Source organism: Gouania willdenowi, chromosome 6 (assembly GCF_900634775.1).
Source record: "Gouania willdenowi chromosome 6, fGouWil2.1, whole genome shotgun sequence".
Taxonomy (NCBI): Eukaryota; Metazoa; Chordata; class Actinopteri; order Blenniiformes; family Gobiesocidae; genus Gouania; species Gouania willdenowi.
Window position 1 is genome coordinate 17,515,181 of NC_041049.1, and position 72,089 is coordinate 17,587,269.

Below are 72,089 nucleotides of genomic sequence, written 5' to 3' on the forward strand. Positions count from 1 at the left end.
GTCATTAAACCTTTCACTCTGGAGATGTTCTTTAGGTGGTAGAAGCTGTTTTTGTGATAGATTTGATCTGACTGCTGAATGTCAGACCTGAGTCAATCAGAACACCAAGGTTTTTGACTTGGTCTTTAGCTTTTAAAGATTGAGACTCAAGATACTTGTTGACAGCTGTCCTCTTTTCCTTGTTACAGTAACAGCTGAGAACATGGTAGTTTTTTTTTTTTTTTGTTTGTTTTTTTAATGACTCAAACTTCTCTTGTTTTTCACCTCCCATCCATTCATCATTGGTTACATGACTTTGTTGGCCAGACATGTACAGTACAGTAGTGACTGACCCTCAGAGCCAGTCATCCTCCTCCTTTCTTGTGTCACACCTTCACATTTTAACTCAGGAGTGAGGTGGTGCACTTTGTTCATGGGGGCAGATGGTGGAAAGGGACCGGAGGCTGGTCTTGGTTTAGCATTACAAACACCCGCCCCCTCTGCACTTATGTTAAATACTAAAACCTGAGCATTGACAGACAAACCCCGAGACACAGAATCAGCCTTTACACAAGAGGTCCTAACTGCAATGAAAGGTGAGTCACAAAACATCCGACACTTGACTAAAAAATCCCTTGCACTTCTTTTCATTTACTATTAATACACAAAAGATAGTTTTTGGTTCTTGAAGTACTTCAAGAACTTTTATTCTCCAATCTTCTTCTTCTTCTTCTCTTCTATGGGCTCTAAAGGAAACCCTGCCAAAGCGGATCTTCTCAATGGCCTCAGAAGCAACAAGGACATGCTGCCTCCCTCTGAGGTGAAGATGGAGGAGCGAGGCCAGTGGAGCACCAAGACAGAGTTCCTCCTGTCAGTGGCAGGTTCCATCATCGGCCTGGGAAACATGTGGCGCTTCCCCTACCTCTGCTACAAGAACGGAGGAGGTGGGTGGGAAAAGAACATGCTGGACGGATGCCGTAGTATTTTAAGAACTTGCTTTTTATTACACTTCTAAAAACAGATTATTAGACTCTGAGCCTCAAAATGCAAGTAAGTGTAAATAGCTCTCATCCAAAATATGCAAGACAGACTGTTATATTCAATAGGAGACAATGTCACGGCTTTTCTGAAGATGGATCATTAATTTACAATAGAACATGAATAACACCCAGATTTTCAAATGAAGCATCAATCAATATTGACAAGGTCAATTTCTGTGAGGACGAAAAGGGGATAATGGAGGCAAAGTAAAGGGAAAAAAAAATCTGAATTTGTGGATCATTAGTCATTGGTCAGTTTTCAGACGATCGTAAGTATTTCTCAGTTAAAAAAAATAAAAATATCAAGGAATAGGTATGCCCATATTAGCTTTTTGCCGATATTGTCCAACACAAAACCTTTAGATTTCCAACAGATGCCGATATCAGTACATAATACATAATTATTGGTGACATTGTATGTCTCCATGGAAATAACAGGTTAAGCCTACTTTTAATATGATGTTCCACTGCATGTGTTCCACACATTGTCCGTGCAAAATAAGAATACTTAATATTCAACTTCAGCATTAAAAAAAGTGCTTTTTTCTTTTTTAGTATATTTTCTCAAACAACATCTCTCATCACCTTTTTCAGTATTTGTGGAAAAACAGATACTATATAATATGGGTGGGCCGATAGTATTGATCATTTCTAAGTGAGATTTAAAACTTTTTGTGACCATTCTTTGTATAGCATTTAATGTATTTATCTATATATTTAATGTATTTATTACATTTTTGTGTCTTCTATTTATATTTAAATTCATCGATCCAAATGGGTCTCACAGTCTACTCATGTCTGTGAATATTTAACACCGTGTAAATAAAAAAACAATAGATGGCAAATATGTTGTTCTTTATATGTGTTTTGAACAATATTCTGCAGTAATTACTCAATGAAAAATTTGATTCTAACATCGATTCTTTAAAAAACAAAAAAACAAAAAACGTGGTTTCACGTTGTTGATGCATTTTTTGGCTGGTTTTAATTCAAAAAGCAACTAGAATGACATATCACCTCAGGTTGAAAAAAGCAACGTTTCTTGATTTGACTTTGGCCATTTGAGAAACACTGCAACAACTACACATAAATAATCAATGGCTGAACATGTGATGATTTACCAAACACAAAATTCATACTTGATACTTGAGATCAATATGCATAAGATGCATGTGAATGTTTGCTTCCAAATCAGATCCATGAGGGATTTTCTGCTTTTGCTTGTGCTTGTGTAGCTGCTAATTTGGATGCCCCCCACTCTCTCTCCCTCATGTGGGTGACAGGGTCAGAGTTCAGGGCCAAGTGGGGTCAGACAGCTGTTGTTGCTCCTCGCTCACTGCAGCTGTTACCGCCAAGAGCCTGAAATCTGAGTGCACTAAACATCCTCAGTGACCTGTCGGGACGTCAACGCTGTCCTGGCTTTGATTTCAAATGAATTCCTCGTTAGGCAGGAATTTTTTGAAAAGTAACAAACCAGAATGCATCTGAGGTTAGGATGAAGACACCGAGGGGTTTCCTTTCCACTGGGATAAGAAGTAGGCAGGGAGGTGTTGAAGGCCACAACATCACATGAGGACAAACACAAATCCTAATCATGTGAATGCCATTTCTATCATTAAAATAAATTTTTAACTGTAAAAATCCCAATACAGCTGCTCTTCTTCATCACCAAATGATCAGTGTGTGTTGATGCAACACAAGAGGAAATACAATAACCCAGTCTTTTTCAACCTTGGGATTGCCTGAAATGTCTAGTAATTGATTTTAAAATTATTATTCTGTTTCAAATTAAAATCTATATTTTATACTTTCACTGCCAAATATAAATGTAGTTTCAATAAAATGCATTAAAAAGGTCTTAACTGGCACAACTTGTCACTATTCCTGGCTGATCTGTATTTGTACTACAGTAATAAAAAAAAAAAAACAAGTTCTAGAAAAAAAATATGTCCTTGGGGTTTAAAGTCATTCTTGATATCAAAAGGGGTCACGATCCAAAAAAAGTTGGGAACCACTGCAATAACCTATTGCAAAACAAGACTTTTTTTTTTTTGTCAAGTTCAGACTTCAGTTCTTTGCACTTTCAAGCATGATTCCACAAGAAGAAGTCAGAAAGTGCCAAATCTCCACTGGTTCGATATTGACAGTTACCTGGATCAGTGATCCTGATGATTGTACCATGATCATTCACACTTTAAAGGCTTAAAAGAAATGTATATCCCCATTAATAATGATACAGTAGGTCCAAATGTAAGGATCCCTCAGTTTTTCAAAAAATTGCAATGAAATGCACAATCTGTATCCGATCCGGATATAATTTGGTGGCATAGCTGAGGAACCCACTGGATATAACTGAGTCAAATTCCATAAAGTTCGGTCATTTAGAAACAAAGATAAGAGTTTTTAAATTTTCACCAATGTTGAGAGATCTTGATTTTCGATTTTTGAAACTCATCCAGAATCAGTGTATTGATCCAAATCCTCATCAAAATATAGTGGTGTAAAGTCTATCTTTGGATAAAATCTTGTCAAAATCTGTTTTGTACTTTTGATGAACATTATCCTGCGAACAGACAACCAGATAAACCAACGCTGGTGAGAATATTAGGAGGAAACAAATTGGTGACAAACGTAAAGTGTTGTGTTTCTTACTCAGGCGCTTTCCTCATCCCGTACCTGATCTTCCTCTTTACGTGTGGTGTTCCCGTCTTCTTCCTGGAGGCCGCCCTGGGTCAGTACACCAGTGAGGGGGGCGTGACTGCCTGGAGAAAAATCAGCCCCTTGTTTGAAGGTCAGGTGGCAGCATTGCAAACACAAATGCATCCTTTTTTCTAAAAATGGAAATTCATTTAATATTGCTCCTTTTTCCTGCAGGTCTTGGTTATGGCACACAGGTCATCATTACTTTGCTCAACCTTTACTACATCATTGTCCTGGCATGGGGGATTTTCTACCTGTATTACTCCTTTTCTTGGGACCTGCCTTGGTCTTCATGCAACAACACGTGGAACACAGGTAATAATATGCTTTTTGAAAAACATTCCCCTTAAAACACAACATTGTTACATCTCTATTTGAATGTTTAACAGAAAACTGTTTGGAGTTTGAGAAGAGAAACACATCTGGTAACTTAACAATCAGCCCAAACGCTACATCTCCTGTCATGGAGTTCTGGGAGTGAGTACTTTTGTTTTTCTTGATGATACATTGACAGTGATCGGATGTTGTTGTAAACGGACTTATTCTCTCTCTCAACAGGAGACGAGCACTTAGGATTTCCCCGGGTATTGAACACATGGGACCCTTGAATTGGGATCTGGCCCTTTGTCTACTCATCGCTTGGATCGCATGCTACTTTTGCATCTGGAAGGGCGTGAAATCCACAGGAAAGGTGAGTTTAGAGTTGACAACATGAACTCTGCAATCACTTTGAATGTCTCAGTTTGTACATTTTTGACATCTTCTGTTTGTTTGTGTTGTTTCAGGTGGTCTACTTCACGGCGACCTTCCCCTATGTGATGCTGATTGTGTTGTTAATCAGAGGGCTCACCCTGCCTGGGGCAGCCATCGGGATCCAGTTCTACCTCTACCCTGACCTGGGGCGACTGGCAGACCCTCAGGTACCATCATCACACACTTAACCCTCCTATTGTCCTCACATATTACCAACACATTTTATCCTTGGGGTCAATCTGATCTCAGGAAGATTTGCCGCCAGAAAATGTTTTTCAGAAACTTTTTCACCAAATTTTTTTGTGTCAGGTACTCTGTTTATTTGATAAATATTTAAATAACCCCTTGATAATGAAACCATGACGTGTTCTCCAGCGCCACCATCAGGCCAAACTCAAATCAACTCAAGAGTATGAACCACAAGAGTATGAGCCCTATTGAATGTGGTGATGATTTGACCTTTCCTGCAGCGCCACCATCAGGTCAAACTTCTCAAATCAACTCAAAAGTATCAACTCTGTACTTGCAGGTGTGGGGATGTAAGGTCACACAGGGCTCACACACAGACAGAGATGTTTTACACAGCTAAAAAAGCCTGGGGGTCAAGATGACCCCAGAGGAACACCAATATAGGCAGACCAGAGAGACATGTAAACACATGTAAATTTGCGATGGTAAAACAGGGGACGGGACCCAGATAAGCAAACTGCTTCTCTCGTCTCCTTTTTCGGCATGTACAAAAAAAAAAACAAAAAAAAAATGTAAAAAAAAAAAAAGTGAATGTAACCATGTCGGAAATAAACTGAATAAATAAAAATAAAAAATAAATATCTGTTCAGCACATTGAGCACGATATCATCATAAAAATGTAGCGCTTAATCAATTCCTTGTAAACATCAAATTAAGGAAAGTCATGAAATATTAAGGAAAAAAAAAAAACAATACAAAGTTAATGATTTCTTTCTTAATTATAAACATTAAATGGGGTCAAATTGACGCCAAGGACAATAGGAGGGGTAAACTAAAAAGAAAGTGTCTATTTGGACTATTTGGTTTAGGGTTAGGTTATAACCCAATATCGCAACAATTTTTAGGGTTAGGGTGAGGTTTTGGGTTAGGTTTAGTATTAGTCACGTGACCTAAACTGGCCAATGACTGACCTAGCACATGACCTAAACTGGCCAAATACGGGTGCTGCGTACGGATAGAATGTCGGTATATTGATTCCGCAACCATACGGATAGCCACTGCCAACGAAAAACATCTACTCATGTAGATCTACTGTAGTGCAGTGTGTAATTACAGTAAAGCACTGGCAGAGTCACTTCCTTAGTGCTCGTCGTGTCCCATTGGTTCTCTGCTGGGGATGCTGCTTTCTGCTGGGTCCATCTGCTCTCCATGAGTCAGGGACTGTAGGGTTCAGCTGCAGGGCCAGAACACCACAGAGACTGAAAACACACCATGTACCAGGACTGAGCTGGAAATAGTGAGCTAACCAGGTTTTACCCAAAAGAAAGTCAGACTGTGGGGCTCAGTTTGATAGGAGTTCACCCAAAAGTGATTTAAAACCTTCAATAGAGAGACTTTTTAATAAAACATATTTGTTAGTTTTGTCAGTATGCATCAAAGTTTGAGATGGATTTACAATAATTCAGATTTAATCCTTATTCAATGTTTAATCCTTATTCTTGTGTTAATATGACCCTTGACTTTTTTACTTTTACATTTTATTCCATTTAGTCCATTGTGTCTCTTTCCATCCCGATTCTATTTTGAGCACACAGTGATTTTTGAAGTATTTCTGATTCTGATTAAAGGAGTTACTGTTTTCACTGGTGTTTATTTACTTTGTTTGTCTGTTAGTAGGATGACGTCAAAAGTACTGAACGGATTTTGACTACATTTTAACCAAAGATGGACCTTACACCATGGAAGATTCCATTTAATTTTGGAAAGGATTCGGATGAATATATTGATTCTGGATCAGTTTAAAAAAAAAAAAAAAAAAAAAAAAAAAATCCCATTCTTGTCATTATTGGAGAAATTTAAAAAAATTAATATCTCGGTTCATAATTGACCGATTCTTATGAAATTTGACTCAGTCATGTCTGGTTGGTTTTTCAATTGTTTCACCTAGTTTCACCCGAATTGGATCCAGATTGCGCATTACATTGCAATTTTACAAAAGATTTAGTGTGCCCATACATTTAGATCTACTGTATAGTTATTAATGGCAAGTTTTTCAAAGTCTTTAAAGTGTGAATTATCATTGTTACCATGATTCAATTTAATTCAACTTTATTTGTGTAGCGCAAAATACAACAAAGTCATCTCAATGCGCTTATCAAAAAATAAAATTCATAATAAGAAAGAAAGAACACAACAAGCATTTAGTGACAGTGGGAAGAAACAACTCCCTTTATACAGGAAGAAATCTCCAGCAGAACCAGGTTCAGAGGTGACAGTCATCTGCTGTGACTGGTTGGGGTTAGTGAACAGAAGGACACACAGAACAGGATAGAGAGATAGAACATCAGAGTGTCCCAGACTAGTTGAGCCGTGGACCACAGATCAGGAACTGTCAACATCAGCTTCATGACACCTGAAGAGCGAGGAGAAGGCACTGACTGCAGAATAACATGATACAGGAATACAGTGGAATGAGAATGAATATGAGGTGGACATATGTGTCAATGGTGTGTAAGCAGTGCGATCAGAATCATTGATCCGGATAACTGCCAGTATCTGACAAAGAGGATATTGGTGATTGGTGGAGGTTTACGATCTCTTTTTCAACTTAGGTCTGTGTTTGTGTTGCAGGTGTGGATGGATGCTGGCACCCAGATCTTCTTCTCTTATGCCATCTGCCTCGGTGCACTTACTGCTCTGGGGAGCTACAACAAATACAACAATAACTGCTATAAGTAAGTACACCGTACACTATCTGTGGGGTTTGTATGGCAGCAAATGGAATCATGTGACGTGGTGATTTGTCTTTTGCAGGGACTGCCTTGCTCTGTGCTGTCTGAACAGCGGCACCAGTTTTGTGGCAGGCTTTGCCATCTTCTCCATCCTGGGTTTTATGTCTTATGAGCAGAATGTCCCTATCTCTGAGGTGGCCGAGTCTGGTGAGGCTTCCATCACATCAGTAACAATAAGAAAACACCCTTGATTTGTTTTTTTCGGTAACACTTTGAAGTTTTATACATAAGGCTGACATTACACTGTCATTATCTGTCATTAGCATGAATAAGGTTTCATGAAGGCTGTTATTAAGTGTTGTTCGCTAAATTATGACACCTTTGGAGCAAGGTTGGCATTTTTTGGGTTATGTGGAGGGATCTAGTGGGGTTAGATAGGGTTAGGTCGGGATAGAAATTTTACGGGCACGGACCACAGGAACCCCTTCTCCCTCCCTATGAGAGTAAATTAAAATAATAAAATAAATAAAAGAATAAATTAAAGGGAAGGTTAGGGTGAGGAAAACTGGGTAGGCAGTAAGGACATGGGTGATCAGTGGTGGGAATAAATGTGTTTAAATCATAATTTCACTTTAAAACCAATTTTTAAACCAACTGTGATATTTACATATAAACATACAGGTGAGCCCACCTTTTAAAAATACAAGTCCTCCCCACCTGCCACAGAGGTACATTTAAAATCATTTTTAATCAATCAGACGGAGCTGGTCTTCCTGCCTTTATCCGTATTTCATAGGTATGGTGTCCCTGTTATGTGGCGCTACCAGAGGGGGTAGAAAATAAATCAAACAACATTAGTACAGAAAAGGAGCAGGGTTAGTTAAAAAAAAATATAAAACAAATGTTTTTAAATGCTTTCGTACATAATTTTAACCAACCAACCATCTGGGAAAGGAGACACCAACTATTTATATTTTAAAAAACGTAATTATAAATGTAAAAATGTAAAACCAGTTAAAATGATATGCCAATTTAAATATAACATCAATAAGTTAATATACAAATGTATTTTTTGGTTTTGGGGGAGAATCTGGTTTGGAAGTGTTTCTGTTCACTTTTCATTAAAACCAAACGGTTTGAATGCTTTTAAATTCAAAATCCATTGTTTCTCGTTAGGGTAACAAACGACAAACTTCATGACACCTTGTTCATGCTAATGACAGGTGTCATGTTATAATAATGACAGCGTAATGTCAGCCTTTATGTATAAAACTTCAAGTAAAGTGTCGCTGTTTTTTGTACTCAATTGTCATTTCTCATGACGTGTGTACAGGTCCTGGTCTGGCTTTCATAGCGTACCCTCGGGCTGTCAACATGATGCCGTTTTCCCCTTTGTGGGCCGCTCTGTTCTTCATTATGATTGTTTTTCTAGGTTTGGACAGCCAGGTTGGTTCTTTGCACCATCTTGACCACATCGTTGCTCAATCAGAACGTGATGGTTATTGATTTGCTTGTCATACGTGTTTGATTTTCCTCTCGCTGCGCTCTCCTTCAGTTCGTGTGCATTGAAAGCCTGGTGACAGCCATAGTTGACATGTTTCCCACCGTGCTCCGACGTAAGAACCGCAGGGAGCTCTTCCTCTTAGCTTTGGTCTTCGTCTCATATCTGGTGGGCCTCATCATGCTGACTGAGGTGAGGGTCACACACACAGGGAACCACACACAGATTCAAGCTGTACACACATTAGTCTATGTTGTTGCTGTACAAAAAGTACACAACTCTGAATGTCTCTCACACACACACGCACACGCACAACAAATTCCGCTGTTGCTTGGGTTTAGTGATTACTAGGTGATTTGTTTTGTTAAATTAAAAGAGTTCAGCGTGGTTGACATGCCTTCACCTCTGCACAGCTGGAAGCATGAAGTCTGAAACACCCAAGTAAATGTGAAAAACGTAACTTTGTGCAACCACAATCCTTTCATTTATTGATGCCTTTTATGGCCACACTGTCACAAAAACAGTACTTTATATTATTTTATTCTTTTATCTTACCATGTTATAGGTTACAGTGGTTCCCAACCTTTTTTGGGTCTTGACCCCAAATTTCTGGCGACCCCAGAGACATTTTGTTTTCTTGAACTCGTTTTTGATCATGTTTGTTTAATATTTGTTTTACGAGGAGCCAAGTGACGAGATATTTTATCCTGCATTTTATGTTAACTAGAGTTATATTTATGTATACAGTGGTTTGAGATTGTGTGTTGTGTTTTATTTTGACAAAGAAAAATATATATTTTTTTAAATATATCAATTACGATACAATTTAGGTGACCCCATTTGAATTTTTGGCGACCTCACATGGGATCACGATTCAAAGGTTAAAAAACACTTGGTTAACATTTCATGTGATGCAAAAGGGATTAGGGAGGATAGGACAAAGTGTCTTGCTATTACAATGAAATGTGTTGTGCCAGTGTAGAAACATATGTAGAGAATCTATTTAAGGGAAACATCCTATACAAATAAGAGTGAACAGAGGGAGTAGATGTGTGCTTCCAAGTGTGACAGAGGCTTGTATTGGTAGCAAACATTTGTTTGTGTGTTATGTCACAACGAGAGATGTGCTGAAGTTCAAGGCATGCCATGTGCGTCCTCAACCATTTTGTGTGTATTGAGTTATTATTGAAGGCCAGCGTTGCCCCTGGAGACCAAGGGCACCCCATCTTCAAAATCATGCTGTTTATTTTGAATAACTAACTTGCTTCTTTGTGTAAATGTGTGTGTGACTTTGAGAATATCTGTGTACTGTATATAGAATAAATGTAATTGTAAAGGTAAAATTTGCTCTATTGGGTCATCTAAATTAAATTAAAATGTTTTATTAGTTGTACTACCTATCAGCTTTGACAGTTTTTTTTTTGTAATAGGATTTCGAGGCCAAAAAACAGCCATTTTGATTTTTATCCTCCTTTAAAAGTAATATTTGCCATTGAAGAGGCCACTCTTAAGTTCGTATGGTCATAACGATCCCAAGCATCATCAGGCTGACTATTTAAAATAGGATATTGTGTATTATTGTGTTAAATCTTTGTTTTAATTACTGAAATCTATTGTTTGATTTTACTACTTCTGTGTTGTTTCTTTAGGAGTTACCTTTAATTACTTAGGGTCAGGAGTTGTTATTTAAGAAAATACTTAATTGAACAAAAATAACCATTATTTCTTAATTCAGCAGTAGTTATTTCACTGATTCCAAGGTAGCACTCAGATATGTAAAGAGTACTGATATATTCTACTCAAGTACAAGTAAAACGTAGCTCAATTAAATAGAAATCAAAGTAAAAGTTACGAGTTACTTTCACCCCTCATGTTTATTTTTGGTCATAAATCTAGCCATTGTTCCCTTGCATACAGTAAACATCTCATGTATAAACTTAAAAAGGAAGAGATGGAGTCTTGCACAGTTGGAACTGAATTTATTTTCCACAAAGGCATCTGTATAAAATAAAATGTTTGTCAAAATGTACAATTCTTTTCCTTTTTCTTTCTTTTTTTCTTTTTTTTATAAAATAACTGAATAAACTGAAAAAAACTTATGAGGCTCTAAGTATATCTACATTCATGAACTCTAAAACAGTGCCATGTCAAATGTGCCATGTGGGTGGGTAGAAACCCCAACCTGAACCCAAGAAATTGGCTGAGGTCAGCAGTTTATAAAGAGACCATGAAACGGAAATAAAAAAAGAATCACAAAAAAAATAATAATTTGCTCAGTAATGGTTGGGTGTACAAATGTAACGAATTGCTTGACTTCTTTTAAAACGCACTTAAAGCTGATATTCGGAGTTTCTGAGAAATTGTATGTTTATGTATCATTCATTTGAAATGCAAAAAAAATCCCAACTAGTCTTTTACTATGGTGTACTGCTGGTGGTCATTCACATAGTCCCGCCTTCGTCTTATAGACCCCTATGCAAATAAAAACGAGCGCCGTGATCACCTAGCCAATAGACTTCTACTTCCTGTTTTTGAGACTGTCAATCAAAGTGAATGCGCAACTGTGCATGGAAACAAGGCCGTGTGCCATAACAGCAAACAGGTAAATATGATTTTGCCTCTTACCTGACCCATAGACCTATATCAATGTGACCTGATGCGACCTTGTTATGTTCCGCGATGCATGTGCAGAAAAGTAGAGGTGTGGCTTCTGGTAAATTGGGAGAGGCAGTGGGAGGAAGTGAAGCTGTTGAGGGCGGGACATCGAGACGTTTCTCAGAAACTCTGGACATCAGCTTTAAGTACAAGAAAAATGTCTGATTCAGAAATACACTCAAAAAAGTACAATCATCCATAAAAGCAACCCAATTACAGTAACGTCAGTACTTTACCTTCTGGTAACACAAGTAGTGATTTGCAGGTTCTAAAGTACTGTTTTTTACCCTCACTTGCTCATGAAGTGTGCTTAATTCTGTCAGTTCTTCAGTATACTGTACATTAAGAGATGTTGTGTATGTCTAAACAGGTTTGCTGATGATCTTTGCGTGCCTTCTTCCTCTCTAGGGTGGTATGTATGTGTTCCAGCTCTTTGACTACTATGCAGCCAGTGGGATGTGTCTCCTCTTCATGTCCATCTTTGAGACTGTCTGCATTGGATGGGTCTATGGTGAGCCAGCCTCTCATTTAGACATTTTTCACCATAGAGCAGTATCGTGTATTTCTGTGACCATTTGTCTACATTTATCAGCTGCAGAGCGCCGCGTGGTAGAAGAAAATGCCTTTCTTCCTGTTTTCCCAGGTGCAGACCGCTTCTATGACAACATTGAGGACATGATTGGCTACCGCCCAGGCCCGTACATCAAGTACTGTTGGCTGTACCTCACCCCAGCCACGTGCATTGTGAGTACTGTGGTAGATTTACCTCCTAATTTGAAAGCAGACTTCCCCACATATTTCTTTTTTTCTTGGTGACTCCATGTTTTGTTGTGAGCCGCTGCTTCTCTCAATGTGAACGTGTCTCTACAGGGTACCTTTGCCTTCTCGCTCATTAAATACACTCCTCTAAAGTACAACAATGAGTATGTGTACCCATGGTGGGGCTACGCCATCGGATGGCTCCTCGCTCTTTCCTCCATGGTGTGCATCCCGCTTTGGATGGTGTACAAGATTAGCACCACCGAGGGAACATTCAAAGAGGTATGATACCTTCATATGAGTAGGCAAATAACCACAGGCTTAACTCATAACAGATAGGGCATTACTTATTAAAAGGTTTGGTATTAATGGGTTTTGTAAGGAGAACTGTTCGCCAGTCAGTTTACAGTGGTGTGCTCTGACCAAGAGCCTATAATACAATATCACTATGTATATATATATATATATATATATTTTTTTTTTCCCAGAAACTCAAAACAGATTAGTATTGTTTTATTTTAAACTTCTTTTCTTTTGCAAATTCCTATGACGCACTGAAATCACGTCTGCGACCCACTTGCCCCATATATTTAAACCCTTTAATTTCGATTTTTGCCGTTTGCTCATATTTTCTCAAGCGTATAAGACTTAACTTTCTGGTCACGTCAGTTTATTTATTGGGAGATTTTATAATTCTCACCAAAATTGTTCGTTCTGCTTTAGACTGTACAGATTGTGTTTCCTCCTTCTGGGATGGTTTTGTTTAGAAAGTGTCTATTTGTACGGTTTTCGTACGGACAACCCCTGGTGCTATTTGATTTTCACAAAAAAAATATGGTGACACTCTTTCTTTGCTAACGCCACACTTCTTTAGCTGTTTATATAAGGTCAAAATACCTAAATATCAAAGCCAAAGCTGCATAAATTTGATTCATCTCCTTTCATTATTGCCATATAATTTAACAATGTGTGGCCTAACCTAATGACAAGCTGTTCAAGTCTAAAATCCACACGTAAATGTTTTTAACTAAGCAATTGTCACTGCTCATGCTATTTAAAATACATCTATTGATAAGGAAGATGGATTTCACACTGTTTTTGATCCAATTATTCAAGGAGTTGTGTTTTCTTCCTTTACCTTTATTTTCTGAAAATAAGAAGATGAAGCTGTACTTTTTTCATTGCTCATTCAAAACGAGCCCATTGGAATGCTGTTTTTTTTTTGATTTTTGTTTTTAAAGCATTTATACATATAATGTCATGGAATGCTTTAGCTGGTGTGTCCTGTTTGTACCTTGCATGATGTTCAAGCTAGCACTCCTATGACCAGTATATGAACAGGTTTAGAAGAAGGTTGGGATTTTTTGTTTGCATATTGCAATAGATTGATTTTTTTCAGATTGGAAAATGATGCCAGTCAAAGCTTTTTAAAAGTCCATATTTCTGCTGTCATTATTGTTATTTATTACTGGTAGTTACCCCTCCTATTATCCTCAAATATTAATAACACATTTTACCCTTGGGGTCAATTTGACCCCAGGGATATTTGCCTCAAGAAAATGATTTAAAAAAAAAAACCTTGATAATGAAACTTTGACCTGTTCTCTAGCGCCACCATCAGGCCAAACTTTTAAATTAGAATTGATTTATCTTGAATAGTTTTCATCCAAATATTCTCAAATTTACTGACAGAATTAATGACCACAAGAGTATGAACCCTATCGAATTTGGTGATGATTTGACCTTTCCTGCAGCGCCACCATCAGGTCAGACTTTCAGTTTTAGAGTCAATGTGTCTTGAAAACTTTTCATCCAAATCTTTTTATATTTTGGGGTGCACATTCATGATTCTCACAGAATAAACCATATTGATTGATGTTGGTGACCCCCCTATTTCCTCTCATAAACATATTCATTTACTTATTATATTTGGCAATTGAAAATTTCCAAATATATTGTTATCATAGGAGTTCTTATTAGTTTTCTTCCACAACTCGTTTGTCGTGGAACTCCTCCGAAACTATTAATGCAGCACTAATGACACATATGTCATCTCATACGGGCAATGTCAAGAATGTTCAGTCGACCTTTTTTGTAGCCAAGATGTCAAGGTCAATGTTGCGTCAAGTGTCAAAAACTACAATTTTCCATATATCGATGAATATTGATCGTACAAGTTTGATGCTTACATTTATGAAAAGCTCATCTCGAGTCGGGTATTTTTTAGACCGAAGCTGTACCATCGACCAGTAAAAAGATCAGTAGGGGTCAAAGTTCATGACATCACAAAAAAAAACAATACTTTTTTCCCTATAACTTGGCCACTGGTACCATTGAACACCATTTGCTTTCAATGGGTGACTTTGACCTTCACTCAAGGTCATATTTAAGGTCAAGAACTCTTCAGAAAAAGGACTCTGGAAGCCAGAACAAAGTGACACATCAACTCTCTCAGGATGACAAAGCTCAGCCAAAACCAAAAAAAAAAATTTTTTCCCTATAACTTGGCCACAAATTGAGATACAGTGCTCAGACTGGTACCATTGAACAACATTTCCTTTTGATGTGTGACCTTGACCTTTGCTCAATGTCATTTAAGGTCAAGGTCAGTCTTCTGTTTTTTTCCTGCATTATTATATTTATTTAATTAGTTAAAAGAACAAACTTGTCAACAAATCCAGATACAGGTTGTCATTTTTGCCAATTTTTTTCAATTGTCAAATGCCAAATATGTATTCGCCTTGCGAATACAGGTCTTGCCTAATTTTTAACTCCTTTTTGTAACACATTTGGGGTTATTCACTATAAAGTTTCCGTCCAATGTCATATATCAACTCAGAGGTATCAACTCTACACCTGCAGGCGTGGGGATGTACGGTTACACCCAGACAGACACGTTTTTGGCAAGGCAAGGCAAATTTATTTGTATAGCGCATTTCATACACAAGGCAACTCGTTGTGCTTTACATGATAAAACATTCACTTGTTTAAAATCAATAAGAACATTTAAAATCATCAGTAAAATCAATTCAAATCATCAACAAACACATTACATTAACAACATGACCAAAAATCTCTCTCTCAATCATATGCAGTAGAGTAAAAAAGAGCCTTTAACTTTGATTTAAAAATGTTTACATTAGATGCTGACTTCAGCTCTGCTGGCAGTTTGTTCCACTTCTTTGCAGCATAACAACTAAAATCGGCATCACCATGTTTACTGTGAACTCTGGGCTCCACTATCTGACCTGTGTCCATAGATCTGAGAGACCTGCTGGGTTCATACCTGACAAACATGTCACTGATGTATTCTGGACCAAACCCGTTCACAGATTTATACACCAGTATACACAGCTATAACAGCTTGGGGTCAAACTGACCCCTAGAGGAACACCAGTGCTTGCAATATTTGTTCAGCACATTGAACAAATATTGTTATGACTTAGGAAAAGTCATGAAATATGAAGCAAAAAAAAAATTAAAGTTTAACTATTATTTTTTGAATGATAAACATTGAATGGGGTCAAATTGACCCCAAGGATAGTAGGAGGGTTAAGAACTGGTAGTTGGGCTTCTTTAAATGTGGTATTAATCAAATTTACCAAATGTTTTTATTTGATTTAATTCAATTTACAGCGCATTCAGTTGCTCATCAAACCATCTGATGATTTACCAAAAACCAAGAGGGAGCAGGAGCAGCTGGTGGCCATCTTCGCCCCTGAGGGAGAAGACAATAGGACGACAAACGGTTATTTCCCAGTCTCAGATGATGACCACGCAGTATGAAAACAAAGAGACCTGTTTGGGTCTATGACTCGCAAGAAAGAGAAGATTTATCTACTTTAATACAGACATGCAGGACTCAGGAGATAATGCTGTTTCTGTATAGTGAGAGATCACAAAAGGCCATAAAACTCAAAGTTTGTGAATGTTTTGTAAATGTTAAACTATTAGTGTTGTGGGGATATAAAGCAACATCTTAATCTGTCTTCATCCACCGGGCCTCCACTTGGTGCTGTGTGTGTTTTATGTTTTAATCTAAAACACTCAAGTTCTTTTTTTTCTTTAGTGTTTTGAATACATTTGATTAAATCTTGTATTTTATTGTATAAACCTGATTATAGAAGAAAAACTAAATAACACTATACTTCTGTAATAGCTATCTAATAAGACTAACATGTCTGAAGTGTAGCTTTGTTTTTATACTGTATCATGACATGAATGTACAAAGAATTGTGAATCCTGTAAGTTTGTAAGTATGGTGTTGAATAAATGTTATGTTGACATGAATTGTGTTAATATTCGAATCATGTTTTTTAAATTGAAAAGGGTAGAGAGCAGAGATGTAAAACATCATGATCACATAATCAGCCACACAAATGGGCCATGTTCATGGGTAAGACAACTTTGCAAAGATAAATACATTTATCCAAGTTAGGTAATAAGAAAATTTATGAAATTGTAAAAAAAAAAAAAAACAGTCTGTTGTAATCAGTAGTTTAATTAACAAATAGTCTTAGTATGAAATGCTCTGAGGCATATTTTTAAGTGTTTTACTTATTTCTCTTAGATCCTTCATGTCAATGTGACACTAACCTTTAGATCAACGATTGTTTTGTTTGATCAAGGGAACCAGAACTTTTGGACCATAAGGGCAAACTTTTGTCCTACAATTACATCAATGAGCCACACATTTCCTATTGTCAGTACGGCTTCTGATTGATGCTGACCCCTCGATCAAATACCCAGCATGAAAGCTCCTCTTTAGGCAAGGCATGGGAAATGTATTTATGTAGCACATTTCATACAAAATGCACTTCAACGTGCTTCACATGATTAAAAACACTAGTACAGTGCCCGTCGGAAGTATGTATTCATATAGTGGGAGGAGCTTAAGTAGAGTTGTCAATTATGGTCAAATGAGTATATGTTTGAAGGTTGGATGTACAAAGAGGTGTACATACTCTGTACTCCGTAGTGTTACAAAGGGGTTTATTTGTGGGTGCAAAGCAAAATAGTGTGTGCGATTAACCTCATTTAGTTCTATGGGACATGCGCATGATAAATGTATTTGTTTTTTTTTTTTTTTTACTCATTTCAATATTTTTTTTGTTTGGTGTATTTTTCTGTAATGTATGTTTTTTTGTATAATTATTGTTTTTTGTTGCCATTTTAGTGTGATTCTGGAGTCATTTTGTGTATTTTTGTATCTTTTTTAGTGTAGTTTTGTGCATGTTGTCATTTTGTGTATTTTTTGTATACATATTTAGTTTTGTGTATTTTGAGTCATATTCATAATTTTGTTGTTGTTTGGTTTATTTTACTGTAATTTATGTTTTTTGGAGTCATTTTGTACATTTCTGTTGTTATTTTGTGTACTTTTCATATAAATATTGTGTAGTTTTTAGTTTTATTTTACTCATTTAGTATGTTTTCATATAAAAAACTGAATTAACTAATAACTGAATTAGTTGGTAATTTATGAAATGTTTCATGTTTTATCCTATCATTTTTTCTTTCTTGAGCGGACTGAATTTGGCCCTTCGGCCTTGAGTTTGACACGTCTGCCTCCGGGCTTTTATTTTTAATTGATATATAAGACAGGTGTCCTGAAATGTCACTATATACAATCATTAAACTGATATAACTATAAACCAACGCTCTCGTTATGTTTTTTGATACGGTGACAAACATCATTTCGACATCCAGGTGCAATGATGAAGCAATTTTAGACATTTTCTGGAAGACTTTTCATCGCAGGGTGTCACGCTTCTGCCGCGAGGTGTGCGTGCTGCTGATTGGCTGAAACCGTAGCGTCACTCCGTACGTAGCTTGGTACCGCCCCGTGCTTTTCCCAGCATGCAGCAGGAAATGTGTGAGCAAAGATGGCGGAAGGAGGAGCGGCGGACCTGGATACCCAGAGAGGAGAGGTCGCGGCACAGTTAAAAACGCAGTTAAGGAAGGGGGACACTTGGTAAGGACCGAGCTGAACGATTCTTAAGGAGGCTGCACTGCTACCGGCTGACTCTGATGACACTGTCACCGCCGCGGAGGAGGAAAAAGTGGAGTGGTCGGGCCGTGTTGACTGTCAGCTCTGAGCTAGCATGCTAAGAGGCTAGCGGGAGCTGTTAGCTTCATGTGTGTCAGGATCGGGACGTGAAAGCTAACGCTACTTGCTTATTTTCAGTTCTGAAAACAAGTCCTCACTCAGTTAACATGTACAGGTTTTACACCCCACTCAGATTTATTACCTAAGTTGTGACACCCTCATGTGAGACTACATGTAGCATTCTGCTAGTTAGCGAGCTAATGGCTAACTCCAGACCACAGACGCTCCTGATGGCTCCTGTCAGTGGGTTCAATCGTGCACTTCTGCTGGGGGGCGGAGTCGGAAACACACCACCTGTCAAAATCACAGTCAGCTGGTTTGGTTTGACATTATACTGAAGTAGACCGATGTCAGAACAGCTACTATCACTGCCGGTATTCCGAGGCTTATCTTCAGATCGGTTCTTTAACGTGTTTTTGACTGGGCAGGATCAGAAGTGTGACACTTTCACTTTCGCTTTAGCTGATACACCTTGGGTTGCCTCCTCTGCAGGTACCTTGTGGACAGTCACTGGTTCAAACAGTGGAAGAAATATGTGGGATTTGATAGCTGGGACAAATACCAGATGGGTGATCAGATTGTTTACCCCGGACCAGTGGATAACTCTGGCCTTCTCAGAGGTGAGAAGCTTTATTTTTCATTCTATCTGTAGTTTAATAGTTTTATTTCCCTAAACAGCCAATTGTATAGTATTTTGTTTTCTGGAAAAAGGTTGGAGTGAAAAAGCAACATTGTATTAGTCGGCTCTAGTGAGTTGCTAGAGGCGCTCATAGAATTTTCTCCATCATTCCTGTCTCTCTTTATGTGTTTTTTTTTTTTTTTCCTTTGTGTGTGTGTCCTACGAGACAGTCAACATAGGGTCAGTGGTGCAGCCTAGGGTCATATGACTGCTTCTCTCTTCCTTCAGACGGAGATGTACTGGCCATCAAAGAGCACCTCATTGATGAGCTCGATTACATCCTGGTCCCAACAGAAGGTTGGAATAAGCTGGTCAGCTGGTACGGGTTGATGCAGGGCCAGGAGCCCATCGCTCGCAAGGTAAATCATGCAGTTATGAGATATTTTATTAGAAGACCTACATTCATCCTATAGTAGGATCTTTTGTAAATGTAATAATAAGTAAGTTGGAAATGCACTAGTAGGTCTGTTATAAAATGTATTACATGTGAAAATGATGGAGAATGTGGAGTTTTTTTTTTTTGACATTTTATTATTTTATGTCTAACAAAGTGATGGACAAAATGTAATAAGCTAACTGACCCTTTTATCTTAAAATAACTAATTTTATTAGTGGGCGCCGCAAATGGCTGCTCCGGTGTGTTGATGTGTCTCCTTTCACTGCAACTACCTAGTCAAATTCCTCGTATTGTTCTAAACTGTACCTGGTCAATAAAGCTCTTCTTCTGATTCTAATGACTTAGAAAAATGAAAATGTTGATGGATTGATTTTCCCATCAGTTATTGTGGATTGGGGGTGTTGTATGATATAGAGATGAGAGGTGTAGAAGATTCCGGTGCTGTTTTTTTTTTAATGCACTTTCTCAAAATAATATGAAAGTAAATATGCAATCAGTGCCAATACTGGCAGTACTTTCATTTAGCACAAATAAAAAGTATTTTTTCATTTACATCTCTGAGGAAAATAAATTATTTTATTTTAAATCATCATGAATGGAAAAAAGAATGACAGTCAAACACTTGATTTGGCTGAATGCGTGTTTATGATTACAGGCTAAAATCCTCATTTGAATTCTCACTAGTCATGGCATCATGGCTGCTGGAAGTAGTTCTTCCTACCTCTCCATATCTATCACTCTAGTTCCCCCCCCTCTTTTATCGAACCTCCCCTTTGACCATCTATGTCATGCGCCGTATCGGGTGGCTGCAGGGTTTCTATTTTCAGGCAACGTTCTAGATGACTGAAAAGCTACATGGAACGATCCGCGAGACACAACATGCAGGAGGTTCATTATTAGCTTTCCTTTTTTCTTTCAACTGATTGTCTCTTTTTTGTCATTCATTGGACAGAGTTGTGTATGTGTGGTATTGGACGTGTGGAATGCGCACAAAGCGGGTTTCAGGCTGCATTTGTAGGTCTCGCGACGCAATGTTGTTTGAGGTCCTCTTCTGGTTTGCCTGCCAAAGTGCTCCTGCGTCGTTACTTTGTAAAGTGGAGGAATGGCAGCTGAGGTCACTCTCAGTGAAGTGGTGTGAAAGCATTTTAGACGAGTCTTTGACAGGCCAAAGGAGTATGGAAGGAGGAGGTAGTGTGGGTGGGGAAAGTGGTTGTGATTTAAGGAATTCTGTCAGTAAGGCAATAATCTGGATTTTACAGTGGGTGTAAACACACACGTGGTAAAAACCTGGCTTTATTAACTCATCCATTAGCATTTAGGTCAATGAGTTCTTGAGGAAGAATCTAAGACATGGGTGGGGGACTGTTGCAGTTCTTCTCAGGGACATTTGTGAAGTTGTTCTTGTGAGTGGCTAAGTGAGCAGTGAGCGTGTCGCAGGGGCTCTGTGGCGAAATAAATAGGCCGGGACCCCTCAGCTGTTTCCACGAGGTGCTGCTAATTTAAGCCCTAAACTCACTCTCTGTTCCTATCAGGACACTAGATGACTAGTGTGCCGTCTTTGTTATTCATCAGAAAAAAAACTTCAGCAAATCTTTACCAATTAATTTCATTTTTTGGCGACGTTTTGATGAGGAGATAATCGGCGTTCCATGTTGTTACTTCTTTCCAACACAGGCTAATTTACTATTTCCTTGGGAATTCCCCTGTTTGATTGACAATACTTTTATTTTTGATACTTCCTTACACATGTAAAGGTAACAGTAGAGATGTAGTGTTTGTCTTTATTTTGTTACAAACTATTTACTTTTGTTGTGTAATGTTTATTAAGGAAAATTAAACAAGTTTGGAAAGCATGTTGTTTTATCCTAACACTTTTTGGCATGTCCATGTTGAACTGATTGAACAGTTATTAATGCATTTATCTTTCTTGTGACCACAGGTGGTGGAGCAGGGAATGTTTGTCAAGCACTGCAAGGTGGAGGTGTACCTGACAGAACTGAAGCTTTGTGAAGACAGCAACATGGACAATGTGATCACCAGACGCTTCAGCAAAGCAGACACGATAGGTAGGTGTACTCTACTCTCCTCCATAGAGACTAGTGGTGGTAGTGGTGCAGTTACATTTTCACATCCATGGTCTTGCATCATAAGTGATTGTTTAATCTTTCAACATAATGACTAATGTTTAGGCTTATACGATCAGGATTTTTGGACCGATCACTGAGTTTAAAAAGACTAATCACCGATCAAATCATATGAATTCAGGTTGTTTTTTTTTTAGGTACCGACCAAATTCCTTTGGTACTACCTGATACAGATTCACGGAAAATCAAACTGTACTTTATTTTTTCGGGACCTAAACGCAGCCTTGTGACTGTGAGGGAGTGGAAACACTTTTTCACACAGGGCCATGTAGCATTGGTTTTTTTCTTCCTCATCAATAAAACTTGCAAATCATTTATCATTCATCGTTTACTTGTTATCTCTGACCAATGTTTAAATTTGTTTGATCTGAAACATTTAAGTGTGGAAAACATGCAAAAAAGGGGGCAAACATTTTTTCACACCACTGTAAATTTTCATGACATTATCATCAAATGTGAACGGTTGTCATGGCTGCAAGATGAAAGGAAGAAATGACCAACAATACTCAGATCAGGAAGAGAGTTTGTCCAACCCAATCACTAGCTCTAGGAGAAGCTATACTGACATTTTTGCCGTTCACTTATAGGTTTTCACCTTTGTACACAAATACAAGTGAAATAAAGCCGTGTCACTTAAAGCAAACAACTCCTCGGTGCAAATAAGATGGCTAAAACAATGCAATGGGAGCATCTTCAGAAAGTTTAATCACAACAATGACATCATTGATTGAATCGGCGAATTAAGACATTACAACATAAAATCTGATTGGTGTAAAGCCTAAAATTTACTTTGATCTCCTGGCATGTTTTGACTGCCAACTGTCAGTCTTCCTGCTAGTGAGGACACATCAAATTCAGGAGATCAAAGTACATTTTATTGTAAATTTCCCGAAAAAAAGTCTGAATAAATGGAACCTCAACATATTATTCAGAAAAGAAGACCAAATGATCTTTTTTCTGGAATTATCACACTAATGTTGTCTCCTCTTTTTTTTTGTATGATTCTCACCCCTGCAGATGTCATTGAAAAGGAAATGAGGAAGCTGTTTAGTATCCAGGAAGAAAAGGAGACGAGGTTGTGGAACAGGTACATGAGCAACACCTTCGAGCCTCTCAACAAACCGGACAGTACCATCCAGGATGCGGGCCTTTACCAAGGACAGGTAGGAGTTTAACCCCAAGAGTTGCTATTAAAGACTTTCAGATTTCAGACAAAAATCATGTTGAAAACTGGATTATAACATCAACACTAGAGTAAAAAATAAATAAATAATAATCAAATTTTCTACCATTCCACACTACAAAATTAATATGTATGATTTGTGCTGATATCACATCAGTTCGATATTGGTATCGGTCAATACACAAGGCCGCAATATCGGTATCGTACTGGAAGTGAAAAAGTAGTATCGGGACATCCCTAATTCTAAGAAAAGGCGCGTGTAGTCTAATTGTAGTAACATGTCAACAAATACACAAGACAACCAAAAAAAATTACAAAATGACAACAATGCACTAGACAACAACAAATATACAGAAAAATGATTAAAAAAATACATACACTAAGAGACTCACTAAATAACACACAAAACAACAGGAAATCCTGATTTATCATAAAATGTACAAAATGACTTTAAAACCACACAAAATGACGAAAAAACAACAAAAAGAAACAAAAAAAATGAGAGAAATATATACAATGACCGCAAAATAACATAAAATGCAACAAAATGAACATGAAGACTAAACCCTTTGTTCTTTCCTGTATTAAAGCTCAGATTGGTCAATATTCTGAATGCTGACATGAATGTTGTAATGTGGCCCCTGGATCAGATACTATCACATTTTTTTTTTAGTATAATGTGTGTAAACCTAAGGGTTGGTATACAATAAAGCAGGGTTTGTGTTGTTTGGTTGCACTGCAAACTGTAAGACTCGCATGCTTTCTTGCGTCAGCAGAAGCGTCTGATCCCTGGTTATTCTCTGGTGTCTTCCACAGGTTCTTGTCATAGAGCAGAAGAATGAGGATGGCTCCTGGCCTCGAGGCTCCACAGCGCCCAAGTGAGTGAACAGAACAGCACACCGGTGTCCATGAGTCAGTACCACATATATACAGTCTGGTATCCACAGTGTTTTAATCATATCAGTGACACACACAGGCAACGTATTAATGCTGAGGACAGGTATGCTGTTAGTCATCATCTACATACATCACTTGCATCATCTGCCAACGCTCCCTCTTTGTAGCTCCTCCTGCTCCGACTGCTGCCTCTGCTTTTTTTTTTTTGTTTTTGCTGACACATCACTGAGTTTATTTGACTTCACCTGGGTTTAGTTTGATGACCTTTTGCACATCTTTCTGCAACAGCTCCTTATTTTCCCTCCTCTAACTCATGATCTATTCTTTTATCTTTTGAAGGTCATCTGGTGCTTCCAATCTCTCTGCTTTGCCAAAGATCTCGCCTTCATCTCTCACAAACAATCATAACAGCAGCTTCAACAGCAGGAAGTAAGGCCAATTAGTGGGTTGCATAGCCGAGGGGTGTAGTGTGTTTGGATGCCAACAGCCAGAGATGGAGTAGATGTGTAGTTCACATGGGATGGGATTTTGGCTTGATTTGGCTCGTAAAAATGCAGCAGTTGGACTTTGGTGTGGGGTCGTTCTATTGTACCTTGATTTGCACTACCATCAGCCATAGCACTTTTTTGTTACTCATCTTTCTGCGACTCACTGGGCTCACTGCACGTCTATCTCTGGCTGTTGTCTGTGTTTCGATGAATTCTCCGTGTGTTGCAGTGTCAGCTGTGAGAAGTGGGAGGGATCTGTTCTTATTTCCCTCAGTGACAGCAGTTCTCTTTAGTAGTGGCCCACTGTTGTGTCTCGGACCTTATTCTGCATGATAGCTTGTTCATCAATAGGTCTCAACTACTCATTAATTGATAAAACTGTCAGCGCTAATTAGTGCTGTGCGATATGGAGAAAATTTTATTTCCCGACTACATGAAATTCATGAAAAATTGCTATTCATTATATATTTTATTATATATAGAAAAAAAACAAAAAAAATCCCAGAATTAAGATACAGTACGTTAAACGCTTGGCCACTGCATCAGCTGTAAGCTCTCGATCCTCATTTCCACATAGCGTTTACCTAAATTTTAAACAAGGAGAATCACTCTCCATGACTCATTTTGTTCATAAATGACTCTAACAACCTTATTCAAACATCAGTGGAGGCAAATTTCAGCATCCTGCCTTTACAGTGAAGAAAAATGACTTTGTTTTGGTCATATCATTTATTTTTTATACACAAGCTCAAATCACATCCTACCCTCACATCACATTTTACAAGCTCTCACAATTTGCCACATATCTACCTTCATAGGACCAGCTTGGTCCTCTATTGGTGCTGTAAACTAGTATCCCCGGGTGATGTAAACATTCTACTGGTGCAAAGTAGCAGCGTTGTTGTGAGTAGATTAGCCTGTTTTATGATATTTTTGCAAGTGGGACCAAGACCACACACATTAAATTTGTGATATAAACGATAGAGGGTTGTATTGTACGGTAGAAATTTTTATATCGCACTCCGATGTACAGTATATCGTTATATCGCACAGGATTAGCACTGATCAACCTCACAGCACTCTTTATCCACCACTGAACTTGAGTTTTGATTGATTAATAAAAATATCCTAGTTGATAAACATGTTGACTACCAACTATTTAAATAATGATGAATTTAACTCATACATTTCTTCATCATTTGCTTTTATGCTTTGCCTTTGTTCGATGCCTTTTTATTTTTTTGTTCCTTTACATAGTTTGTATTAAACCCTTCTCATTAGCTGTAGGTGCTCTCAGCTGTTGCTCAGACAGTGCTCATACTCCCTTACTTAGTGTATGACCTCACATTCTGATTACTCTCGAGGTGCATGAGCCTTGCAGCTTAAACTCGGGGTGTAGGTTGTTGTGCTGCAGATTTTGTTCCAGACTAGAAAGAATAGCACGAGCTGCAGGTTTTTTGTGGTTTTCAAAGATGACTTTTTAACATTTTTGGACCGGAACATCCTTTAGCGTGAATAAAGTAGCAACACAAAAACCACTAAAAAAAGAAAATCTATCCATCACTCTATTTCACAACTATTTACAGTGAAGAAAATAAGTATTTGAACAACCTGCTATTTTGCAAGTTCTCCCACTTAGAAATCATGGAGGGGTCTGGAATTTTCATGGAAGGTGCATGTCCACTGTATGAGAGATAACCTAAAAAGAAAAATCCAGAAATCACAATCTATGATTTTTTTAACAATTTATTCGTGTGATACAGCTGAAAATAAGTATTTGAACACCAACGTTAATATTTGGTAGAGTAGCCTTTGTTTGCAATTACAGAGGTCAAACGTTTCCTGTAGTTCTTCACCAGGTTTGCACAGACTGCAGGAGGGATTTTGGCCCACTCCTCCACACAGATCTTCTCTAGATCAGTCAGCTTTCTGGGCTGTCGCTGAGTAACACGGACTTTCAGCTCCCTCCAAAGATTTTCAATTATATTTAGGTCTGGAGACTGGCTAGGCCACTCCAGAACCTTGATATGCTTCTTACGAAGCCACTCCTTGGTTTTCCTGGCTCTGTGCTTTGGGTCATTGTCATGTTGGAAGATCCAGCCACGACTCATCTTCAATGATCTGACTGAGGGAAGGAGGTTTTTGGCCAATATCTCACAATACATGGCTGCAGTCATCCTCTCCTTAATACAGTACAGTCGTCCTGTCCCATGAGCAGAAAAACACCCCCAAAGCATGATGCTACCACCCCCATGCTTCACAGTAGGGATGGTGTTCTTGGGATGGTACGCATCATTCTTCTTCCTCCAAACACGCATAGTGGAATTATGACCAAAAAGGTCAATCTTGGTCTCATCTGACCACAAAACTTTCTCCCATGACTCCTCTGGATCATCCAAATGGTCATTGGCAAACTTAAGACGGGCCTTAACATGTGCTGGTTTAAGCAGGGGAACCTTCCGTGCCATGCATGATTTCAAACCATGACGTCTTAGTGTATTACCAACAGTGACCATGGAAACAGTGGTCCCAGCTCTTTTCAGGTCATTGACCATGTCCTGCCGTGTAGTCTTGGGCTGATTCCTCACCTTTCTTAGCATCATTGAGACCCCACGAGGTGATATCTTGCATGGGGCTCCACTCCGATTGAGATTGTCCGTCATGTTTAGCGTTTTCCATTTTCTAATGATTGCTCCAACAGTGGACCTTTTTTCACCAAGCTGCTTTGCAATTTCTCCGTAGCCTTTTCCAGCCTTGTGGAGTTGTACAATTTTGTCTCTGGTGTCTTTGGACAGCTCTTTGCTCTTAGCCATGCTGACTGTTAGGGTCTTACTGATTGTATGGGGTGGACAGGTGTCTTTATGCAGCTAACGACCTCACACAGGTGCATCTGATTCAGGATAATACAGTGGAGTGGAGGAGGACTTTTAAAGGCGGACTAACAGGTCTTTGAGGGTCAGAATTCTAGCTGATAGACAGGTGTTCAAATACTTATTTTCAGCTGTATCACACGAATACATTGTTAAAAAATCATAGATTGTGATTTCTGGATTTTTCTTTCTAGGTTATCTCTCATACAGTGGACATGCACCTTCCATGAAAATTCCAGACCCCTCCATGATTTCTAAGTGGGAGAACTTGCAAAATAGCAGGGTGTTCAAATACTTATTTTCTTCACTGTAAATGCACAGTTGTTATTGTCTTGCAGGATGGAAAAAACCTTCTTTTGAACCAAAGTACTGTAGTTAACTGTAAACATGTTCAAATGAGCTGCAACCTGTATTAAATGGAAACTTACAAATAATTTTGATCAGCATTCTTACACGTAATACCTGGACAGCATGTCCAGGGCTTACAATTTTTTGTAATAATGAAAAATGGATGGAAATGACAGAATTCACTTAATAAAAAGCCAATATTATTATTACCTTATTTCTATATTATTCATTTATTTATGTGTTTGTTTGTTTTTTTTAATTAAGCTGAAATTGCAATATGACCCTCACCTACATGATTTGGGGCAATATCATGCATTTCCATGTTGGTTTGTTTTGATTCGTTTTGCTGTAAAACGTGTGGCCTAATGCCAAGCCAGTGTAATAAAAACGGTCATGTGTGGTGTTATTTCAGCACATGCTTTTGGTGCATTTCTGCAACATAGAACTAAGAAACTGACAATAGTTAACCTAACTAACATTTTAAGCATGTTTATCAAGAATTTGGGAAGTTTAATAGTCAGTAATAATCACTCATTAATTAATTTGGGTTATGTGATGAAACCAAAACAAAATTGAAATGGATAAAATCAGAAGCTTTACATGTCCCTCACTCTAACAACCACTGTACACTAAAGAATATGTATTATGTGGTTTATTATGATTTTTTTAACAGTTTAACTTTGCTAAATGATTGCTTGATTGATTACAATAACGTTAAGTGTCACCTCTGACGCACAGATGCTCTGTAGCCACTGGCCAGACACTGCTGAGAGCACTACTCTCTGGTAGCCTGGGGGGGTAATGGCTGTGGGTGGGGCTTTACTACATCTGCCGTCCGATGGACTTCACTCTGCGCTCCTTCCACTTACTGTCTCTGTGATTTATTGCATGCCTCAGTGTCTCTGCCTGTGTTATGAGGTGCATCTGATTTATTTGAACACGTGCAGCATGTTGCTGTGTCTGTGTTCTCCTTCTTATGTAGTTTCAGATGATATTTTAAATATGTGAACTTTCCAGTTAATTAGTGAGAACTTTAACTTTTCTAATATGATTGTGGCTGTGAACCTAGCAGCTCCACTCTCCTGATTCACGCTGTTTTCTCTGAATTATGCACAGGGCCTGTTTTTTTTGTTTTTTTTTTTTTTTCCCTCCACATTACATAACACTCGTCACTTTGATATTGCGGCTTGGGTTGGGACACTGAGGCATGCAATGCTTGGATTGTCCCATTGGTGATGACATCGTGTCCCCCAGTTCTAGCGAGCAGCCTCAACCTTACTGCTCCCTCTCCCTGGGGCTCATTACAATGTACAGGTTTCTGTGGCTGCTGCTGTGACCTTCAGAATATATTACACCTGGCCGGCTCTTTTCTAAATGCCTGCCTTCAATCCTCCATTGTTTTAAACACTGTGCTCGTATAAACCTTCATGGGACGTGTATGAGGAGGAAGTGAGAAATGTTCTAAAAGTTTCATTGTGATAGTGAATGTTTGTGTGTTAGTGTGTCAAGGAAAATAGATTCATCTTCAGTAAGACATTAACAAGTAGATAAATGTTGTCTTTGTGGTAACGTGTATAGAGGGTTGTTCCATGAATACTGCAGAGTCAGCTGGATGTGGTGGATGAGCTGCTCCCTCCATGCTCGTCTCATTTCTCTTCTGTCAGCTCCCGCAACCGCACTCCTTCTTCCCTCCTCCCTCCCTTCCCCATATTCTCCTCTCCTCCCTGCCCCTCCTCCCTCTTCCTCTATTAGTGCACCTCTAGCTTGGATAGCAGTTGTCTTGAGCATCCTCGCTGCGGCCGCTGCTATAAATATCTGCTGGTAGTCGTAGAGCAGCAGAGAGCATCGGGCAGGCCAAAGGGAGGAGCAGAGGACAGCGTAGGACAGGGCAAAGGCAGCCAAGGCAGAGAGGAACAAAATGATGGGCGGCCGTGCTCGTAAACGGAGAAGGGGGAGAAAAGAGAAGAGGGGAGCTGCTTAGTTGCCCTTCAGGGGAGATCAGCGCGTAGTTTTTGCACATTCATTGATTACAGAATTATTTTTTGTTGGCTTCTCTTGGACTTCAAAGTCAAACATCAGACTTAAGCTCATCCGGACCGTCAACTCCTGGAGCTGTGCTGACTTAAAGTGAATAACTGGATTCTCATGAGAGATCTGAGCTGGACATTTCTTCCACATTCTCCTAAAAAACTTGCACTGAACCAGAACCGACAGCCGCCCAAACAGCAGGTTGTTGCTGAGCGAGGTGCGGATATGCGTGCCGAGACGGAGCTGAGATGTCATGCTCCTGTGTTGCTGGTGGTGCCTGAGGTCTGAGACGGTGGAGCTGGACAGCAGGAATGTGGACCACCGCGTACTCACTGCCTCAAACAGCATCACAGCTGTTTCCCTGGAGCAATGGGAGCCAGAAACCCCCAGCACTGCCCTGCCCACCTCCCAGAGGTCTGCTTAATGATGCAGTGGGGGAGGCCTGTTGTTGTTTAGCTCCTATTTACCGTTTGTAATTCTTTACTTATTTTAGTACTGGAGCCCACGTGTGTAATTCCTTGCAACTCATTAACACTAAATAATCTTGAATGCTTTCAGATCGAAGCTGATAGTTTTTATAGTTTGCACTCACACAATAATTTAAACTGTGCTTTTAGTTTGTCTTGACATGCTTTTTTTTTGCTGTGGATCCAAACATTACATATACATGTGTATGAATGTTTTTAGTTATCGTTCTACTCCTGCTTCTTTAACAAACCCTCTATCTCTGTATTTTCTTCTTTGTGCAGCGTAAAGAACTCGAGCTATGGTTTGCCGTCCTACCACCCTTACAGCAACAGCTACGACTACTCAGACCAGAGCAGGCAGAGCGAGCGCTCGGGCCTCTCTGGACTTTCCAACCTGGGCAACACCTGCTTCATGAACTCTGCTGTGCAGGTAGAAAATGCTGAAATCGTAGAAAGTATTAGAAGTTGCACAAGGTTTTTTTTTTCTCCTTAAGGCTGCAAATATTTGTCAGTAGAATCGATGGGGACAATGAGTAATGCATACAGTGCACTAAAACTTTACAGTGCTTTAAGCAACTGCTTTAAAATGACACTCTTTGCACTTTGTGGGATTCCAATATTACAAAAAAAGAAATGCTATAAAGCATTGGTTCCCAAACTTCTGTGGGTGTTCCCCGCTTTGAATGAAGGTGAACTTTCAAGCCCCACCTGTGCTCATTGCCCCCAAATAATTTTGACAAATAACATAATTTCAAATTTATTGAACCAACATGGAACAAATAACATATTTCATAATTAATCAAAAATAAACTTAATTAAACTAATTGTCTGCATGAAAAACAAAAGTAAAAGTGCAGCAGTCAAAAATAATGGAAATAAATGGTAAATGGTAAATACTCTCACATTCACACACCAGTGGGACAGGACTGCCATGCAAGGCGCTAGTCGACCACTGGGAGCAACTTAGGGTTCAGTGTCTTGCCGAAGGACACTTCGACACATAGTCAGGTACTGGGATCGAACCCCCAACCTTTCGATCAGAAGACTAAAGAGAACAAGTTTTTTAAGTCAGCAATTGACAGTTTGTTTATTGTTCCGCTCCACTTCACATGCTGACTTAAGTCAATAATTGATTGCTCTTTTAATTTCTGCTACATTTTTAGGCCTCTCATTATTAATTTCTTTGTGTTTAGGTGTTTTGTTTAGTGTTAATGATCTTTATTGTAGGTGAAGAAAGGCTTTTGCCATAAAATTGAAAAGTTTGTCACACCAAAGGAAGAGGATAACTATAAATAGTAGTTTCTTGAATTTCCATGCTCGCCCAATGTCACTCCATCACATAGTCACAGCTCAAGCTTAAAAACCATCTCTTCTGCTCTGTTGTCCCAGTGTCTCAGTAATATCCCCCCGCTGACGGACTACTTCCTCAAAGACAAGTACACGGAGGAGCTGAATGAGGACAACCCGCTCGGCATGAAGGGGGAGATCGCCAAAGCCTACGCTGAGCTCATTAAGCAGCTATGGTCGGGCAAATACAGCTACGTCACGCCACGACCTTTCAAGGTGATCATCAACATCTAACTATGTCGAGGATGAAAATCTGATGGTTTTTGTTAGTCGCATCACAATACAATGTTGGTCATTGGTAAACAAAGCAGGACATTATGATTGTACATATCCATTATTTGTTAAATCAAAACTTAAAATAACACAGATAATAATATTAAGCTAAAATAAATGTTCTTCCAGAATTTGTTCAAAAATACTTCTATCTACAGACCAGAAAATACAGCCCAAGAGATCAATTTGTTTATTTTACCAAATGTAAGATTATAAGTAAAATGAATGTCTGTCTGTTCTAGATGTTAAATTGTGGAATAACGTTGATAAAGAAATAAAAATGAGTGACACATTATTTATTTTCAAAAAGAAAATGTCATAATATACTGTATTTTAGAGAGTTATGTGAAGCAGTAGAAATGTATATGTAAGAGTATGAAGTGTTCTTTGTTAAATGTAAATAAAAGAAAGTATGTGTATATATATATATTTTTTTGCATTATTTGAAAAAGGCAACTCAAATGTACTTTGTTGAATATTTGCATTTATTTTGTCTGTATTATTTAAGAAAGGTAACTTGAATGTTATGATTTATGTGTTTGAATATTTTTTTGTTTGACTGAAACAAGCAAACAAACTGAAACTGAATTATTTGTTATGTGACCTAAATAAATGCAGCATAGGTGTGTGAATGTTCTATACTGTATGTACGGTACATCTTAATTACTCTGCTTTGTAGCTGTCGGTTGACCTGTGCTCTGTCCCATGCAGACCCAGGTGGGCCGCTTTGCCCCCCAGTTTTCAGGCTACCAGCAGCAGGACTCCCATGAGCTCCTGGCGTTCCTCCTCGATGGCCTTCATGAAGACTTGAACCGGATTCGGAAGAAGCCTTACATCCAGCTAAAGGATGCCAATGGTCGTCCAGATAAGGTGAGTCACATCTTTCTGACGGTTAAACGTGGGACCTTTGAAATGTTCTTGAAGGTGTTATGGAGCATTTTCTGCATTTGGATGTTGGTTGCAGGTTGTGGCTGAGGAGGCGTGGGAGAACCACATTAAGAGAAACGACTCCATCATCGTGGACATCTTCCACGGCCTTTTCAAGTCAACACTGGTGTGCCCTGTGTGCTCGAAGATCTCTGTGACCTTTGACCCTTTCTGCTACTTAACCTTACCACTGCCTATGAAGAAGGAACGGACACTAGAGGTTTACCTGGTTCGACTAGATCCCCTGGCCAAACCCACACAGGTAACATGCTACACAGAACAATCAAAACAAAAAGTCAAAGGTAACCAACGGGCTTTGTGTGAAGTCGGAGTCAAATGATCTCACCTTTATTTTTCAGTATAAACTGACCGTTCCAAAGGTGGGCTACATATCTGACCTGTGTACATCCCTCTCCATCCTGTCGGGGGTTCATGCTGAGAAGGTACACCACTATTTCAAATTATATAATAATAATTTGTAATTGTCTCACTTAAATAAGCTTCAGTTGGAAAAATAACAAGTTTTCTCTCCTTTTTTCCACCTCTTAATATCCTTTTATCTTTCAGATGATTGTAACAGACATCTACAACCACCGTTTCCACCGGATCTTTGCCACCAACGAAAACCTCAGTAGCATTATGGAGAGGGATGATATATATGTGTGAGTATTCATGCCGACTGTTAACTCAGCCACAGGCATCATTTGGTTGTGTTTAGCCTTTCATGCAAGCTGGCGGCCCCAGGGTCACATGCGGCTACCAAAACAACTCACTAAAAAATATTAATACAAAATGTTGGAAGGAATATGAAGCCTATCAATACACAAAATAAAAACAGCAAAATGCACAAAATATCGACAAGAACACAAAGTAACAGCAAAAAGATTCCAAAGATCTGCAAAATGACTCATAAAACACACAAAATGCCAACACAACTATACAAAACAACCACGTAAACATACAATATCACAAAATGACTAAGGAAAAAGTGTCAAAATGATGCAGAAATGCACAAATCGACAACAAAAAGTGAAATCACAAGAACACACATAATAACTTGAGAAAAACACACAACAGCATTTCAAAAATGAACTATATACCAAAAATGACTCCAAAAACGCACAAAATAAATAAAAACTCACACAAACAACAATAAAATCCAACAAAAAGACATCAAAGACATTTTGGCTTGTATTGGCCATTATTCTAAATGCTCACGTAAATGTTGATAATGTGGCCCTCGGATCAGAGAATCACTTTCTTGTGGCTCTCGCTGTGATTGATAAGTTTTCCATTGTTTTTTGTACATTTTTTATTAGTGTTTTATTTATTTATTTTACTTAATAGATTTTTCTGTCTTCGCTGCTTACTGCTGTATTGGAATAGCGTGTAATGGGAGTCTTTCTGGTGTTTGTTTAGCTTTGAGGTGGCAGTAAACCGAGTGGAGGACATGGACCATGTAGTCATACCAGTCCACCTGAGGGAAAAGTACAAACAGACGGGATACAACCACACAAGCACGCCACTGTTTGGACAGCCCTTCCTCATCGCTGTTCCTCGGACCCTGAGTGAAGACAAGCTCTACAACATGCTGCTCCTCCGCCTCTGGTACGTTTGTATCTGGACTCTAACACCAGTTTAGTTGACTTGTGAGTGTAGAAATAAAAACTGTAGAAGTTGTTATCAATATTGGGAGAGAAATGGAGAAGTTTTTTTTTTTGTTGTTTATTGAATTATTTATATGTTTGCAGTCGCTTTGTTCGATCTTCTGTTGAGGAAAATGAGGAATGTGAAGAAACCCAATCATCCAAACAACATACTGTTAATGGTAATGCTGTTAATGGTGTGTTGGAGGAGGGGTCACCAAGTGAGTGCCCTTTCATTTTAACACTTCTGACCGTCAACAAAGTGTTTTTTCATGCTACTTTTCTTACAAGCTTTGAGTTACGGTAAAATATTTGTCGTCCTCTCTCAGGCGAGATGGAGACCGACGAGCAGGATGACGAGTCCAGTCAGGACCAGGAGCTGCCCTCGGAGAACGAAAACAGCCAATCGGAGGATTCTGTGGGCGGAGACAATGAACTGGAAAATGGTGTGGACGCACCTCAGAGCTCCACCAAAAGCCAGCAGATAGCCGGATACAACAGGAAGAGACTCTTTACATTCCAGTTCAATAACATGGGTAAAACAGACTTCTCTCTCATCAAGGACGACACCAGGCAGATCCGCTTTGACGAGGGACACCTCCGACTTAGCGGTAGGAAGACCAACCAGTAGCTTTCCTTGAACAAAAACAGTGCCATTTCTAAATCATCAAAGTAGTGAATATTTCTGATGCTAGAAATTCATCCAACTTTAGTTGCTAAACTTGTATGTCCATCATAAAGTGAATAATGGTATACGTGGAATTATTTTGAACATTTTTACATCTTACTTATCCTCTCTCAGATCGATCCTATCTTTCTTTGGACTGGGAACCAGAAATGAAGAAGAAGTACTTTGACGAGACTGTAGCCGAGGTAATACAAACCAAAAACTTGCACCTCATTTATTATCTTATTGTGAGAACAAACCCAAATCGCTTTTTTGTGCTGAAAACAAATGTACTGTATTTGGATATGAAGTAGTGTCGTTGATTGATCCTTGTCTAACTACAGACATTTTAGTATTAAAGTATTTTATTTTGGTGTATTTTGTTGTAAACTAATAATAGTGACTGCCCTCTATGGGTTGAAACCTAGCTATTACAATTGAATGTTGCTTTTGGCTGAGAATGGTGGTTTGTGAGGTTTTGGTAGATTCTGATGTCATAAACCACCATTATTGTCCCCGCCCCTTCTATAAGAGCATTCACCTGTTGACTTTGCAATTTGTGGCGAGTAGGTTTGATTGAGAGAATTGTCAATAGAGAGAAATAGAGTATTGAGTAGGTAATAATAATAATGCATTGGATTTTATGAAGCGCTTTACATTGATGTGCATTATTCTTTCACTCTACACACAGTGGTGGTAAGCTAGCATAGCATAGATTGTTCTTTAGGAGATTTTATAATGGAGACTGGGTTCCACCCTCTGAGTTTATTTACCTTTTTTGTCTGAACCTCTGACAACAAAAGTACGTATACACCCTGAAGAGAAATGTCCAAATTTGGCCCAAAGTGTCAATATTTTTTGTGGCCACTATTATTCTCCACTGCCTTAAACCTTCTTAGGTTTCACCTGAGCTTTTCCACTCCCATTTGATGACATCACAGAGCTAGTTGATGTTGGAAACCATGATCTGATTCGTTCATGGTTCCTTCAATAAACTTTAGCTCCCCTGTGCTTGGCAGAACTCTTGCAGCCCCAAACCATGACACACCCACCACCACGTTTTACTGGAGGCAACACACACTTATCTTTGACCTTTCACCCACTTACAGCTACACACACACTGGACACCATCTGAACGAAATTAGTTTATCAAATGTAATGCACCTGCTCTCCATTCACACTTGAGATCATGTAACACTTCAACGGGTTGAAAGAGCCCTGGGAGGGAAAATGGCTGACTACCTCCAATTTTGACATTTTTTTTTTAATTTAGGGGTTTATTGGTGTACTCACTTTTGTTTCGCAGTGGTTCAGACATTAAGGTATTTAGAGGGGACAGTAAATATACACTGTTATATAAGCTGTACACAGACTATATTACAGCATTATTTATGCATGTACATTGTCATTTTTTTCAATGTTTTATTGAAAGAAGTATAAAATATTTGCAGAAATGTGAATACTCACTTTTGTACGGAAGAGAATTAGGGCCACTGGAAAAGAAAAGAAAAAAGAGCCACTGTAAAAAAAATTTTAAATAAATCTTAATTGTTTTTTTTTTTTTTTTTAAAAAAAATCTTATGGTTATCTTACTTTTTATTTTCCGTAATCTTTTTTTTCCCACGAGTTTCTTCCTCCAGCCACTAAGAAAACCACTGCCTAACTCCACCTGTGGTGTGTCTAGGAGGAATAGTAGCAGATGAAAATCAAAAAGAGAAAAAAGAAAAACACTGGAAAAAAAAAGTTAAAACAATTGTGATTTTTTTCTTCCATGACTCGATCTTTTTTTTTTTTTTTTTTTTTTTATTTTTTTTTTTTTAGTGGCTCTGTTTTGGTTTTTTTTTTCTTCAGTGGCCCTAATTCTCTTTCATACTTCTGTAAGTCACTTTACATGTAAAAGAAAAAGAATGAAAAAGAAAATCATATTATAATAGAATTAAAAAATGCTTTTTTCTCTCTCTTGGGGATTTTAGGACTTTGACAAACATGAAAGTATGGAGTACAAGCCTCAGAAAAAGGCTTTCTTCAAGCTGAACGACTGCATTGAACTTTTTACCACGAAGGAGAAACTGGGAGCTGAGGATCCTTGGTGAGAAATAAACATGTTTAAAACAAGTGGTGACGCCACCTGCTTCATGAGCACGTTTGCGTCTGTGTGAGCTTGTCTCGCATTAACACAGAATCTTAATTTTCCAGGTACTGTCCCAACTGTAAACAGCATCAACAGGCCACCAAAAAGCTGGACCTGTGGTCTCTGCCTCCAGTGCTCGTGGTCCACCTCAAACGCTTCTCGTACAGTCGTTACATGAGGGATAAACTGGACTCACTGGTTGACTTCCCACTCAGGTGCAGAACAGCTATCAATCACCACTTCACTTTCAGCAGTTGATGTATTTATTTTTGTTTCTCTCAATGTTTATAGATAATGAGAAAACAACAGAGAATCAAATAGATTTATGTCATTATTCATGTCATTATGTCGTCTCCTTTTCAGAGATCTAGACATGTCAGAGTTCCTGATCAACCCCAATGCCGGGCCCTGTCTTTACGACCTCATCGCCGTGTCCAATCATTACGGAGGGATGGGAGGAGGCCACTGTAAGCATTTCACACACCTGATGCTGCCTAGCTACACTGCCTTCCCCTTCAGTTTAATGTCAATTTACCAACATTTTAGGATTAATTAAAGACCAGCATTGGACTGAAATGTTGATCAAATATGTTCAGAGTACAGAGTAATTTCAATACAAATGAATAAAACTCCTAAATTAGCATGATATTTAATATCCACCTGGTAATTCAGGGACTTTGTAGGATGTCCAACACATACAGTCAGTGTAAGTAAGAACTGTCTTTATCCTCATGAGAATAATGTACCATAAGGTCTGTTTTCGACACAGTGTTAGGCCTTAAGTGAAGTCAGTGCAGCGTTTGAGGTCAAGTTCATTCGTGGTATTTTTTCCGTAACTAACTTAGTTAAATCACGTGTAATTGTTTGTGGACTCACTGGCTGAAGGAGTGAAGGTTTCCGCTCTGATCACCATCCTCCTCCTCCCTCTCCTCCTCAGATACGGCTTACGCCAAGAATAAAGACGATGGAAAGTGGTACAACTTTGATGACAGCAGCGTGTCTCCAGCCAGTGAAGATCAAATAGTGGTGAGTGTCCTCATTAGTGAGCTGCCCTGCTGTGCGCACATCACAGTGTGTCTGCTGTGCTCACGCTGAGGCATGAGCACAAACACAGTCAAACAGCTGCACTGACCTCAGATGAGCCTGCACATGGATGGAAAGATGGCATTTGGAACTTTCCCTTTAACCAGATTAGATATAACTCTTAGACTTGGATCACCTACAGGGTAAACACTCAATTTACAGCTTCATCTTTTTTTCCTATTTATTTAGTTGACTATTGGCTATTAAACTTCCTGAATTCACACCAAACATGCTCAATAGGATAAATATTGTCAACTACTGACACTACAGATTAGGGGTGGGCGATATAGGAAAAATATCATATCACGATTTTTTAATTTGTAAAATCACGATCACGATTTTATCATGATTTTTTTCGTTCAAATCATTTAGACTATTTTATTTAGTTATTTACTAATAAAACAAACCAATTCACCTACTTAAAATTGTCGCCCTAAATGGAAAAAATAAATAAAAGATAATTTAAGACAAGGAAATTTTCAAACACTTTTTAAAAATGTATGTAAGCAATTCATCAAACTGGTTTCTAGTACAATTAACATTAAACAGAAAGGCTGACAAGTTATTTTAGTCAGTCTTTTTACTTTGTTTAACTAAAGTGGTGTAGCATTAGCCTTAGCAACACTTGCTACATATCAAGGCATCATATCAGTCTAGTGATTTCTCTTTGTTATTGAGGTAACACACTCATTAATAAAATCTTTAAGCAGTGTTTGAACGCCTCATTTTACACAGATGAGACAATATCTTTTACAAGATGAAACGTTACTGCTTTGGTTACATTAGGTCTGGGTGATATTACGGAGCGTACTTCTGCCCTGTTTAAGAGCTTAATAATTCTTCGGTGTCTGTAATGCTGACATGCTGACTAGTAGTGGTGCAACGGATCAAAAAACTCACGGTTCAGATCGTAACACGGTTTTGAGTCCCGGATCATTTTTCTGATCAGCAGAAAGAAAAAGAAAAAGACCAGACAAATAACTTTGCTCTCCATTTATTTTGTAGAACATTAGTGTAACCTTTTTCTGCTCATTAAATACAAACAACATTTAACTTGAGGTGTCAATTCAATGCTTAAATAACATTTGGAATCATATAAAAACAAATTAAAGTGCAATATAAGGCATGACACCTTCATCCTTTAAACTGGTAATTACCTGTAATTACCAGTTTAAAGGATGAAGGTGAGAAAAAACATGGAGAGTGAATTAAAAACTAGCCTATGCCCACATCATCAAAAAAGAATGAAAGAAGTAAAAAAAAAAGCAGATTTGAGTTTATAATTTCAAATTCCTACAATAGTCAAGGATGGCCATCCGGACTAGAGCTAATATTTATTTAATAAGGGCTTTAAAAGACATGGATGGAGGAGGCATGACGACATTCACACGGACTTATTACGCACATACGCGCACGCACACAAGGCTGTTCCTTTCTCTCTCTCCCTCCCTCTGTGTGTGTGTGTGTGTGTCTCTGTCTCTCTTCAACTCTCACGCAATCACACACAGATACACGACCAGGAGCGCGAACCACACATGCGCGAGTACGCTCCTTCTCAATCACGCGTGCACAGAGACACACACACACACACACACGGACGTCGCAAACTGAACAGGCTTTATCAAGGCATTACTAATGATGCGCGGATCATTACATTTTTTTTTTTTTAAATTTTTTCTTCCGTCAACCAATCCGTGCGTGTTGAACCGTGGAGAGAGATCCGTGCGGATCATGGATCAATGATGATCCGTTGCGCCACTACTGACTAGTAAATGGTGTGATTTGGAAAAGAAAAAAAACCTTTGGATGTTCTGTGTATGGACCACAGACCTATGACACAGAGACGGCACCGCAAGGGTTCAAATGTGAACTACAGACGGTTATGCTGAAATCACGTGACATTAGCCATAATACTAGACCCTCAGCCACACGTTTAACAGGAAAATGGTTATCAAATGTGACATGGTCCCAAAACATTATGTGTGAAACATTTATTTACACTCAGGATTTGCACAAAATCATGCCCAGCCATGTGATTGTTGGTGCAATGTTTCTGCCATGATGTGTCACCAGGTAAACTCATGAGTTTTTGTACCAATACACCATCAGCTAAACCTCTCCAAATTTCTCGCCAGCTCTGTTGATCCTGAGTTTATTGCAGCCAGGACAGGAGGGGGGAGGGCGGTGCCCCTAATGAGCGGCCCCCGGAAACATTTACCATTAAAAAAAAAAAAAAAAAAAAAAAAAAAAATAGTTCCTTGCCCTCACGGTGACTGTGTTTCATGCCGATTCTGTCCATTTCTGCATTTAACCGTTTTCATTCAGTTGCGATTCCCTTAACGCAGATTTTATAGGGCCCTACATATGTTATTTTTCATCCATCTCCGTTTGTTCTAAGAACCTTAACAATGTAGTATTTGAGGTTTGTAAGTGACTTTCTGACCAATTCTAAAACCGGGCTGTGTGAGTGGGCGTGCCTATAGATGCGGACGCCACATATGATGCCACACTATGCTATTCACACACTCTTGTTGTTGTTTTCAGCCAAGAAACTGCACATTATAGTAAAACACACTTAAAGTGGATATTGTGATTGTGAGTCAGATAAACACTGTTTCATAAAATGTGTGTGCCATGCAGCAACAGGAGCTGTTTCAGCTGCTTCAAACACTTACCGGAGATGCTACGTCGCTTTATTGTCATCATCTCATGTAGAGATTACAGGAAAAGTCCATTCAAGGTGATAGTCTGAACCGCTGTGTCGCATTGTGTCACAGTGTTGACAGATTCGTGGTTCATGTTTGGGTAGTTCTAAGATGTGATTGGGCTGGAAATTGTCCATCTAATCTGGCAACACTGATATTAACCACGGGCTGGATGTGATGTACAATTGGACCAGGTCCGGCCTGCGGGCTGTAACCATGGCACCCCTGCTCTATGCTGTTTTTCAGCCAGTCCCAATATTACTGCAGGTCCCACATAACACCTCATTTAAATATGAAAAGCGCATCTTCCAAACAATCTTTTGAATAAAATGTTGTTTCTTGTCTATACAGTGTGTGTGAGTATTTATTAGTGGAGGTCATATACTAAGCATGAGTAACTCTCGAACTCCATTCACATGACCGTCCACCATTTCAACAAATAATTTTTGGCTTTAAAGTAAGGATGGAACAAAGATGAAATAAAAACAACTTTATCTTTACTTCACAAAATGTGACCCTCAGAGCTTGGGACGCATTGTCCCAAGACATGCATCCGAGGCATTTGCTTTATATCACATTCTGTTTTCCAGAAGAGAATTATTTTTTTTTCCTGTCAATTTTCAGCGATCACAAAAAATCAGAGGCCCTATTTGTGTAGCGTCTGTGAGAGATGTGAGAATTATCATTGTTTATATTGGTGTTTATTTTAAAGTTTATATGGAAAGGTTTGGACTTGATTCATGTTCTGACTTTTCCTTGTTATCGTGTGTTGGCATAGGGAGGAAGGCCTGTAAATAATGCATTGTGCTGCATCTTGCTGTATGAGTCACGCTGTTTTTGTAAAGGTTTCAGATGGAGGACGACTCCATCTTTTATTGTTCAAGTCAGTGAGTAACATGCTTTTTTTTAACTTTTTTTTACTTCACAGTCCAAAGCAGGCTACGTGTTGTTCTATCAGCGCCAAGACACTGTGAAAGGCACCGGATACTTTGCTCTGGATCGTGAGGAGGAAGAAGAAGAAGAAGAAGAAGAAGAGGAGGAGGAAGACGAGGTGGAGGAGGACGAGGAGAATGAGAGCAAAGGACGGCAAAAGAGAAGAACAGCCTCTTCCTCTCAAGGGACTTCATCATCATCATCATCATCATCCGCAGCAGCAGCAGCAGCAGCAGCTCAGAGTGACGAGGAAGACCCCAATGAGAACCAGCGCAGGAAAAACGACAACGAGCAGGAGGAGGATGATGAAGAGGAGGAAGATGAACAAACTCCTAGCCATGACGTGGCAATGAAAAGCAACTGAAACTGAAAACAAAGCAGGAATGAACCAATAGAGAGAGAGAGAGTGAGACTGGGAACCTTCCGTCCACAGCGTGGCAGTGGCTCCGCCCCCGAACTCAGCCCTGCAGGAGGCGGAGCCTCTGCGGCTCAGGGAGCTGCTGCTCAACGCTATGACATAAAAATCAGGGCCCTCATCTGTGTTGGAACACTGTGTGCGCGTGTGGATTGTGTGTGTGTGTGTGAGACCACGTCCTTTTGAAAAATAATTTCACCTGCTCTTGGGGCTCGTTTGGGCCCTCCATGTGACCTCCTGCTGTGTCCATTCACTTTGCTTTTTTTTTTTTTAACACACAATTACATATTTATATATGTTCTGAGAGCAGTGCATTGTCTGCATATCTATTTTTTTTTTTTTTTTAGCATTGTTTAGCGTTTTGTAAATATTTTAAACACTGAAATAAGTTTGCATGATGTGCGGAAATTTTGCACAATCACACACAACCATCCATGGTTTACTTTTATTTTTAACCCTATAAATGCCAGACCCTAACTGAGGGCTCACTGTGGTTATACATAGTCAAACAGCCAAAGCGTCTCTGCTGCTGCTCATTTTTTATTCAGCCACTCGTGATATTAGTCCAAACACAGACCACCACCATTGTTCAGCATCGTTCATTCAAAGCTTTACTCTTTAGTTCTCCAGGTGCACTGAGATCAGGATCATGGGCGCTCGCTCCTCCCACACCGTGCACGAGTCGCCTCAGCCTTACCTCCTGATCTCCCAGCTGTCACCTTCCTCTCATCATCATCATCATTGTCTTTTCTCTCTTTTCCAATCACCTACCTACCTACCTACGAATGTCCATAGTGTCGTCACAGTGTCTTGTTGAGCCATACCGAGGGCCGGAATGTAACCACAGACCAGATGTATCTGATCGATGCCTTTCGAGTCTTTTGGGGCTTTGTTTTTCCTCCTTTTCGTGGGCGTGGTTGGACGTGTTGATCAGAGGTTCCTTTAAAGCCTTTAACTAGTTGGCTTTATCTAAGTAATAGGTAAACGTTCCCCTTTGCAGAGGCATTTCTTAAAGAGTGTGATATGTCTGAAAACAGTGGGCGGGGTCGACCCAGACGGCCTTTCGGCCTCGGATGATGATTATACGTATATATTATAGGTATATATAGATTGTTAGCACATTATTTGAACACATTTGACCATCTGTCTGCTCTTAGGTTTGATTCCCAGCGTTAACCAGCCTGAGCGCTGCCTTGCCTTTGGGCCGACCCACCCACCACCCCCCATTCTGACTGAGTGAAATGTGATTGCTACTCTAGGCTTATACAATATTGTACATAGAAGTTCACTCTGTGAGTGCACATTTGATAAAAGTTTATTTATTTATATGTAAGCATTTATTGATAATAAACAGACGATATATTTAAATCGCGGGGTGAGAGATGACAAAAGCAGGATACGCTCCGACACCACTTTGCATCGTCTTGCCTCTGCGGTTGTCATGGAGGGAATATTTTTTAGAAAAAAAAACAAAAGACGACTGCTGTTTTGGGACTTTTTTTTTTGTAAAAAACAAAAAACAATCTAAACATTCTTGCATGATGATTTATTGGGGATTTCCAGGTTTGGCTGCACTTGAGTTTACTTGGGTTTACAATCGAAATGTGCATGTGTATTTATACACAATCTTCAATAAAGTTGTGTAACGCTTCTTTATCGTGAACGGTGTTCTTTATTCACCTGGTGTAACTGCTTATCTCATTACTGAGCTAATAAACACACTTTTACTATGACCTAAATTACATGTTTTTAGACTGAAAACAGCCTCTGTGTACATGTGGAACCTATGGAAAAAACCATTCCCACCAGTAAAAAAAAATCAATAAAAAATCTAAGTCATAACTATGAGATACCAAAACTAATACACATTTCCAGTGAATGTTTTAAAAACAACTTGTGAACATGAGCATACACACACAATTGTGGATACTTTCTCATAAGTATGACTTACTATCTTATGAGATATCTCATAATCATGGATACTATCTTATAATTATGACTTAGTATCTCTTAATTATGACTTACCAACTAATAATTGTAAAATAGCTCATAATTATGAGATAATAAGTCATAATTGTGAGATACTGTCTCACAATATCATAATTGTGACTATCTCAATTATGAATACAATCTCATAATTGTGACTTGGTATCTCATAATTATGAATACAATCTCATAATTGTGAGATATTGCATAATTATGGATACTTTCTCATAATTATGACTTAAGTTATGAGATATCTCATAATCATGGATACTATCTTGTAATTATGACTCAGTATCTCATAACTCTGACTTGCTAACTAATAATTATGACTTAGCATCTCATAATTATGACAGCATCTTATGAGATATTTCATAATCATGGATACTATCTTATAATTATGACTTAGTATCTCATAGTTATGATGTATCTCATAATTATGACTTAGCATCTCCTAATTATGACTTAGTATCTTATGAGATATCTCATAATTATGACTTAGCAACTCATGATTATAACTAGTATCTCGTAATTATGACTTAGTATCTTATGAGATATCTCATAGTCATGGATACTATTTTATAATAATGACTTAGTATCTTATGAGATATCTCATAATCATGGATACTATCTTATAATTATGACTTAGTATCTTATGAGATATCTCATAATCATGGATACTATCTTATAATTATGACTTAGTATCTCATAATTATGACTTAGCAACTCATGATTATGACTTAGTATCTTATGAGATATCTCATAATCATGGATGCTATCTTATAATTATGACTTAGTATCTCATAGTTATGATGTAGTATCTCGTACTTATGACTTAGCATCTCGTAATTATGACTTAGTATCTTATGCGATATCTCATAATCATGGATACTATCTTATAATTATGACTTAGTATCTCATAGTTATGATGTAGTATCTCATAATTATGACATAGTATCCTATGAGATATCTCATAATCATGGATACTATTTTATAATTGAGACTTAGTATCCATGATTATGAGATATCTCATAAGATACTAAGTCTCAATTATAAAATAGTATCCATGATTATGAGATATCTTATAAGATACAAAATCATAATTATGAGATACTAGTCATAATCATGAGTTGCTAAGTCATAATTATGAGATACTGTCATAATTATAAGATAGTATCCATGATTATGAGATATCTCATAAGATACTATCTTATAATTGTGACTTAGTATCTCATGATTATGACTAGTATCTCATAATTATGATTTTGTATCTTATAAGATATCTCATAATCATGGATACTATTTTATAATCATGACTTAGTATCTTATGAGATATCTCATAATCATGGATACTATCTTATAATTATGACTTAGTATCTCATAATTGTGACTTTTTTTAATTTCTCTTCCATGGGAACCTGCAGAGGTCTAGAAAGAATGGACTAAATCAGATGTGGCAGCGCCACCAAGCGGCTGTAAGTTGAACTGTACACACTACATTTATATGTTTCTGTATAGAATCATTTCAAAGCAGTGCTGAGTAAAGCTGTAGAAATATCATCAGGTTGTGTGTGTGTGTGTGTGTGTGGTAGAACACAGTGTTCTCTCCAGGTTCCTGCAGGGTTCTTTACAGCTGGGACGTCCCCCCCCCCCACCCCCTCATGTCTGAAATCACCCCCCAGCTCAGCCAATAGGAAGACAGATCCAGAGCAGCTGCTGCAGACAGTGGATCACTCAGTCAGAGGAAACACAGACCACAGCACAGGCTCAATATTCTTATGTAACCTTTATTAAGTTCAAAAAAAGCATTTTCAAATATTATATAACTATAAAATACACTGTTTCATTTATAAGAAGCATTGACCACATCCTTTCGTTTTTTTTTAATGGATCTCATTTGAATCCAACCTTTCTAATTTGGTTATTTATAGATTATTCATTAATCTGTTTTGTTTTTTTTAATCTAATTTCATCCAATAAATATCTTAGTTCAACATTTAAACACGACTTTTTAACCTAATATTACTATTTGGATTGAATGTAGATTCAATCATTTGATTATCAGAAAAAAAAAGAAGAAGAAAAAAAACAAAACATTACATTTAATTTCCATTCATATAGTTTTGGTTTTTGATTTTGCTTGAAAATGTATTTAATAACTGAAACGTTTTGAAAACTTAATTTATTATTATGATTCTTCTGTGACCCCAGTCATACTTGTTTATTGATATTTTTGATATTCTGTGCCAATCAACTTTGGTTAAGAATACTAGTGTATAATTAATATATAAAATCTCTCTGGTGTCTGTAATCCATCGTTATCTTGTTGATTTATTTTTCAGACTAATATTTTAATGGTTTTCAATTGAAGGCAAAAATGAAAGAGTGTGGTTTTATTTAATAGATTTGAAAGAAAATCTGTCGTTGGCTAAATGATGACACCTTTGGAGCTATGTTGGCATTTGGGTTAGGAATCTAGTGGGGTCAAGGTTAGGGTAATGAGGGGCCACTTAATGACAGCCTTAATAACACCTTATTCATGCTAATGACAGATGCCATGTCAGCCTTTAGTATAAAGTGTTACCGATCAAAGTTACTGTATAAGGGCACATCAAAGTGATCAGCAGATGCAGCTGAGGAAGACTGACAGTTGAAAGTCGAAACATGTCAGCAGATCAAAGTAAATTTCCTGAAAATAGTTATTTGAATGAATGAAACCATAACATATTACTTTAAAATGAACTTGCTGGAATTATCGCATAGTCAGGATTACGTTTGGTTACGTTTAAGTTTGATTTAAAAAGTAAGGGTGAAAATAAAGATTTTGTGGTACAACTCACTTTTAATTTTGGCAAAATTGTTCATTCATAAATGTAGATTTTTTATAAACAGAGCCATGTTTGTTACATTTTTTTTTGAATGAGTTAAAAATGTTAAAAATCATTTAAAAATTCTGCAGCCTTAAACTGCTGCTAAGATTTTCCAAATGATTGGAAATTTGTCTTTTGAGTGATTTATTTTGGTTTTAGTTTTATTTGTTTTTCAGGTATTGTGTTTTGGTCAGTCTTTTCTATATTTTGTAAATATGTGTGTGTGTTTTATATGTATTAGGGATGTCCCGATACAACTTTTTCACTTCCAATATGATACCAATATTGATCCGATATCAGCACGAATTATACATACTTTTATTACTTTTTGTTGTTGTGTGGAATGTTAGAAAAGGCTTGATCAAGTGACGTTAGTCAAACAGAGAACAATAGTCAGCAACAGTAGGTTACTATGTTGGTGTGTGAACCACAGTCACCTACGAATAGAAGTGCTGGAGCGGAACATTTTACCAAAGAACTTATATCAGTTATTTTAGATGCAGTTCAATAAAATCAGTTATTCGTTTTCTGGCTGATATCGGATCGATGTAAATATCTGATCGGGACACCTCTAATATATATTCAATATATATATATATTTTTTTTTCTTGAACTTTCTTTTTTGTTCTTAAAACATAATTACAAATATCAACATAAATTGCAGGGGTGGGTACCTCACGATACGATACGCGATACAAAGCTCACAATAACGATCATCTCACGATATGACGATACTGCGAGTATCGATGCATTGGTCAGAAATCAATCTATGACATAACAAGAAAACAAATGATTAGGTGAAAAAATACAATTTTTATTTCAATAAATTGAAAAAGTGTCCTATGAACAGTGACACTATTTTAGTGCAACATTTCTGTAAATAAGTGTCAACATACCAATGTAAACGAATAAGTATCTTTAATAGTGTAAACAAAAAATAGGGTCTTTCTTACCAGTGACATCATTATAGTGCAATATTCCAGTAAACAATATATTGGTTCCTTCAACAAACAGTGAAGACGTACCTGCACATTTTAGTGAAAAAGCAGAAAAGGTTTTGAAAAAAGGAAAATAAATCTTAAATCAAAAAATAAAATAAATAAATAAATAAATAAATAAATAAATAAATAATAATAATAATAATAATAATAATAATAATAATAATAATAATAAAACGATACTTAGTGCAAGCATATCGATAATTGATCGTGCAAAAAATATCGCCATATCGAGATATCCTCAAACAATAAATTGTCTCTTGGAAAAAAGGAAATTTAAAGCAGGAAGAAGCTAATGCTTAGCATGCCCCGCCCCCTTTTAACTATTAATGCATCATGTAAAACATGTACAATGAAAAATAACACATCATATCATAACATCATTGTCAACAGCTGAGGATATAAACACTATTCCCAGTTCATATCCACATGTACTTATATTTCTACTCAGTCCTGTGTATTTGTAGCTCCGCCCTCCACAGTGCTGTACTATAAACTCCAGTCAGAGTGAGACCTCTGTCCTTTCCCGCCCTATCTTTGCGCCTCGAGCCGTCCCGACGTTCCGCGCGAATTTTATCCTCCGCTCCGCCTTCAGTCGCTCTTTCCCACATCCTGTTGTCACGCGCGGCGGCTGTAGGAGGGCAGCACGGCGCTGGGCTCGAGGACGTGGTTCTGAGCGTGTGTCCGTGCATTTTGTGCGTGTTTTCCGTGTTTTCCGTGTTTTCCGTGGCGTGTCTTTGGTCTCGGGACGGTTATAGACGAACGAGGCAGACACAATAGATTATACAACAGACCGAGGGATTAATCTCCTCCGCTTGTCTCCTATGTGGATCTATGTATGTATGTATAGTGTAAGTATTTGAAACATTTCATTGTGAAATTATTTCTAATAACTGCTGAGTTTATAACGTTTAATCCTACTTTCATTCCCTGATGTCTTTTTTATGTTCATAAAATCCTGTTTTTAACGCGTCTTTTACACGTCGTGTCATTTCCACTGAGGTCATCCTGGGATACCTGTGTGTGTGTGTGTGTGTGTGTTGGAAAATACCTGGACTATAGCTGGATAGGTGTGTGTGTGTGTGTGTGCGTGTGTTTCCCTCCTCGTGCCCTGGGTGGGGTTTCAGCCTCGCCATTGTTTGTGCGCTTTTACGCACGGACACATGGAGAGTTGTTGGAGAGCTATGGATGAGACGCGGTCAGAGATCGTCTCTCGTGGGTGGAACAGAGGCTCTCCACGGCATACCCGGTGCTGGCTGAGGTAGTAGTTTGTGCTGTTGGTCGGGCTGTCGTGTTGCCCCTTTATGGAGATGACTGCGCAAACTACTGCCTTGCCAAAGCTGGTGACTGAGCATCAGAGGAGGATGGACACCGTCTATAACAATACCTGGAACAAGCGTTATTATTACACCTGTGCTTCCAAGCTGTCATTAATGTTGCTTTTAATAACAATAAAGAGTCTTTGGTATAAGATTGAAGTGCATGTCTTGTTTTTGTGTTGTTTTCTATATTATTTTTCTAAGGTTCATCATCCATCAGTATAGCAAAATACATGTTTAGAAATGTAATAAGTAAGGGACTGTATGACAGTTAGTAGTAGGGGTGTCCCGGTCCGATATCCGCCAGACAACGAATATCAGATGTTATCAGATCCATCTAAAATCTCTGATATATATTATATTTATTCAATTGTAGAATACTGTAGATATTATGTTGAAGGTTAAAATTAGGGATGCACCAAAATGAAAATTTGTGGCCGAAGCCGAATAAAATATAAACGCATGGCCGAATATCGAACGCGGTCATTAAGGTTTTCGCTATTTTTTTTTTAATAGTGCACAAATACATTTTTAGACATGTTTTTTTTTAAATAAAGTAAATGTTTATTGTTTTATTATGACATTTTTTAAATATTATAGTAGCCTTTGCTTTTCAAAAAAAAAGCACAACAAAGTTTTTCATTTATATTAGGCCTTCAAATAAAACCAAACATGCATTCCAAAAAAAGCTAAAGTGCATTAAAGGGGAGGTATGATGGAAAAATCCCTTTCTAATGGTTGTGCTACAGTGATGTACGTCCCTTTAGCCTCCTTCAGAGGAACAAAGTTAAAAAAGTTCTGTTTCCTCCCTTCCTTGTTATTCCACAAATAGTAAAAAGTCAGCTTTAAACGGGCGAGTTGGATTTTGCCCACGTCAGCAGGTGACGTCACCTAACACGCCTCCTAGAATGTGAGCTCCTCCCTCTCCAACTATCTAACAGCTAAAACAAACACTGTGGTTAATAAAGAATATATATTATACTTTATTGCCATATATGTAAATACAAACTGCACTACTTTTTCTGCTGCCGATCATGTTGGGAGTCACTGCTTGGGGCCATGGCCATTGTTTACACACATCAGCCGTTAGCACTCCTTGCTAATGCTACACCAGTCTATGCAGTGAGACCCGGTGTAGTGTAAGGAGGAAACGATGGGGGTGTTTACGGATCCGTGGCTCACAGCGCTAACAACGGACTCGGTTGTGGAATTGGACATTCCAACTTTTATGTGGTGACGGATGGCGGAGAGCAGAAAGGAGAGAGTCTGGCTGTGTTTGTGTGTGGAAAGGAGCTGCTGCTGCTGGTTCTGCAGCAACACGCACACGCTTTTCCGACTCAAAATCACTGCACGTTGTTTGATTGCGTAATTGCATCGCATGCTACTATTCTGCCTTGCTTTTAAACTCACTAAACCAAAGGCCGAATGTTGCTTCTTATGCAATATTCGGCCGAATATATTCGGTGGCCGAATATTCGGTGCATCGCTAGTTAAAATGTATGTAACCAATTGGTTAATAATAAATGGGTCAGTTTTTCTCATACCTACTGTTACTGACTATTGTTCTCTGTTTCAGTAACATCACTTGATCAAACCTTTTCTAACATTCCACACTACAAAATATGTATGATTCGTGCTGATATTGTATCGGTTCGACATCGGTATCGGCCAGTACTCAAGGCTGCAATACTGGTATCGTATCGGAAGTGAAAAAGTTGTATTGGGACATCCCTAGTTAGCAGTAAATAATGGTGTAAATTGGATGACTTTTAATTTTACTATTGGTAAAGATAACATTGCTTTTTATTGGAGTTTCTATTGACTGTTCATTAACAGTGAGGAGTTGAGGAAACTTCAAAGGACAGATCAAAGCAATCATCAGACACCTTTGACAAAGACTGGCAGTTGACAGTCGAAACATGTCAGGAGATCAAAGTGGATTTCCTAAGTAACCTTAACATATAAAAGCAAAGAGGAATGCCAGTTATGGGCTATTTATTTTAAAATGAATTTAATACAGACTTTTTACGACTTGCGCGTCAGTTGTATAAGAAGGTCGTCCATGCTTTCATCAGACTGCTTATAGGAGGCGGTGGCTACAGATGTAGCTTATCTTTACTAGTGTGAATGTTTTGCAAATAAAGAACTGGTTAAACATATAATGTATAAATGGTGAGTGTAGACTGGGGTAAAAAGCACTCTTTAAATCAAGGGTCCCCAACATGGTACCCGTGGGCATCAGGGAGCCCACATGGACCATGTGAGGTCCCCTCAGGCCTGTTCTAACAGCAGCTCTATAGACATCAATGAGCTCAGTCTAAAATCTAAACTCACAGTTAGATTAAACATATTTAAATGTTTATTTTCACTAAAACATTGGGACAAACTTGTGTCGCAGATGAGATTTTGTTAAAGATGCTGCAGATTTGTGATATGGGTAATGCTTAAAGTTTTCTATATATAAGGCTGACATTACGCTGTCATTAGCATGAATAAGGTGTCACAAAGGCTGAAGAAAAAAGGTCATTATTTCCCCATTTATTGTCGTTTATTTCTGTATAAGAAACACTGAGGGTAAACATCTCCACTCCATCCCTCGAAGTCAAAAGTTGCACATGGAAACAATAAAAATAATATATTCTTTAACTTCTTAACTTAGCAATTTCTTATATAAAATGTACATTTCACATTCACAAACAGGAGAGATTATTGGTAGCACAATGGTCAAATAAACCGCCCCCCATTTATCTTACGTGTTTCGCTACAGAAAACGGATTCCCATCTCTTCTATAGTTTACCCATCACCCATCTTGATGTCTAAGGTAGAAAAAACAACAGTGTGACAACATTCACGGTACGAAAATCCTACAGCTGAACTGAAGGGGTAAAAGAAAAAAGTTCAGTCTATGAGCTTCCCGTTTGCACCAGTCCACTCCCACGTCTCTACAGATGTAGTAAACCATTATCTTTGGAAAGCTTTTACTCCCAGCTGGGCGTTCAACACGTCACATTAGATCCTGAGTTGAGGTGCAGCAGTTGGGTGGCACGAAAGGATGAGAAAATCATACTATACGTCTACGTTTTCACATTCATCTAAAGAGAAAAAGGCTGAATGATAAAAAAAAAACATTCAACACATACTAACGCCCTACGTGTGTTTAAATGTAGCCTTATCATGTTTTCCAATCCTAATACATACCCGTCAGATGTAAACACTCTGATGAGCTTAGAAACACATCACTTTAAGGCTTTGGTGCCGTCAGAACATTTTTAAAAACATGATATATATATGACAAGAATTCAAAAAATAAAACTGTAACTTTAAAATAAGATATCTGAGGCAAGCCTTTGTTGAATTAGACAGTCTTACATGAAATCATTGTTTTATGGAGTGCAATTAAAGAACAATAAACCACTTAAAAATGAACAAAATAACCGCTGCTGGGGGGAAATGTAGAGCATTGTTTGTCCACTGGAAATCTAGTCCAAGCTAAGCTAAGCTAACAAAAAGCCGTACTGAGACACATCTTAGCTAAAGTTTCACTATCAATAAACCTTTACTCGGTGAGTGAGATAAAACAAACAAATGAAAACTAATCCAAAAAGTCGTTTTACAATATAACATTGAGCTATCTAGTTAGCATAGCCTCGCATAAAACTAGAAGCATGCAAATGCTAGCAATTGGAAGCTAATAAAATGTATATAAATGTTATTACTGTAACAAAACCAACTGTTTGTTTAAACCTTTGCACCTGGGTGTTTACATTTATGTTTTAGAGACATTTAACGTTTATCTAATCAACTGTTTTTTGGGGTAGAGCTAGCACTTTACGTCTCAGTGATAAGCTAGGCAAAGCGAGTGCTCACAAGAGATGTTTATTTATAAAAATACTTGATTTTGTTTCTTCCTTTTTACCAATTAGGATAAAAAATAGGCTGTTGCTATTGGTCCGGACCTGGACCTCAGATAATCCTGACTATAATTCTGACACTTAGTAAGCCTAATGCCGGTTCCGTCACTGTCGGACCCGTGTTTTTCTAGCTATAGTTTTATATTTTAGCCCTAACCCTAACTCTATCCCTAACCCAGCAAATATCATAAAATATTTCTTTTTTTCATATATGTATTTTTAAAATTGGAATTTGCCATGTTAAATATGTTAAAATGAAAAAAAAAAAAACCTATCCAGGAAAAACTCTAAAATGATTCTTTTTTCGTATATGTATTTTTAAAGTGGGAATCAAACCCACATCAGCGGAAGGAAACATCTTTAATCCTAACACAGTGTTCACACAGGCACATTACGCTTGTAAAAAAAAGGTCCAGTAGTGACGGAACTGCGCATGCGCACAGGAAGTGCCGGAACAATAGTCAGATTTGTCTGAGGTCCGGGTTCAGAACTATAGATACTTCGTAAAAAATATCTCTAGAAATATTTCATTGATGATTTTTTATTTAATGGACGGGACGTATGACTGTGTTTCAATCAAGTTTGAATACAAAAAAGAACCTAATAATTCACACATTTAGACAAATTACCCAGAAACCTTAAACAAAAATGTGAAAGTGTTTTCCATTTCAAATTTTTTAAAAAGTGCATGGTTTAACCTTATTTTCTGCTGCTGTCTACCAGTCACTTGCTGTCTACTTAGCTGCTAGCACAACAAAGGTTAATGACATCACGTGCGAAAGCTCTGAAAACAAATTTCTACAGTTTGGACTGAAATAAACTATTGCTACTTAAAAATAGTACAAATCTATTCCTGAAGAAATCGTACAATGTTTGCTAACGGCTAACGCCTTGTCAGAGTGAGGCTAAAGTGTCTTCTTAAAAGCACAGAACTGGAATATTTAGTTTTCAAGTTTGGGATTAAATTCTTTGACGATGATAAGTTTAAAGGAAGAACTCTTTTTTTTTAAATATCAATTTCAATGATTGAATTCAGAACAATGATAAAAACGTGCAAAAACTGCACCTGATTTGAGTTCTTATTATGGCCTTTGTTTCTAACTCCTTCTTTCCTTTACAATTTCCTTCATCCAATAACTGTTAGGATTAACGTCTAGAGTCCTAGAAGGGAAAGAACAACCTTATAAACATGTATCTACTGACAGATTACATTACCACTACATTTGTTACATTTATACATTATAAGTCAGTTTATGCCAAACAGACACCATTCCCAACTATTGCACCGTTTCCCTTCATCCCGCTACGACAAAGTGTCACAGCGAGTTGCTACATCCACACTTATTCCCAAGTCCTTCCATCTGAGAGATTATTGTACAAGAACAGAAGGTTTACAAATCATGTAACACGCGATCAAGCAAAAAGAAATGAAAGCTTGAATTTTCTGACAAGCTTTTCAAATGACGATAAAAAAAAAAACCCTGATTGGAATCTACTTTTTGTCTTTTTCCTTTAAGAAGAACTTTCTTGAAAATTGGTTTTATAGACTCAAGTACCTTCAAGTATCTGTAAGATTGTTAGGTCGTTGCCCTCCAACATGTTTTGAAAAACTGGTAAACCATAAGCTGAACCCTTAATCTGTGCAATCGTCTGTCTTTTCTGTCAAATAAAGCATATCGCTCTATAAAGTAAACTTCTTAACATTATTTTCCTCTCAGTCTGTGTTGTGGTGTTAAAGCCAACAAACAGGGAAGCATTCGACAAAAACATCAAGGATGCAACCGACGTGTCTGCTTGGTCCATGTTCACGAAAAGGTATTCCTATCTTTAAATGGACAATTTAACAGTAGGAGAAACGATAAAGGACCAGGTCAGGTGGAGCATGACCAGAGACTTGAGGAGAGGCTGAACGGAATGAAGAAGTGTCCTTTCTAACAATCACTTTGTTTAGATCTCAATCTCTGGAGAAGTTCAGGACCAATCACCTTGATCTAATGATTAAACTGCAATCACACAATTGTGCAAAGGTTCCTTCTGACGCCTTGGTAGTAGGTCTTTAAGGTGTTCTGAATCTTTACCGACGATCCTGAACTCCTGCAGAAATATCAAGCATCAACATGTTCCCAGTTTCACTTGACTTCAGTATAGATACCAAACAAACGTCCAACCAGCACTGGGAAAACTGAAAAAAGGGGGATTGTCAGTTTGAGAGCTAAGGTCTCATTAGGTCCTTTCCTGTCGGGGGGTGTGGGGGTTTCATGTTTCATGGCTGGCGGTTGCCGTACATCAGGGGAATAATAAAGACGGAGATGTCGTCTCCAGAACCCAGACGCTCGTTGGTGATCCTCCAGCCTCTGTCTCGGAGCATGCCGCGTGCTCGCATCACCAGGTCCTGTGCTGCCATTGTGTATCTGCTCAGAGCAAAGAACAACAAGAAGACATAGTCATCAACATCCCCCGCCACATTGGTTGTCATTATAACTCACAACCTTTTCCTAAATGTCCTAAATCTAAGACGTTAGATGTATACATAAGATCATTTTATCACATCAGAATATCAAATTACTAACTATCTTATACGGTTTCAAAGAAAAGCTGTCCCCTTTGAAGATACCTCAAACAGAGTAAAAATCACGGAACAAGGGCAATAACTCCGGAAAAAATTATTGTGCACTTCTCATTTTCGAACTCCATTAAGGTATTGATACCCTGAAGCCACAGACCACATTTGGTAATCCTGTCTTAAACAGTTTCTGAGAAAAGCTGTCCCCTTTAACTTGGACGGACGGACGCACATTGCTCAAACCTATATCCCCCATCACACTTTGTGGAGTGGGATAATAAGGCTCTCCAATATTTCATAGTACTTGATTGTGGACCAAGTAAAGCAGGGGCGTCAAACTCATTTTATTTCAGGGGCCAAAAATGGATACATTCGATCTGTAATGGGATGCAGAGTTTTGGAATCGAACAATTACAACATTAGTGCTACTTTGCATTTCCATGTATGAATGATATAAAAGTATGTACCATAGTATATAAGGCACAGACAATATCCAAGCAATAGGTGACAGGTAGTGACTATATTTATTTCATTTGGAGAAATTTTGTCAAATAATTTGAGGATTGAGCGGGATTTTGGAATAACTATGTTCCTTCCAACAATTTGAGAGTAAAAATAACTTCCATCGTGTTCTACAAGCGTGGAAAAAACGGCCAACCCCGCAAATGTTGTAGTTTCATTGAATTTGTGACAAATTCAATGAAACTCTAATTGAATAATTATAGGGTTCTACTTCCAAATAAATCTGTTGAAATTTGTAATTTATGTGTATTATTTTACATATATGCCAATATTTGTTTGGATATGATACAGTGATAAATAATTCCCATGAAAAGTTTCATTTTTCTTGAATTCCAGAGATTAAGTTCCCGTGGAAATTTTTGCAACCCTACTGAGATATCGACTAACTTAATTATTTGGTGATTTACATTGTTTTCTAAGCCATTTTTACTTTCCCCTACTGGGCAATTTGGATGTTTTAAAAGGCCCCAGACGTGACCTTCTCGCTAGTGCAACAAAATACTATCAAACTAAGAAAACGCAGCAGGCAAAAATGTAAAAATAGAAACTGTCTGCGTTGAATAAAATATGCCGTGAACAGAATTCACATTTAATAATGCAGTAAGAATGGTCAACATGGGGGCAGGATAAGTTTAAGAAGCAAATATTAAAAAAAACAAAGACATAAGTCCCGCCCACCTGTGCAAATCATCAGGGTCACAGTTGGCGAGAAAGGTAGTAACGACCTCGGCTACTTCTTGGTTTGAGAGAACGTCCCAGAGTCCATCTGTTCCCATCACCAGAACATCGTCTGCTCCATGCTCGTACTGGGTTAGGTTGTAGACCTTCACCTGAGAGACCAGTCGCAGGAAGATGAGGGTGGAAGCTTTTTCTCAAACGTTACTATTTGAGTTACTCAGCATTTCAGAAAACTATTGGTCCTTCCCTTTATGCAGCGTGATGCGAGGCATTTCCTTAGCTTAAAAAACTCACTGTGGTTTCCCTAAACCCAGTGGGAAACGCTCTGTGAGAAATATGTTTGTGTGTGTGAGAGAGACACAAAGTGGAGGAGTTCAGTCTTCCACGTGAACCTGGTATGAACCCCTGGTATTAATGAATTAAAGAACAAGTAAGAACACTCAGAAGATGAAAACGCTTTGAAACGACTGCCTGTCATGTTAGCTGCGGGGCAGAGGTGGAAAGTAATAGATTATATTTACTCACGTTACTGCAATTGAGTAGATTTATTGTGAGCTTGTACTTTTTAAAGAATTTTTTTTTAAATCCATACTTTTACTTTCACTTGAGTATGTTTTTCTATGTTAACACTATTTTCTAGTATTGCACTTTGCTACATTTTAATTTGCATCTGTTACTGAGTAAAAATGTCAGCATGAAAGAAAAGCAGGAACTAATGAATTCTGGCAGACAATTGCAGGCTATTAATGCATAAATTAGATTTGATTTCACAATATTAATTCATCAGAGAATAAATGAACACACTGACTGACTTGTTTCTTTTCATGTATCCGTCTGTGGCTCTGATGCTTTGTTCAGTAAACAGCTCAGTATAAGCCTACATCATAGGGTGGACATTATTTGTATTTTTCAGATAATAATATTTCACCTGATTTCTATAGTGTAAAAACCCTCGTTAATTGAATGTATGGGCAGGTGGGCAAGGAAACCACAAAGAAGTACAGTATTTATTTCAGAGTTACCAACAGCGTGCAAACAAGTACCAATGACTTAATAAAAGAATGAATGAAACAATTTCGTTCCATAAGCATATTTACAAGAAAAGTCTAAATCAATACAACCACAAGTGTTTTAAAATGTGCTTATTTGAATAATGAATCTAAGTGTGAATAAAACCTCAGTGTAAATCACACAGTCTGTGATACATGAATGTCTGACTGCAATGTGTTACATTAGCAACGTTTGACTGCATCAGCTGACAAATGTAGGTCAGTCCATCAGACACTAATCTATATCTTTCCTATAGGATGTCCTCCGCTAAATGAAAGGATTGCATCTATAAATAAAAATGACCTCTCTCCTAGGCACAGCTTAAAATTCTGTTTTTAATTTTTATTGTTTTTAACTACCTCATTGTTCTGTGTGTTGATTAATGTTGGTGGCTAAAGTCACCTGTTATTTCCTTTTGGGTTAATAAAGTAGGCTAGTCTTAATTAATCTGTCCATCTGTATTTAGTAGTATATTTATTAGCCCCATTCTGCACCACTGCCATCTTCACAAATATCAAATTATACATTTAACTTGATATCAATTTTGTTTAGTAAAGAAACATAGAGTCACATAAACTAAAGTTATACTTTTCAGCTTCTCCTCACATTTTAAATAAGCTACTTTTTATTTTAGCAAATTTTCAGACCAGTACTTTTACTTGCACTTAAAGCTGCAGTTAGTAGAATCCTCTCTCCGTGCCATTTTGAAACCAAAACAAAAACTCAACCTCTGTTATCATTCTTAGCGACTTTTTTCTCAATAGAGACAAATGTATGGACTTTATCTTGTGTTATTTGAGATTTTTCTGGTGTTTTAGAGACATTAATGTATGTTTTACTCTGTAGTTACTGTCCTGAGCAGCTGCTGCTGCCATCAGCTCGTCCCCTCCAGAGAGCTAACAGAGGGGGCTGCACTGATCCCAGCTGCCTGCAGCTCTGAGCGGAGTAACAACCATCACTCTGCATCCAGAATGCAAAATGAATTCTCCTTGAATAAGCTTCTCTTCGGTTTACGTGTGATTTATCCTGTCAGTTCTCATTCTCCCTCTGACATCCAGCATCATACTCCTGGATTTCTAAACTTCAATTACAGGGCCAGGAGAAGGAGATGAGATTCACTGTCCACTCAGAACACTTTGAATTACAATATGCTCAAAAATGATTATAGAGTTTTGACCAAATGATGCCAAAAAGTTACAAACTGCAGCTTTAAGTAAATTTTAGTAGTGGTGGTTTTATTTGAGTAGAATATTATAGAGTCTTTTAAATACTGGACAAAATTAACGAGCCTAAAAAACCCAAAGCCTTGACATAATACTGTAAATCCCTTTTTGAAGTGAGGTGGTTTAATTATGCCTATTCAATTCACCTTTATTTATATACGTAGCTCTATATACAAGTCATCTTATGGCACTCATCACATAAACAATATTGTGGCAACAAGTTAAATATGAGTATGAATCAAAAAAACCTTGGATACAAAGTGCAGTAGGACTAAAACAAATTTGAGCACTGGTTCCCACAGTGTTAACCTCTGTCACTCTTACCTCTGGGCAGCAGGACAGGAATGGTTTTATGTAGATGTTGGAGTCATGAACCTTTAGGTCGTGGTCACCGAGGCCTCTGGTTACGCCGATGGTGGCCAACACTCGGGCCTACAAAGAAAACACAGTTCACTGTATTTCTCCCAAGCTTTGTTAGCTTAATGGGAACATACTGTACATGGTACGAGGAAGCAGAACTACAAAACTACAGTAACGGCGACGCTGGTTTTTAGTGGCACTACTTTGTTTGCACATATTACGCTTTCAGGAATAACAACAATAACATCTTTATTTTTATATAGCGCTTTTCAAAAAACTCAAAGACACTTTACAATCGAAGTACATATGAAAATAAGAAAATAGTACATTTAATAATGAAAGTTTTAATGTTAAAACTAGTTTTAGCAGTTAAAATCAAGTCTGAATAGATGAGTTTTGAGGCGTAATTTGAAAGAGTCCAGAGTGGTACAGTTTCAAATGTCTTGAGGGAGTAAATTCTAGAGGGAAGGGGTGGCTGCAGAGAAGGCTCTGTCCCCCCAGGGTCGGTGCATGGAGAGAGGAAGTTAGCATCGGAGGAGCAAGGTTACGAGAAGGGGTGAATAAGTTCAGTTAGATATGAGGGGGCCTGGTTGTGGAGGGCTTTGTAGGTGAGGCAGAGAATCTGGAACTGAATACGTTGCGGAACAGGAAACCAGTGGAGTTTTTGGAGGATGGGGTGATGTGGTTATAGCCTGGCGATAAGCCACACCCACTTCCTTACTTTTTGGAAGAAAGAGGGTATGGTAATACCACTGCTCATATTCTCGGCTCGAAAAACACAGAGCCAATCAGAGCCATAAAGAAATAACTGCGTTAAGCAGTGTCAAAACAAACATGGCGTCCGCTACGGAGAAGGCGTTCGGAGCTGCGCTTTGCTCCGTTTTAAAAAACCTGGATATATCATTGAAACCACAACAAGAAGAGGCTGTAAATCCGTAAGTCTGTGCCGTAATACACACCATTTTCCTCTGCCAGCTCGGTTTAGAAAAAAAGCGTTATTGTCATCAGGTCCGCTCTTTGTTTGATTGGTTACTCTGTGCGTGTTTGTTCTGCCACAGAACGCAAACGCAGGGTGAGCACTTCTGGACTAATCGCCTTTATTAAACACTGAACAACATGATGGTTTTCAGGCTAATGTGGTCATGGAAGCGGGAGGTACTGAGGAAACGGGCAGCAGAGTTCTGGATGCACTGTAACTTGGTGAGGACTTAGTTTGAATGAAGAACCTTAAAAGATGTTGTCGCAATAGTCCAGCCTGGAAGTAATAAATGCATAAATCAGAGTTTCAGCAGCAGAGTAGGAGAGTGATGAATGAAGGCGAGCGATGTTCTTAAGGTGTCATCGGCGTAGCAGTAGAAGTGGAGACGATGACAAATGATATTAACAAGAGGGAGAATGTAAAAGATGAAAAGGAGAGGGCCAAGTACTGAACCTTGAATTTTATTTAGCAGAGATTTTAGTTGGCAGTTTACAGTCGGGCCATTTTAACAGGTGAACAAGATGGGTTAGAATATAGCAAAGATAATAGTCACTGAAAGAGACATGGGTTTTGTTAGCTTGTTTTCCAGAACAAAGCCTTCTTTAAAGCTGCAGATCTTCAATGTGGCAAGTCATGCATTACACATGAATTGGTTTTGTTGACCAAACACGTTTAAATAATTGAGAGATTGTGCACAGATGTTCCCCTACATTAGCCCTGATTTGAAACCCATTAACGCTACACTTGCACAATGTCGAACTGTCACCTTGCACACGCAAAGTCTTTCAAAGGTTGACTGCTGCAGAACAAGATGGGATGTTTTTTGCTTTTGTGATGTGAGATCAATGATGTGTTTTTGGGAGCTTGACATAGATTCAGACTGACGGTACTGAAAGATTAAGTAAGAACAAACCTGGTGGAACAGCTTTAAAATTCATTCTGCTGATATCATTGTTTGTCCCATCTGGAAGGATGAAGAAGACAGCTGCTGAAATTATTTTCCACTTTTCTCAGTTGTCTTACAGGCCATTGAACGTGCACTGCAGAGGTCACTGGGTGTGTGTCTTTCAACATCTAAAGCCAATTTGTGCAATCATTCTCACAGAAAGTTGATATCAACGGAGAGCGATGAGACTTCATGGACTTTTATGAACATTTGCTGTTTCTTTGGATTATTTGTGGTCTTTGTTCTTTTTACTTCAATTGGGATCAAGCACCGTCATTATAAAGGCGACTGTAACTGTAGCTGGGCCGCTTTTTGAGCTTGTGCATACGTCTGTATTCACATAGACTTACATTCACTAATAGAAAACATTGTGTTGCATTACAAAAACTAACAATAAAAGCCTGATTTACTACGATGCTACCATCATTGCGCGGGGCGAGTAGGTTTTTCTTAAGTGTGTCACAATTTTCTTATCAGTTCTGATCCCTCGGGAAACATTGAAAGCATAGAGTTCACACACAATAACACGTACCTTTTTCCCTTCACCGTACACAAGCGGAAACTTGAGGTCTTCATCCTCCAGGGTTTTGTAAGCCCTGAGTGGGATGGGAGGGGGGGGGGGGGGGAGCACATCATCCATGTTTGCAAGTCACTCACAATTTGGGCTGGGCGATACAGACCAAAACTAATTTCTCGATATTTTTTCTCAAAATGGCGATATACAATATAAATCTTGATCATTTGAATTCAAATAAAGTCTGACCAGAAAGACAATTCTGGGTTAAATTTGCCAATGTAAAATACCTCACAGGGATATTTATTTATGATCAGTTGCACAAAATGTGCCACTTTTGTTTTTTTCTTCAATAAGAGACAGAATGTGTGAGTGAGTTCTGTAATGTGGCTCACATAGGCGATATTGCAATTTTCTATATCGCCAAAATATCTTGAATCTCGATATATCGCTCAGCCCTAATTACAATTATAATTATGTCATAATTGTAATAAATGATCAATTACACAATTACAATTATAATTGACCCCAACCCTGGTCTGTGAGGATGAAAACCTTAATAATTCCTTGCTAAGTGGATGGGACTTTAAATCTTCACTCCTGTAAATACTAATTGTAGCATAAGAACTTAGCACAGGTTATCACTCAGAAAGGAGAAGGAAACAATAAATAAACTGTAGCATAACATCAACACCACAGTCTGCAATAGTGCTGTGCATGCTTCTCTCTCTCTGTGTGTGTGTGTGTGTGTGTGTGATGACAGGCTTCCTCAGTAGCCTCAGTCAAACAGCTGGGTGCCTCGCTAACCCACATAGCATAGCGCAGACACGGCCCACTCTGCAGCATCATTAGACGCTGTGGGCTTAGACCGTTCCCTCATTAGCTCTACTGCACTGAAGCAGCGACGCACAGCTACATTTTTGTCTTTGCAATCGTTCACACATACAGAACCCAACATGTGAATGTAAAGGAGAGAAACCAAAAAGACGTACCATCCACTCATGGTGAAGTCTCTGTAGAGCATCCTCTTTCCCACCTCCTTCCTCTGAACTCTTCGGGGGAATTCCAGGTGTGTGAACTCGTTCCCCAACAGGTGAGGCTGCATGAAACCCTGCAGGAGCCACAACATGTTAACACTCAGGCTAACAACGCAATGTGTGGAAATCAATCCATTTAACTTCTCTACAACTTTAAAAATTTGAGTCACAATTGTTGTTTATGTAATACTCCCTTTCAGGGTTTGGGTCAATCACAATTGTAATCGCGTAAGTGATTAATTACAAGACTTTGTAATTATAATTGTCATGGAAATTCTATTAAAACTATGAATTGCAATTTAATTAAACGCAAACCTGGGGAACCATGTTACAGTTACACACATTAAAAACAATTACTAAAATATTTTTCACATTGACTTTTCCCACTAGCTCTCAGTAAATCTTGGGGATCATTTCACTAGCGTTGGGGTCAATTGCATTTTTAATTTTTAATTACGCTTTCAATTACCCATGTTCAATTAAAATTAAATTACAATTACAGGGACCAGCATTTTTTTCCAATTACAATGAAATTACAATATTTCTTATCCTTTTTTATCCATCAATTACAATTACGTTCTCAATTGCTAAAGTTTAAATCCAATTAATCACAATTACTGAGCCTGAAATAATTAACCTAATACAAGTTAACCATCCTCTTGTGTTAGCTTTCTGTTAGCATCTCTTAGGGTCTTAAATCAGCTGTAAAAAACATTAAAAATGAATATATATTGTATATTTTTAAAAAAATTATAATTACCAGTACAGTGCCCGTCGGAAGTATGTATTCATGTGGGAGCTTAAGTAGAGTCGTAAATTATGGCCGACTGAGTATGTGTTTGAAGGTTGTAAGTACAAAGAGGTGTACATACTGTAGTGTTATAAAGGGTATACAGTATGTGCGGGTGCAAAGTAAAATAGCGTGTGCAACTTCCCTGGTTTAATTCTATGGGACATGCACATGATAAATTGGTAAAGTTTGCACCAATGCGGCAGTTTAGGTAGAATCTGATAAAAGACATACATTTATACAAATAAAACTATTATATTAGCATTTAACATTTTTTAGTGCAGGGGGGCTTATCCTCCAAGGTTAGCAATTAATATACAAACAGATGTGTGTTTGTTTCCGCAGTGATTTCAAAATAAAATGAAAAAAAAAGTTTTGAAACGTCGGGGAGAAATTCGCTCCACAATCACACGCACGCAAAACTTCCTTGATTTATTAGAGAGATGCCATAAATAGGAGTGTGACGATATCTCGATACGGCAATATGTCGCAATATTTTTTCACACGACTGATTATCGATATGCTCGTGGTTTTTTTCTTTTTTTCAAAACCTTTTCTGCTTTTTCACTACAATGTGCAGGTACGTCTTCACAGAAATGTTGTCACTGTTTGTTGAAGGAACCAATATATTGTTCACTGGAATATTGCACTATAATGGTGTCACTGGACCCTATTTTTTGTCTACAGAAAGCACTATTAGAGATACTTATTTGTTTACATTGGTATGTTGACACTTATTTACAGAAATGTTGCACTAAAATAGTGTCACTGTTCATAGGACGCTTTTTAAATGTGTTGTCTTTCAGAGATATAAAATAAAAATTGTATTTTTTCACTTAATCTTTTTTTTCCTTACGTCATTATCGCAGATTGATTTCTAACCAATACATCGATAATCGCAGTATCGTCATATCGTGACATAATCATTATCGTGAGCTTTGTAGCGCGTATCGTATCATGAGGTTGCCACCCCCTAGCCATAATTATAAATAATTATCAATTACGCAATTACAATTATAATTGATCCCAACCCTGCATTTCACCATTTAAAAACTATTGAAATCTAAGAGTATACTGATAGAAATAAGGCTCAGACGCCCACACCAAAATAATTAATACCAATATTTTAATGTATAGGGAAGCCGAACAAGGTAACCATGAGTTGAAAACAAATCACATGATAAAGATCATATTTTGTGTATTTTACAGCTGATTTGAGACATGGGTCAAAACTGACCCAGAAAGCTAACACAAGAGGAAGGCTAAGTTTTATGGGCTTATTTATTAAAGGCTTGTTAATTGTAATTGAATTTTAGTATTTGAGCATGTAATTGTAATTGACTTTCAAGGGAAAAATAATAATTGTAATTTTAATTGTAATTGAAAAAAGTGTTGGTCACCGTAATCATAATTGAGCTGTAATTGGACATGGAAAACTGAAGATGTAATTGTCATTGATAAATGTAACTGACCCTAAATCTGCTCCTATAATGGTGATTTCTGCACAGGAGGAGAAAAACATCACAGTCCATTGTCAGGCTTTACAGTGCTGAACATTTGGAGTTGTTCCTCCCTCTGCCTTTGACACACAGTAGCTTTCCTGGTTTATTCAATCACACTGAAACTCTAGGGGTGCAGAAACATGAGTCACCACCTGCTGCCATTGTCTATTAAAAGGTCAATCACAGGCAGCGTTTCCAAGCTGGCCAGCTCCCAGTGGTCTGTGCTGGCTGATTTTTCCTGTTGTGCTGCAAAACGCAGACGTGCTCTGTTGGCTTTCTCTGACAAACACAATCAGTGGGTTCAATTCAGGCAACCAGGGCGTGGACTGCAGGCTGGATAGCATCAGGAATCCAAGGATGGGAGACACAATAGAGGCTTGTTATGAGGATGCCTGTGATTTGATTTAATCATCTCTGCAAACAGTGTCAGCTGGGGACTGATGACCTCACTCAAAAACAAAAGAATATATGAATAAAATATCAATTTAATTGACTGGAGACGTCTTAGGTGTTTTTTTTTTTTTAAATCAATCAAATAACAAATAATATATTTTTGTGCCAATGATTGAATGCATGGCACAGAAATAAAGGATGATCAAAACTATGACTAAAATGCAGAATATTCTCATCTAATCAGTGGCTAATATTAGGAAAGGTGCTGGTTTGGGTGAAAGGGCGGGGCATGATGTTACATGAGCCAATCAGAACTCTGTGTGGAGAATTAAATATATCAGCACTAGTTAAATAATCCAAGTAGAAGTCATTTTTGTCAACTAAAGAACATTATAGACGAATTCTGATGACTTAAAAAAGTGAATTAAACTTTTATTTCTCTATATATAATAATTCTAGCTGTTTATTTATTTTTTTTGCAAGAATTAAACATGCGTAGCTGTTGTTTCAAGATTGCACTACATGTAACGTTAAGCTTTGATAGCATATGCAGAAAATAATAAATGGAAAAAAAAAAAAAAAAAAAAAAAAATTCTGTAAACACTGGCCTACAGTTTCCAGCTCATTTTGAACACATAGTCCACATAGGGCTGGGAAAAAAATAATAATAATAATCATTTTATCAAATTTGTAGATAAAAATGATTTTTATCTACAAATTTGAGTTAAAAAAATAATAATAAAAAAAATATATTCATTTTTTTCCTTGTGGGTTACCGTAGCGTGATGTGAGCCAGCCCCCCCCCCCTGTTTACATGTGTTTACCCTTTCAGTAGCTATACGTGTGCCACAGTTTAATGTTTTATTCGTACTATGCTGAGATGCTATTAGAATAGTTCATTATTATTTTTAATTGTAATATTATATGTTATAAAATATGTAGTAATCTGATTTCTGAATCAGAAAATTTAAGCTACTGTGAAGTTGCTGTTGCACTTTTGCTTAAACCTGGGTTAAAACTTGAACTTGTTGAATGACAGAGAATCATTTACTTTTTATTTTGGGATTGTTCTATGCATTGTAACTGTTGAGGACAATCACAGCATCAAAGTTGCACTTTTGACAATATATCTGATGTCTGCAGTCATTTTTAAGTGCATGAATCTAAACTTGAATTTTTCTTTAAAAGATCAGAATTTTTTTTATAGGCAAAATCGCCCAGCCCTACATTGTACATTTTTAGTGAACAAATCTGCTGCAACTGTGTGATTCTATACTTAAAGCCCACAATGACACAAAGACCCTTCTGTGTGAACTTTGTGTGTGAAATGTGTTGTTAAATCAAATTACAACTGATCCCAGCTTGAGGAGGTAAAATATTCCTTCATTTTAAACTTTCATTGAGGTTCCCACACGCTTTAACATCAAACCTAAAGGAGAGGAACTTGTTTTGACACTGTTGGTGAAACTAGAGCCTCTTACCAGGAACTGAAGCCTCTGTCGCTCTGACTCTGGAGTGAACTCAGTTGACATGGGGATGATGTCACTGTTTCTGATGATGATAGCCCTACAGACACAAACCAATCAATGCATTACACATCAGCACGCCCTCTGGTTCACAGTGTTTCTGCTGTGCAATCATTGCATTTTTTTTTATCGGACACGCACACACGCATACACACACACGTGCGCACCTGCTGTCGCCTGCATTCCCAACGTACAGCTTCCCCAGCAGGTAAACCACAGTGAGAGCCGTGCATCCTCCTGAGATGTTATAAACCTGCTTCTCTCTCTCGATCTGAGCATCCTGGACACGACAAAACGACACGACATGTGAGATGAAATAGAAAAAAACAAACCGCCACCTCTATCCACATGCAAGTGTGAAGTGAAATGTAAATTAGTGAATGTTTATTTGGCATTAAACATGTACCAGACAAGCTCCTGTTGTTTAATGAATCCAACTGTGGCTTTTAAATATGGAGGACCAAACCTACCAAAAATAAAAATAAAAATAAATGAATAACTAAGTAAACGTGAAAATTAACAAAAAGGAAAATGAAAAATTAAACACAAATAAATAAATATTGGTTAAAATACTAAAATTCCATCTATCCATCCATTTTCATACCCGCTTATTCCCGTTTAACAGGGTAATACTAAAATTCCAAATCTAAAAAGTATTTTTGTTGCGACCCAAACCTGCAAAAATGTAAAAAAAGTGAATAATATAATACAATTAAAAATAAAAACAAAACTATTTTTTGTATGTATAAAATAAATGATTAAATGAATAAAAGTCAATTATATTTGTATTTTCATTTTTATTTCCACTTTTATTTAACAATCTCTTTAATTTTTGGACTTATATTTATTTATTTGTATTCATGTTCCTTTTTGTTATTTTTCACGCTTTATTAGTTATTCATTTATTTTTAATTTTGGCAGGTTTGGTCCTCCATATTTAAAAGCTCTGTTTTCCTGCATTGGCTTTCAAAATAAAAGATCCAGAGCTTTAAAATCTTTCCTTGAATCATTAACAAAGGATGTCAAATTGAGTGAGATTTTTTGTTTTTTTCATGGAACTGAGTAATGCAGGGCTCTGCTTAAAATTCTAATAACAGCTTTCTATCGCCATCTAGTGTTTACACTTAATATATTTGGTATAAAATCCAGATTGTTGCAGTTTTTTTTTTAAAAAGCCACAGGTTTACATAAATGTTACGATCTCATTTAGATCACATAAGGATATTTTTGCATTTCTAAATATTCCCAATGTATTAAATCCCCTTAAATACAAAAAAAAAAAAAAAAACAACCAATGACTCCTGGTATACGTGTCACAATCAATGGTGGAGTGAATGACTTTTAGCCTGAAGGCCTCGTTCTACAGAACAGCTGACCAGAGGCACCAAAGGCTGCCTACTGATAACAGCCTTTACACCTTTGGAATATGTGTGTGCTGGTGTGTGTGTGTGTGTGTGTGGGTGAGCATCAGACTATCAGCGCGTGTGCACGTAGGATCATGACCGAGGGCGCAGCGTGACATTCAGCAGCTGATACCAAGCCTTATTTATCTGGGTTACATCATCTGGTTTCCTCACCGTTTGTGCTTCTTCACCCACTGGTTCAATGTTAACAGGAGCTCAGTGAACACAGTGTCTGCTCAAACTGCATCAATATAAATACAAATGCTTATTCACAAAATATAAGACATAAGAACATAATTACCTAATAACAAACTGGCTTTCAGATCAGACGTTATTAGAAGTGTTTTTACTTTTCAACTTCCTGAAATCATGCCTAACATCCTTAAAGGTGCAGTCTGCAACTCATTTAAAGTGACTTTCTGTCATATTTGCTAAAGCTGCCACTATGTAAGGACAGCCTTACATCAAACTAGTAGTTTGTGTAAAAAAAAAAACATGCTCATTGAGTCCCCCCGCTGCTCCTGCAGCCTTTGGCAGATTGCCAGAATGCACCTCGACCGAGCAAAAAGAACCAATCAGAGCCAGGATTGTGTTTGATGGACTGTCTGACAGCTGTTGCTCACAGGCCCCTTTTTTTTTTACAGTGTATGGTGTGGAGGAGTAGAAGATGGAATTAGCGGCTTTTCTGCTTGAAAGGTAATTACTGCTGCTTGATTTACATTATGTAAAAAAACAAGCATATTTGCCGAGAAAATGTTCTATTCCATGTGGTGTCAACGTAAGATGACAAATGCACACATGGTAAAAAATAAAAACAAGAAAAAAACAAAATGAATGAAATTTAAAAAAAAAAAAAAAAACATTTTTTTAATAAATGTAAAAAAACACATTTTTGATGAAATGATGAAAATTCATGTTATCTGAGGAAAAGTTGCAGCCCTCTTTACACACTTTTGACACAGTTTTCTTCGTGTACAGATTAAGATTTACAGCTACATTAATATTTACAGCTGATTTCTTCATGATTCATTATCAATAATGACATAAATGTGAGTGTGGTTTAAGATTAATATGTATTTTTGTATTATTTGAAAGTGAAATAAGCACTTCACTCCACTTGAAACTGATTGTTTTTTTAACAGGGAAAAGTTTTTAAAATAAATTGTGGCGATATTAAATTGATGACAGGTTATTAGCAGGTGTGAGGTTAGGTGTATACAATGTAATCAATGACTCATTGCTGTGTGACTCCCACTGGGGGCTGGAAGTGCGTCTCTCACCATCTCCTTGAATGCGTTCTCGATGGCTCCAATCACCAGGCTCTCGTGCTGGATCTTCTTCTCGCTGAAGAAGCGTGGAGGAGGTGGGGTGCTGCTGGGGGAGTTGGGTGCTCCAGACGCTCCTCGGAGGGAAGCGGCTCGGGACAGTGGACGGTGAGGGCCGGGTGTGTTTCCCTGCAGGTAAGGGTTCATGTCCGGTTCCTCCCCCAGCACAGTGGGAGGCGGCATGGCTAGGTTGCGCAGAATCTCTATGACGGCTTGTAGCTGGCAGACGATGTGGTGCTGAAGCAGGCGGGCGGCGACGACGGCTGCGCCTGAGCCTGCGTGACCATCAAACAGAGCCCAGTAGTGGAAGGCAAACCCCTCACTGTCCTACAGACAGACCACAGGAACAAGTTCTCAACTTCCATTTGAAAAGATAAAAACATACAGAGCAGCCAATACATTATGACTAAAAAATAAAACTAGGGATCAGGATTGGGGTAAATTATTATTGTAATCACGTAATAATAATAATTACAATTATGATGTAATTATAACTGTAATTTTAACTGGAAAAATATGTTGCTATTGTAATTGTAATTTAATTCAGATAGCTGACTTTTTCTATAAAAAGTGTCATTTACATATTAAGTAAATGCAAATCTCAGGAACCATGTTATAGTTCTATGGCTTACACATATGTAATTAACAATTATTGAAATACGTTTAATATTAAGTGTACCTGTCAGTTCTCTTGAGGATCAATCAATCATTAAAAAAATTGAAATTGAGGGATATACTGAGAGAAAAACCGCTAAATTTCAAAATATTAATACCAATAGTTTCAAGGATAAGGAATCTTTACAAGGTAACCAAGAGATGAGAAACAAATTAGATGATATATAATATATTTTAGTAGGGATGTAATGATTCACTCAACACCCGATACGATTTGATTCACGATACTGGGTTCATGATACGATTCTCTCACGATTTATTTTACAAAATGGGACTGTAGAAAAATGATGACTGAAAAATATTCCTTTATTTTTTTGGGGAAAAAAACTATAAAAAACTATACTGTTTTCGTTTTATTTTTCATTGTCAAAAGAATCCCTTGATGAACTATTCAAAACAATGCAATTTAACTAAAAATTAATCTTGAATGAAATAAATAAAGGAATAATACAAATGAAGAAGAAGCCTATTAATTTAAAATCTGGTTCTATAGTAAACAATGCAAAATTGCATAATAGTTATTTTTAAAAGTGCAACTGAAAATGTATTTTGTGCCTTAACAATTGGACTTAAAAAAAAAACAAAACATTTTTTTCACTGTATTTAGGTCAGATATTTGTTTGGACCAGCAGAGGGTGCTGGTAATCCAGTGGTCAGTTGGCATGCAGATATCCTTGCAGTGAAGAAAAGATGCTATGCTCGCAGACAGAGCTAATAGAAAAACGTGACTTTTACAGATATTCACGTAATATTACAGATATTTTTTGGTGCTAAAGGGGTAAGGAATCATTTATGAACATGTTTAAAAGTAGAAGGCGGCCAGAAAGAAATATTAGCAGATTCCGCCCGCCGCCAACACTTCTGCTGGTTAAAAAAAGTACTGCGATTCCATTTTCACAGTATCGATGTGAATCGTGATACCTATGAATTGATTTTTAACTGCCTTACGATTAATTGTTACATCGCTATATTTTAGTGTATTTTACAGCTGATCTAAGACATGGGTCAAAACTGACTCCTTATCATTAGAGATGCTAACAGAAAGCTAACACAAGAGGATGGTTATGTTTTTTGGGCTTATTTAATAAAGGACTGAACTTTAATATTCGAGAATGTAATTTTAATTGGCTTTCAGAGAGAAAATATATATATATTTTTTAACAATGTCTGTCAATGTAATCGGAATTGAGTTGTAATTGAACATGGATAATTGAAGACATAATTGTAATTTAAAAATGTAGTTGCCCTGCTAGGGATGAACAATAATGATCGGAACATAACGTCAACTTTTAATATGTTTTTCTAATCGCCACACTTAGACAATTTTTCCGTGATAAATTGACCCAATAACATATGAGATCTGTTGCTTTACCCTCTGACCCTGTTCATCCAACCGCTACATGCTAAGCTAACCAACACATGTGGGACTGAAAGCTTGTATGGAGTTCCTAAACAGTACCAGAGGAAGATAGCACA

At 37.9% G+C, this 72,089-nt stretch overlaps 3 protein-coding genes across 10 annotated transcripts in view; 2 read left to right on the top strand and 1 right to left on the bottom strand.

The window, feature by feature from the left end:
* The first annotated feature begins 372 nt into the window (after window positions 1-372).
* Window positions 373-16,598, top strand: LOC114464846 (sodium- and chloride-dependent GABA transporter 2-like). Of its 2 annotated transcripts, none has more exons than XM_028449463.1 (15): window positions 373-575; window positions 723-923; window positions 3,676-3,810; window positions 3,894-4,034; window positions 4,109-4,196; window positions 4,278-4,410; window positions 4,505-4,639; window positions 7,293-7,396; window positions 7,476-7,600; window positions 8,727-8,839; window positions 8,949-9,086; window positions 11,958-12,060; window positions 12,193-12,293; window positions 12,420-12,590; window positions 15,945-16,598. In XM_028449463.1, the coding sequence occupies exons 1-15, from the start codon at window positions 569-571 to the stop codon at window positions 16,092-16,094; spliced, it is 1,845 nt and encodes a 614-aa protein (XP_028305264.1). In that variant the 5' UTR covers window positions 373-568; the 3' UTR covers window positions 16,095-16,598. The 2 variants fall into 2 exon arrangements, with proteins under 2 accessions (XP_028305264.1, XP_028305265.1); XM_028449464.1 differs by having other exon boundaries at window positions 376-575; window positions 732-923.
* A 1,545-nt stretch (window positions 16,599-18,143) lies between these two features.
* Window positions 18,144-43,696, top strand: usp15 (ubiquitin specific peptidase 15). 7 transcript variants are annotated; one of them, XM_028449455.1, is made up of 22 exons: window positions 18,144-18,282; window positions 18,910-19,037; window positions 19,325-19,455; window positions 21,433-21,559; window positions 22,655-22,800; window positions 23,637-23,698; window positions 24,057-24,146; window positions 30,201-30,348; window positions 31,308-31,481; window positions 32,250-32,408; window positions 32,503-32,727; window positions 32,825-32,908; window positions 33,033-33,127; window positions 33,885-34,073; window positions 34,217-34,332; window positions 34,441-34,722; window positions 34,914-34,984; window positions 36,752-36,867; window positions 36,975-37,124; window positions 37,273-37,376; window positions 37,847-37,935; window positions 41,626-43,696. In XM_028449455.1, exons 1-22 carry the CDS (start codon window positions 18,194-18,196, stop codon window positions 41,992-41,994), a joined length of 3,144 nt encoding a protein of 1,047 aa, XP_028305256.1. In that variant the 5' UTR covers window positions 18,144-18,193; the 3' UTR covers window positions 41,995-43,696. The 7 variants fall into 7 exon arrangements, with proteins under 7 accessions (XP_028305256.1, XP_028305257.1, XP_028305262.1 ...); XM_028449456.1 differs by lacking the exon at window positions 24,057-24,146; XM_028449457.1 differs by lacking the exons at window positions 18,144-18,282; window positions 18,910-19,037; window positions 19,325-19,455 and adding an exon at window positions 20,293-20,381.
* An 8,052-nt stretch (window positions 43,697-51,748) lies between these two features.
* The window catches only part of LOC114465634 (protein phosphatase 1H-like), a 37,037-nt gene continuing 16,696 nt past the window's right edge, over window positions 51,749-72,089 (bottom strand). The window contains exons 3-10 of the mRNA XM_028450782.1: window positions 69,894-70,265; window positions 67,378-67,490; window positions 67,166-67,250; window positions 62,955-63,073; window positions 61,981-62,044; window positions 59,488-59,595; window positions 56,891-57,042; window positions 51,749-55,538 (exon numbers count right to left, since the gene is read on the bottom strand). Coding sequence (XP_028306583.1) covers window positions 55,391-55,538; window positions 56,891-57,042; window positions 59,488-59,595; window positions 61,981-62,044; window positions 62,955-63,073; window positions 67,166-67,250; window positions 67,378-67,490; window positions 69,894-70,265 — 1,161 coding nt within the window. The 3' untranslated portion in view covers window positions 51,749-55,390. The remainder of the gene's footprint in view (window positions 55,539-56,890; window positions 57,043-59,487; window positions 59,596-61,980; window positions 62,045-62,954; window positions 63,074-67,165; window positions 67,251-67,377; window positions 67,491-69,893; window positions 70,266-72,089) is intronic.

Excerpts from the sequence above, each read along its gene's own strand:
- LOC114464846 (XM_028449463.1), top strand. Across the intron at positions 4,035-4,108 it reads CAACAACACGTGGAACACAG|AAAACTGTTTGGAGTTTGAG; the intron begins GTAATAATATGC and ends AATGTTTAACAG. Across the intron at positions 4,640-7,292 it reads GGCGACTGGCAGACCCTCAG|GTGTGGATGGATGCTGGCAC; the intron begins GTACCATCATCA and ends TTTGTGTTGCAG.
- usp15 (XM_028449455.1), top strand. The coding sequence starts at position 18,194 with ATGGCGGAAGGAGGAGCGGCGGACCTGGATACCCAGAGAGGAGAGGTC. Across the intron at positions 32,728-32,824 it reads CCCTGGCCAAACCCACACAG|TATAAACTGACCGTTCCAAA; the intron begins GTAACATGCTAC and ends TTTATTTTTCAG. Across the intron at positions 34,985-36,751 it reads TTGACGAGACTGTAGCCGAG|GACTTTGACAAACATGAAAG; the intron begins GTAATACAAACC and ends TGGGGATTTTAG.